The 72,089-nt window shown below is 38.1% G+C and overlaps 1 protein-coding gene across 1 annotated transcript; it reads right to left on the bottom strand.

The window, feature by feature from the left end:
• Nucleotides 1–41,148: 41,148 nt before the first annotated feature.
• LOC129738103 (uncharacterized protein K02A2.6-like) lies at nucleotides 41,149–51,413 on the bottom strand. The gene is made up of 3 exons (XM_055729288.1): nucleotides 50,883–51,413; nucleotides 48,422–50,803; nucleotides 41,149–41,376 (listed from the first exon to the last, which is right to left on the bottom strand). Exons 1-3 carry the CDS (start codon nucleotides 51,411–51,413, stop codon nucleotides 41,149–41,151), a joined length of 3,141 nt encoding a protein of 1,046 aa, XP_055585263.1.
• Between the last annotated feature and the right edge of the window lie 20,676 nt (nucleotides 51,414–72,089).

The following is a 72,089-nucleotide window of genomic DNA, read 5'->3' as shown; positions in this document are numbered from 1 at the left end:
CAATGGTATATTACACTCTGGCATCTGCCGATCTTCGAAATCGTAAGGTTTTTGGAGTGTTTTTCTCTTGCGATTGGCCTCTTACTACTCATCCTCATCATTCTCAAAATATGCCAAACTTAACGGTAGATTTTTCTGACCCTAAAACATGTTCTCCTTGTCTCGTTCAGACCTTTCAAATCGTTTTAGAGGCCCTTAGAGCCAAAGGGGTATAAGTGTAAAAACGATCGATTTTGAGTTAACAATGCCAAACGAGTCTTCAAGTTTCAAACTATATCTAGTGAGCAACGAATAATGAACTAGAAAAACAAATAAATTGGTGATTTTTTATAGATTTTAGGAATTTTATTTGCATACTTTTATGTCCGGAGGCTAAATACAATATTTCGAAAATTCCTAATTTTTTTTTTAGGAATTATATCTTCAGCTTTCGCTTTTAATCAGATAAGAGTGTATAGATCACGTTGGCCATGCTTCACTGTAAATTTTTCGTGAATTTGGAAAAATGTCGTCGAACGAAAAAGAGCGTCGTGAATTAATCCTGCGCACTCATTTCGAAAATCCGGAGTTGTCACATCGGGGCATCGGTAAGATGCTGGGAATCGTTCAATTCACGGTAAGCAGAGTACTAAAACGATTCTTCGAGAGCCCAACCATCGACCGGAAGGTGAAGAACGGCAAAAATGGATGCTCCGTCAGTAAAAAAGATCACAAGCGCGTAGATAAGCAGTTTAGACGTGATCCGAGAAATTCGGTCCGGGATGTCGCCAAAAAGCTGAATTTGTAAAGTTCATTCGTCCAGCGGACCAAGCAGCGGGAGGGCCTGCGTCTAAAGTTTTCAAAAGGATCGGTCAACTAGGCGAATTTCTACAGCGTTTTTTTTTTTGCAATTTGATGTGAAACACCTTTTCCTGCGCCGCTTGTTCCGTTGTATTGCCACACTTATGACCGCACCTCTCGATCGTGATTGCTGAACCAGCTTCAACTGGTTGCGATGAGCGTTCAATGTAGAACTGCCAATAGATATAAGAAAAACATTGGGTGAGACTCTTTTCACAAATTTGCCCTGAATCCATTTTTCAATTTGCCTTTTATTCGGATTTTTATAATACAAAGTATCACCCAAAATCAAATTAGAAAACGGATCGAGCGGCAACATAGAAGATTTGTCTAAAGTAGACGCATGGTTGTTTACATGTTTGGTATCTTTAATTTGGTTTTCTGGTATCCTTTCCTCCTCCTTTTGTTTTTCTAAATGTTTATCGTATTGGCGATTAGGATGTAAAAGATCAATTAAGGTTTTAGGTTTGAAAGTTAATACTTTTTCAGAGGGGAATCTTTCATCATTCACTCCACTTGTGTTTCTAAAGTTGACTAGAAAATACGTTATTTTGTCATCAATAGATAAAGTTTTTATCTGATTGTCGAGAAGAAATTTTTTAAAGACGTCCTTCACCGTCCTTACCATTCTTTCCGCCTGCCCATTACTACTAGGATGGTAAGGTGGTGATTTCATAACTTTTATACCCTGTTTTTCCATAAACGAAATAAATTCTAGAGAATTGAATGGTGGACCTCCATCTGTAACTAAGACATCTGGAAGTCCAAATCTAGCAAACATTGAATTAAATTTTCGAATCACTTTACTAGCATCAGTTCCATATTTCATAATTTCAATTTCCAACCATTTTGAGTAACTGTCCACCATAAGCAAAAAATGTTGTTGATTAAAATAAAAAAAATCTGCATGTATTCTGCTGAATGGTTTTGTGGTCGGAATCCATGGTACAAAAACATCTTTTCGAGGAATGGCTGTAATTTTGAGACAAACTTGGCACTGTTTTACAAATTGCTCTATATCACCGTTAATTCCTAGCCAAAATACCGACCGTCTTGCTGTTTGCTTCATCTTGACAATACCATTGTGATTCGAATGAAGAAGATTCAGAATGTTATACTGACAAACCTTTGGGATAATGACTCTATCTTTATATAATAAACAACCACTTGAAATTTCCATGTCTTCTTTTAACGAAAAAAATGGTTGCAGATTTTTTTCCAACTTCCTTGGCCAGCCATTTGTTTGAAATTCAATAATTTTCGAAAGAGAATTATCTTTTCTTGTCATATCCGAAATATTCTTGAAATTAAGGGGAAAATCGTTGAAAAAATTTATACTTTTTATGCTGTTTTAATCAAGGTCATATGGAACTGATTGGTTAAGGGGAAAACGAGAGCAAAAATCTGCATTTCCCATTTGTGATGCAGATCTGTATTTTATTTCAAAATCGTAAATTGACATTTCCATCACATAACGTTGTAATCTAGTAACACATAGCTGAGTTTTTCCTTCTTTACCAAATATCCCAAGTAGCGGTTTGTGATCAGTATAAACCGTAAACCGCTGTCCAAAAAGAAATTTGTGAAATTTCTTGATAGTACAGACAAGTGCCAAGGCTTCAAGATGTAAAATTGGATAAGACCTTTGAGCAGAGTTTAAAGAAAAAGACACAAAACTAATTGGTTTCTCTTGGCCATCAATATCATGAACGATCACTCCACCAATTCCATAATTACAAGCGTCAGATATAACAATTATTGGTTTTTCAGGGTCATAAAATTCTAAAAGATCTGCTTCCATTAGTGCTTGTTTACTACCTTCAAAACTTTTTTGACATTTTTCGCTCCAAATGAATTTAACATTTTTCTTTAACAAATTATACAAACAACTCAGTTTTGAAGACAAATGTGGAATAAATTTCCCGTAATAATTTATGAGGCCCAGAAAGGCTTTCAATTCTGAAACATTTTTCAGCGCTTTAGCATGCTGAATTGTGAGAAGTTTTTCAGGTGATAGGGATAATCCTTTATCGGAGATTAAGTGTCCCAAATAAGTTAAACTATTTACAAAAAATTTGCATTTTGAAAAATTAACTTTAATGTTTGCTTTGTTCAAGCGCTCAAGAACAATTAAAACCTTTTCATAACACTCATCTTTTGTTTTACCTGAAATAAGAACGTCATCTAAATAAACGCAAACATTTTTCAAACCCTTCAAAATTTGTTCCATAATTTTTTGAAATACAGCGCTACTGGAAGAGGCACCTTGAGGAAGACGATTGTATGTAAACAAGCCAATGATTGTATTGATTACCATGATAATAATAATAATATTTATTAATGACCCTTTAACTAAATTGATTACCACTAATTTACGTGAATTTTTAGAAAGTTTTAGCTGAGTATAAGCTCCAGTCAAATCCAGTGAACAGAAAAATTTGCAACCTGATAAAGTTGCAAAAATATCTTGGGCCAAGGGAAGAGGGTAGGTGTTATGGGAACAAGTACTTTATTAACACGTTCGTCGCCACGTCACCCATATATGGGTGACGGCTCTCTTAAGCAAGGTTGCCGCTCAGTTCTGCCACGCGTTGTAAATCTGAAGCTCTCTCGCTTTACTTTCATGCTCTGAGATTTTTTTTGGGCGACGAACGTGTTAATGGAAACCTTACAATCGATAACCAATCTAATTTCATTATCCTTTTTCAAAACAATGACAACGGGGGAGGCCCATTCGCTTACATTAACTGGTGTTATTATGTTTTGATGTTCAAGATCATTCAGATGTTTAATTACCTTTTCTCGTAGTTTATATGGGACCTCATATGCTTTCTTGAATATAGGGCGATGTTCTTTAAGTACCAGATCAGCTTCGAAACCTACAATTGGCTTAGATAAGTCTTTTTCAAAAACATTAGGAAACATTTGTTTGAATTTACCCATATCCTTATTTTCTCCATGGTCGACATTAATATTGTTTACTTGGTTAGAAACCACAAAAGTGCTGCGCCAATTTGGGTAGAATATATCCACCAAATTTCTTCCAAATAATGGGGAAAAATTATTATTGGTTTTTAAAACTATTATCCAAACTTTCACAGCAGCTCCATTCAATTCAACCTTTACGAAAATTTTTCCAAAAATGTCTGATGATTTCCCGTTTACCACGACTAATTTGCTCTGGCAGTTATGCATCGGAATGTGGCTGAATAGTGAATCGTAAGTGGACACACTGATCACAGAAACTGCGGCACCACAGTCAATTTCCATCCTCACTTTTTTCCCATCCAAATATGCGTCAACCATACACGGCTCACTCTTGCTCCTTTGAGTCGCAATCATCATACAAGCAAATACATCATCATCATTGTCATCATCATCATCATCATCATCATCATCATCATCATTACCAGAGTTGTTAAGTCTGATCCTTTTAAAATTGTATGTTTCATCATTAGACATCTCACGTTCATCGACAAAATTTAATGATTGACGAGATCTTTGAAAGTTGCAATTCCGTTTTATGTGCCCTTTGTTCCCACATCTGTTGCATATTAAATTATCGTGATTATATGTTCTTGGAACATTACGAAAATTGCTCCGAGAATTAGAAAATCTAAAATTTCTGAAAAATCGATTTGAGTCATATCTGTTTCGAGGAAAATCACGGTTGTCTTTGAAATCAGAATATCTTCTTGGCGCTCTTTCATGACTGTAACTACGACTTCGACCACTACTGCTACTACTTCGGCTCCTGAATCTCACTTGATTTCTGTTCCGACTACGACTTTTCTCATAATCATCATCAAAATTATTTTCATATCTTCTACCCAACCGATGTTTCACCGAAAGAACTCTCCCACTTTCATCTCCAAATACTTGAGATCTCAAATCAGCCAACTCACTTCTCACGACTATTTGTTCCACATTTGCCAACGTTAAGTCCACTTGTCTGAATAATTTCTTTTGCAATTCCTTATCATACAGCCCAAAAATAATTCGATCTCTAATAAACCCATCTTTACGATCTCCAAAGTCACAGTTCTCCGCAAGAAGCTTCAATGCCAAAATATAATTTTCTGACGATTCATTCGGTCCTTGTCGGCGTTGATCAAATTTCCAACGAACCAGCATAACATCATCCTTTTTATCCAACCTTTCTTTCAAACGCTCAATCATACAATTGTAATCAATAGTGCTTAAATCGCGCCCCGGAAAAATCAATTTAAGCTCTTTAAAAATTACCGGTCCACTCAGAGTGATAAATAGACTACGTTTGTTATCGGGCTGTACGTTATTCAATTGGTATAAAAAATCCATCCGCTTCATATACTCTTCAAAACTTGAGCCCTGAACAAAGTAATCCACAGCTCCAATGAGTGCCATAACGACAATCTAGATAGCAATATATATAGGATATGAACAAAATAAAATTTTTGGAACGACTTACTTGACTTTGATGACTTACGAGTTGAAGCGGTAGCCGTACCACTTATGAGTTCGCACGTGTTGCTGCCGATGGTGGTGAGTTGCGTGTGAGATGGTGAATGCGAGTTTCAATTATTAACCTCTCACCTTGCACGATACCACTTACCAAAATAGCTTCTCTTCAAATAATGATTTCACCGATAGTGCAGGATTTTCTTTTTGTTTTTCTCAACAGTTTTTTTTTGCAAAACAGATATCCACCTAAAATACGGAATTACGACTCACTGTTCACTATTCTCTATAGTTCCCAAACCACGTGTTCTCTGTTACACTTTATTATCAGTCCTTTAAATTATTGCATTTACAGTTCTCACAATTTATTTTATTTCCAAACCAAGCCCACGATTGTTTTTGTATAAAAATGATAACGTTGTAGCTTCTTTCACAGTTTTTCAAAATTTGGTTGTCTTAAAGAAAAGAGTTCTAATATGATATCTGAACTACTGCTTTAAAACAAAATGGCCCCATACAACCTTTTGTGTCACGGAAAACCACGCTTAAGAAAAACGCTGTATCGCGCTTTTCCGAATTACCTTTCACAATTAAAATATGTGCCACTTCTGAAGAAAACTAACATGCACGCCACAGTTTTCCGCAAAAGTATTAAGCTTTTACTTTTAATAAATCCAGTAACGCAATATGCTTTTTCTCGTCGCCACTAAAATAGATCTTCCTTTCATTAAACACACGTTACAGCGTTGAGTTCTCAGCAACAAAAGAGACTTGCTCATATCTTTATTTCTTATTTATAGACAATACAATTCTCACTTAGTGGATAATCGCGATGTCTGATAATTCGGACTTATCGTTAAGGGTATAAGCAAAACAGTTCGAACTTCGCATATATAACATGGAGCAAAGGTGAGAAAATTTTAGAGAAATGTTTAATTTAATTTCTAACCTAAGATAATTAAAGGCGTAGGTTAAGCTGGCTCTTGTTCCACAGAAGAAACGAGAATGATGTTGATTTTTCAGTACAAAATATTCAATTTTCCCATACAAACCTTAAAGTTCAAATTTACTCATGTAAACGTTACTTAAAAATTCGGCAAAAAATCATGGATGAGTTTTGGACCAAAGCGAAGGTTTCTAGACCCCAGGGATTGAGAAATTCAAAAATGACCCCAAATTGACTCAGTCTAATGGTCCAGTGTTATGCGTTAACTGGCGTTGCCGACTTGCAGGAGAAAGAGCAGTTTTACAGTCAACTGAACAGCGTGGTTGAGAAAATTTCCAATGGTGACATTCAAATCCATTTGGGCGACTTCAACGCAAAGATAGGCTCCGAAAATTAGGACCATGAGCGCTACATGAGGCCCCATGGTCTAGGACAGATGAGCGAAAACGGAGAGCTGTTTGTGGAATTCTGTGGCAACAACAACATGGTGATCGGTGGATCGCTCTTCTCCCATCGACCAGCACATAAGGTCACTTGGGTATCCCGAGATGGGCGAACAGAAAATCAAATTGACTACATCTGCATCAACCGAAAATGGAGAAGGAGCTTTCTTGATGTCCGCAACAAACGAAGCGCAGACATTGCATCCGATCATCACCTCGTCTTTGGTGAGATACGACTGAGAGCTGCGCGTGTCCCACAGCGCGAGGAGAAAGTCGGGTGTCGATACGACGTCTTCCGGATGGAGAATCCAGAGGTGAAAAGGGCATACGTTGAACAGCTAGATTCCCGAGCCTCGGAATTGCCGACAGACGGAACAATCGAAGAACAGTGATGTGGAATCAAGGATGCCTTTATCACGACGAGCCATGGTACTACTGTGGGTTATACTGAACACTACTAATGCCCTGTGCATATATGAGCGCCTTTCCCTCTAACTCGCTAGTCGTGGTTATGCATCACTATTACAACAGACCTTATTTGTGGCCACCCGGTCAGCAATCAGCTTAATATCAGCTTGACATTATGTGGTTTCCACAATGGCGATCCTTCTATTGAGTTTAACAAAAATGGTCGGTTGAAAATGGTTAATCCAAATGTTATTTAAATACAAAATACAACATTTTTAAATTGTATACGAAGCAAGACTATTTGGCTGTATGTAAAGCGAAGTCTAGTAGTTGCGCATGAAGCGAGCCTGAATGGCTGCGCATGTAGCGAGCTTGAGTAGCTGTGCGTTAAGCGAACCCGATTGGTGGTGCATTGAGCGAGCATAAGTAGCTGCGCGTTGAACGAACCTCAGGGGTTGCGCATGAAGTGCGCCAAAATAGGTGCGCGTGTAGGGAGCGAGCTTGACTAGCTGTGCTTTGAGCAAACCCGAGTGGTTGCGCATGAAGCGAATCCGAGTGGTTGCGCATAGAGTGAGTTTAAGTAGCTGCGCGTTAAGCGAACCCCAGCAGCTGCGCATGAAGCGATCCTGAATGGCTGCGCATGTGACGGGCTTCAGAAGTTGCGAGTTAAGAAAACTCAAGAGGGTGCGCATTTAGTGAGCCTGAGTGGATGCGCATTTAGCACGCTTGAATGGTTTATCAAGTCCGAGTGGTTGTGCATTGAGCGAGCCTAAGACGTCGTGCAGTGCCGTGAGTGCTTGTGCGTTAAGGGATCAGTGGCAATTTAGTGAGCTTAAATTGCGACAGGATAAGCGCGTTTAAGTGGCTGTGCAACAAATGAGCCAACTAGAGCTAGAGATGCGGCGTAGCAAGCGGGCTTGAATGACTGCGCTTAACCAAGATTGAGCAGCTGAGTGATGCACATTTTTGTGCAATAAGCAAGTTTCGGGAAAAGGAGGTAACGCGAATCTGAACGTCAAAGTCTGCAGTATAAAAGAATTGCAACTGGATGTTCAACATGTAAATACTAAATACTCGGTTTAATATGGCCAAAACTGAACAAACATCCGCAGGTTTATTGTGGAGAAATTTATAATAAAGCTTTCTATCCTTGCATGTTAGAATACTTTGTTCGGCGCATTCAAACTTAAACGTGCATGGTTTGTGATGGTCGCTCGATCATTTGTCCTATGTGTTCTTAAAAGTAAGGACCTTCCGAAGACAAGGTTGTTTGTTGAATGAAGCTATCGTCAATGTTGCCAGCGTCGAGCTTATGCCGGCAAGAGAGTGCTATGCGGTATGCGGATGCAAGAATTCCAGAATGAAAGTTTACGACTGTCTGTGGGTCGTTAGCTGGCACTGTTCTATTCCAGTTGTTCCGACTAAGGACAGCGCTGTTTAAGTCATTCTTGAAGCGCATTGATGATTCATTCGATAATTCACATTGATTATAGCAGCACACCATGATCACCTCGGCAAGCAATCATGGTTCGTTATTCCCTTTGCTCCGGCGGGTAAAAGAGAAACAACCATGCAGCCGTCGAAGCTTGGATGGACACCTTCGACATTGGTGAACTCCTCCTTTCATTGCAACCATCATTACAACAACCCAAAGGTACTACTGTTTTTTTCAGTTTTATTTTTGTTTTTGGGAGAGGAGGTACTACTGTTTTTTTTCAGTTTTATTTTTGTTTTTGGGAGAGGAGGGTGAATGTGTGGGTTATACTGAACACTACTTATGCCCTGTGCATATATAAGCGCCCTTCCCTCTAACTCGCTAGTCGTGGTTATGCATCACTATTACAACAGACCTTATTTGTGGCCACCCGGTCAGCAATCAGCTTAATATCAGCTTGGCATTATGTGGTTTCCACAGCACTCTCGGTAAAGTTTGTGGAAGAAGAAGTTAATGGATGTCGGATAAAACTTGGAGGATGGTCGATGATCGGAGAGAGGCGAAAGTCAGAATTGAGCAGGGTTAGCCAAAGCAGTCGACCGCTTAGGATATGCGGAGCTGGAAAAGATAGTTAAACGAGCTTGTAGACGAAACAAAAGAGCCTCCCTAGCCGAAGAGGGAGAAAGAGCCGCCAGCATTGGAGATATTCGATTACTTTATAACGGTGAGTAGCGGAGGCCTATTACTGAAAGTCGAGACAGAAGAAAACGTAGAGAGTTCACTAAACGTAAGATTGAAAATTGTACTTAAGATTATTCCTATATTTAATCAATGTTGAAATCGTAGGAATTCAAAACGGGTCCCGGTAGAGCTTCGAACGAATAAAAGGGAACGTTACGAATTTGGAAATCGAGCTTTCATTGTTACCAAGATCCGGAAGTAACAATTTACAGCTAGATTTGGACTACAAGTTCGAAACCTACCTTTTTCTAAAAGCTATTGATCTTCGTCTATAATTCTTTTTTTTATATTTCCCTATCTTTTTTTTTTCTTTAAAAGTGAACTAGATATTAGCACACAATTGTAATAAAAAAAACGAGTTTGGCTCCTTAAAGCCTAAAGGTATGAGCCGTTTGAAACAAAGAATTTACAAAAAAAAAAATTAATTATTTCTTTCAGATCATAAAATTGTATTACATTATATTGTTTTTTTTTAAATAAAATATTATATTATGTAATATTTTTTCATATGTTGAATTATATTATATTAATTATATTTAATTCTATTTTTGGTTAAATTGTATGTATTATTTCTTATATATAAAACTGTAACATTTCATGGGGTTGGTGGGAGGCACCAGGGCATAAAACAAAGGGATTGAGCGAATGAGTATGTATCTGTGGCAGTACTATTCGTATTAAGTTCTCCTGCTGTTTTTTTTTTTCATAAAAACGAACACAAACACATACAGGATCTCAATGAAACTTATGTTTCCTCGTAGAAGTTCCTTTTTCTTAACTCTAAGCGTTCGTCTTTCGAGGATATGATAACTAGCATCTTACAAATGCTAAAACCACAAACCCACAGAAAATGTACTATGTATGCCGTGATCGGGATTCGATCTCATACCCGCTGGCTTAGAAGACTTGAAGGCTATCCTCTACGCCACGGCCAGCGGCGACGCGCGTATGACGCGCTCTTCTAAAAACAAATCTTGGGGGCAGGGACTACAGAGACTTGCATAGTTGTTAGTTTTATATTTGGCAATAACATCTCGAGACCAATCGATCCTAACTCTTCGGTTATCGTTACTCTTTCACGAACCCATTCCCTTGAACGTCTCATCCAGCTGTTACTAACTGGATATATGGTAACTTACGGTGATTTGTTGATGAAGCCTTAGCCACAAGTGCGGATCGACCGAGCACCCAAGGTGGCTACTATACATACATATGTACATACATACATGCATACATAAACAAACTTGTGCTTGCTTGCACACAGAAAAAAGTTCACCCATTTTTTAGTAAACTAGTTTTAAAAGTTATTAATGACTTTTCGATAGAGTTCTTATAGCAGACCACGCATGTTCGTCACGCACGACACATCTCACACACAACTCACATCTCACGTTCAAATTTTGAATTTATTGACGACATAAAAAGATAGCATGTTCAGTAGACTGCCCCAAATTTGTATGGGAAATTCAAAACCTGTGAAATGTTATGCGCTGCAGGCCGAAATTTATCCTAGTCCTAGTACAAGATCTCAGGGTCGCTAAACGAGAGAAACATGAAAAACCAGTTTTTCATCAATAACATTGGTTCTCGTGAGCCGATTTCTTTCAAAAATGGATTTTCTTAAAGATTAAGTTATTAAAAATATTTCATCTGAAGACTGCATTTCGATAAGAGTTAAGATAAAAAAGTTATTAGGCTTCAAAAATGGGCTAACTTTTTATGGATGGTATTCATCAGTGTTTATGAGTCGGGGAGGTCGAACATATCGTTGCCTCATTAACACTGATGAATACCACCGTTAAAAAAGTTAGCCCATTTTTTAAGCCTAATAACTTTTTTATCTTAACTCTTATCGAAATACAGTCTTGGAATGAAATATTTTTCATAATTTAGGCTTTAAGAAAATCCATTTTTGAAAGAATTTGGCCGACGGGAATCAAAGTTATTGATGAAAAACTGGTTTTTTATGTTTCTCCTGAACAAAATGTCTCAAAATCTCATACGAACTTCAGGCTCGTTGAGCGACCCCTTCCCGTGATCCGATCTGGACCAAATTTGGCATGAGATGTTGTACTAGGCCTAGAATCAATTTTAGCCTGCAGCGTATAACTTTTTTAAAAGTCGGGTCATTTGGGGCACTCTAATGTTAAGCCGATTCTTCCGTATCTACGCATTCCGGGCAATATAGCGTGCTGATAAACTTAACCGATAAAGGTATTGCTTAAAGCACCCATGCCCCGAAGGGATCTGCGTAAGGTAGAAGTTCATCTTTCCATACTTCCGATTTACCCAATCTGAAAGTCGCGAGATTAGCCAAAGCGTCCAACTTGAGTTGTTCGATGCGTCCCATTGCTCCTGCCACTTGAGCATTGACGCTGCTCGTTGAGCTTTACGCACTAAGAGCTCTTACTTCGTGACACTCCTTATCTTCCGCCAGAGTGAGATGTCGATGGGAATGATGTCCGCGATGACAGAAGCTGCATCTTCTGAGATGGTCCTGTATGCACAGGAAACTGGCATGGCTATCAGCCGATGTGTACTCCGTAATATGAATCTGTTGCGCTCTACTTCTATGGTGGAACTCCAGGTCGCTCCTTCGTATCGCTCGCAACGAAACGGCTTTTGTTACTTTTTGGACCATGGTAGTTCAGTATAATCCAGGCCATGATTTTCGATGCACACTCACAACAGTATTTGACATGCGCACCAAAAATTTAGCTGTTTTCGACATTACTCCGAGGTATTTCAGATGCTGTTTCGAAGATGTCGTGTGTCCTCCATCAGCAATCTCTACTCACCAACTCTTTTGCTGATCACGAGCAGAACTTCGGTTGTATGGTGAGCTATCTGAAGCTTAACTCTTTCCATCCAGATGCCAAACCTTTCTGCGGACACCGTTGCAAGGTCTTCGACCTCCTCGATTATTTCGCCGATGATCATGAGCACGATATCGTCGTAGTTTCAGTGTTTACACCTCATGGTATTCCAAAGCACAGGTCCTAGTATGGAACCCTGTGGAGCATCCGCTGTAAGATCATAACCCAGTTTCGGTTTCGTAAGTCAAGACTCGATTTTCAAAGAAGCTTTCTATCATTCTGCAGAGGGTATTGGGAACACGCATCGCTTTGTCGATAACTTTCCAGCTGGTATTATTGAAGGCATTCTTAACATCGATCGTCACAATGGCTCAGTGACGAACACCTGTCCGCTTCATTAAGATGGCGTCTACCGTAGATCTACCAGTACGTAAACCGAACTGTCTGTCCGACAGTCCACTTCCGCCTTCTGTGTAGATACAAAATCTGTTGAATATTATCGTTGATGATGCATTTAAGTCTTCTTTGACCATTCATTGTATGGAAGAATTCGAGATATTCGCTTCCAGCCTCCAGATTGATCTTACTGGATCCCACTAAACTTTCTTCTCGACCGATTTTACCACATTTACAAGGCGTGCAAACTGTGGCGTTTCACTACCCGACATTCGCGGGCATGATCCATCAAGGAGAGAACGTTTCAGGCGATAAACAGTCGCTAGCTGACATCATACAGCCACCGCAAATTGCTTGGAAGATTTTTGTGCGGGAAGCAAACTGGTCACTATACTGGTGTATACTGAACTTCTGCATTGTTTGCGTCAGATGCGTCAGACAGATGAATACACACACAAAAAAACATCCTCAAAAAAGGTTAAAAACAACTCAAAACAAACTACTACAAATTTTTGAATTATTATATGTGACTGTAGATATATTTCATTTTAGTGTTCTTACACACAAGTAGTTTAATAAAAAGGAGGATGTCAGTTTTTTTTTGTTTTATAACGAGTTCAAGAAGTGTTTACAAAATTATTGTACGGTTTAAGGTTTTGTTATACAGTCACCTAGAAAACAAAAACAGCAGTCTCACGCCCACGTATGTATGTAAACACCCTCGAAGAAGCTGAAGATGGAATGTCCCCTATTCCAGTCTTTTTTTTTCGATGACCGGTCAGAACCACACACCTAAATAAGCAGGAAAGAACCGTCGAGGTGGACTCGCTGCCCCGGGACCGTGTGTGTCCTATTCTAAATATCGATATTGGTAAATCTATTTGCCCAGTATGGAATTTCGCCAAAGGGGATGAAAATCGCGTCCGTTCCGAAAATCGAGGAAAAAAAATTGTAAGAAGGACCCGGGAAAGAAGGAACCGAGAAAAAAAAATCGTTCGCTGCGAAATGAGGGATTGATCCCCGGTTGCGGGACCGAATGGACCGAACGGACTAGGAAAGCTTGGACGTCAACCGAACGGTGTGAGCCAAATCAAACATTTTTCCGAGGGACACTTTTGGGTTTTTGGCGTCAACCAACATACAGCAGTAAGTAAAGCAGGGCTAGTGAAGTGAGCGAGCGAGTATTATGTAGTTTTGAGGAAACGGGGGAAAAACCCCGAAAAGGTCCCGGCTTTCTGGACAAGATGGATTGAAATGCACGGTCAGGCGCTAGAGGGTTCGGGAAAGTAAATCCAAGGGGAAAACGATCCGATTTTGGGAATTGAAGAGGCGAAAAAAAATTGCCGAGGAAAAAATAAATTTTGCAAGAAAATTACCTGTAGGTGTACGCACAAGCCGATTGAGGGCCAGCCTTTTGGTAGTTTTGCTGAAGGTTGTTTGTGTGTCTGTGCATGAATGTATGGCAGTGTGTGAATGAAATTGATGGTGTTGCAGAGTTGAACACTTTTTCGATTCTTTCACCATCTGCGAAATTTGCGGCCAGGGGTGTGGGACAGGAAATTTATTTTGCTGCGGATTATTTGAAGGGTTTTGACGAATTCCGAGGATCTCGAGCTGATTGTTCCGGGCCAGCTTTTGCCTTTGCCCGACTAGAGAGGTTCTTGCTAGTGTGTATAATCAATGAGAAAATTCGGTAAACGAGATGAATCCTTTTCTGCTGGAAATTGGTTTTGGTCCAAAATGATCCCGAAACTCGTTGTTTTCTCGGCAGTACATGCGAAATGAAACTGCTGAAATCATTTTCAGACCGTGACATACGGTTGTCGGTTTGATGAACGTAAGTATTTTATTTTGTACAGGAAGCTACATTGTTTTGTTGTTTTGAGTTCTGATTTGATTTCCTATCGCACGGTTTTTTCTCAGGCATAACATTAGATATTCCCAATTAAGTTAATGATCAAGGCAAAGTTTGGATCAAAAAAAAAAATTATATTGCTGAAGAAAACTCCAAAAGTCTAACAATCTCTAACAAAATTTGGATTCAGAAATATAATGAGCAGCATTTTACACGATAAAAAACTCAAGTTTCGAAATCAAAACGCGGACACATTTACACTATATGAAATGAACTTGAAAAAAGTTTGAAAGGCAATCAAATCCTCATGAAAAGTTTTATCGAAAATAAAGCATACAGATTCAGAATTCGATTCAAAAGTTCAGATCCTGAATTTTAAATTCAGATTCAGATTCAAAATTCAGATTCAGAATTCAGAATCCGAATTCAGATTCAGAATTCAGATTCAGAATTCAGATTCAGAATTCAGATTCAGAATTCAGATTCAGAATTCAGATTCAGAATTCAGATTCAGAATTCAGATTCAGAATTCAGATTCAGAATTCAGATTCAGAATTCAGATTCAGAATTCAGATTCAGAATTCAGATTCAGAATTCAGATTCAGAATTCAGATTCAGAATTCAGATTCAGAATTCAGATTCAGAATTCAGATTCAGAATTCAGATTCAGAATTCAGATTCAGAATTCAGATTCAGAATTCAGATTCAGAATTCAGATTCAGAATTCAGATTCAGAATTCAGATTCAGAATTCAGATTCAGAATTCAGATTCAGAATTCAGATTCAGAATTCAGATTCAGAATTCAGATTCAGAATTCAGATTCAGAATTCAGATTCAGAATTCAGATTCAGAATTCAGATTCAGAATTCAGATTCAGAATTCAGATTCAGAATTCAGATTCAGAATTCAGATTCAGAATTCAGATTCAGAATTCAGATTCAGAATTCAGATTCAGAATTCAGATTCAGAATTCAGATTCAGAATTCAGATTCAGAATTCAGATTCAGAATTCAGATTCAGAATTCAGATTCAGAATTCAGATTCAGAATTCAGATTCAGAATTCAGATTCAGAATTCAGATTCAGAATTCAGATTCAGAATTCAGATTCAGAATTCAGATTCAGAATTCAGATTCAGAATTCAGATTCAGAATTCAGATTCAGAATTCAGATTCAGAATTCAGATTCAGAATTCAGATTCAGAATTCAGATTCAGAATTCAGATTCAGAATTCAGATTCAGAATTCAGATTCAGAATTCAGATTCAGAATTCAGATTTAGAATTCAGATTCAGAATTCAGATTCAGAATTCAGATTCAGAATTCAGATTCAGAATTCAGATTCAGAATTCAGATTCAGAATTCAGATTCAGAATTCAGATTCAGAATTCAGATTCAGAATTCAGATTTAGAATTCAGATTCAGAATTCAGATTCAGAATTCAGATTCAAAATTCAGATTCAGAATTCAGATTCAGAATTCAGATTCAGAATTCAGATTCAGAATTCAGATTCAGAATTCAGATTCAGAATTCAGATTCAGAATTCAGATTCAGAATTCAGATTCAGAATTCAGATTCAGAATTCAGATTCAGAATTCAGATTCAGAATTCAGATTCAGAATTCAGATTCAGAATTCAGATTCAGAATTCAGATTCAGAATTCAGATTCAGAATTCAGATTCAGAATTCAGATTCAGAATTCAGATTCAGAATTCAGATTCAGAATTCAGATTCAGAATTCAGATTCAGAATTCAGATTCAGAATTCAGATTCAGAATTCAGATTCAGAATTCAGATTCAGAATTCAGATTCAGAATTCAGATTCAGAATTCAGATTCAGAATTCAGATTCAGAATTCAGATTCAGAATTCAGATTCAGAATTCAGATTCAGAATACAGATTCAGAATTCAGATTCAGAATTCAGATTCAGAATTCAGATTCAGAATTCAGATTCAGAATTCAGATTCAGAGTTCAGATTCAGAATTCAGATTCAGAATTCAGATTCAGAATTCAGATTCAGAATTCAGATTCAGAATTCAGATTCAGAATTCAGATTCAGAATTCAGATTCAGAATTCAGATTCAGAATTCAGATTCAGAATTCAGATTCAGAATTCAGATTCAGAATTCAGATTCAGAATTCAGATTCAGAATTCAGATTCAGAATTCAGATTCAGAATTCAGATTCAGAATTCAGATTCAGAATTCAGATTCAGAATTCAGATTCAGAATTCAGATTCAGAATTCAGAATTCAGAATTCAGATTCAGAATTCAGATTCAGAATTCAGATTCAGAATTCAGATTCAGAATTCAGATTCAGAATTCAGATTCAGAATTCAGATTCAGAATTCAGATTCAGAATTCAGATTCAGAATTCAGATTCAGAATCCAGATTCAGAATTCAGATTCAGAATTCAGATTTAGAATTCAGATTCAGAATTCAGATTCAGAATTCAGATTCAGAATTCAGATTCAGAATTCAGATTCAGAATTCAGATTCAGAATTCAGATTCAGAATTCAGATTCAGAATTCAGATTCAGAATTCAGATTCAGAATTCAGATTCAGAATTCAGATTCAGAATTCAGATTCAGAATTCAGATTCAGAATTCAGATTCAGAATTCAGATTCAGAATTCAGATTCAGAATTCAGATTCAGAATTCAGATTCAGAATTCAGATTCAGAATTCAGATTCAGAATTCAGATTCAGAATTCAGATTCAGAATTCAGATTCAGAATTCAGATTCAGAATTCAGATTCAGAATTCAGATTCAGAATTCAGATTCAGAATTCAGATTCAGAATTCAGATTCAGAATTCAGATTCAGAATTCAGATTCAGAATTCAGATTCAGAATTCAGATTCAGAATTCAGATTCAGAATTCAGATTCAGAATTCAGATTCAGAATTCAGATTCAGAATTCAGATTCAGAATTCAGATTCAGAATTCAGATTCAGAATTCAGATTCAGAATTCAGATTCAGAATTCAGATTCAGAATTCAGATTCAGAATTCAGATTCAGAATTCAGATTCAGAATTCAGATTCAGAATTCAGATTCAGAATTCAGATTCAGAATTCAGATTCAGAATTCAGATTCAGAATTCAGATTCAGAATTCAGATTCAGAATTCAGATTCAGAATTCAGAATTCAGAATTCAGATTCAGAATTCAGATTCAGAATTCAGATTCAGAATTCAGATTCAGAATTCAGATTCAGAATTCAGATTCAGAATTCAGATTCAGAATTCAGATTCAGAATTCAGATTCAGAATTCAGATTCAAAATTCAGAATTCAGATTCAGATTCAAAATTCAGAATTCAGATTCAGAATTCAGATTCAGAATTAAGATTCAGAATTAAGATTCAGAATTCAGATTCAGAATTCAGATTTAGAATTCAGATTCAGAATTCAGATTCAGAATTCAGATTCAGAATTCAGATTCAGAATTTAGATTCAGAATTCAGATTCAGAATTCAGATTCAGAATTCAGATTCAGAATTCAGATTCAGAATTCAGATTCAGAATTCAGAATTCAGATTCAGAATCCAGATTCAGAATTCAGATTCAGAATTAAGATTCAGAATTCAGATTCAGAATTCAGATTCAGAATTCAGATTCAGAATTCAGATTTAGAATTCAGATTCAGAATTCAGATTCAGAATTCAGATTCAGAATTCAGATTCAGAATTCAGATTCAGAATTCAGATTCAGAATTCAGATTCAGAATTCAGATTCAGAATTCAGATTCAGAATTCAGATTCAGAATTCAGATTCAGAAATCAGATTCAGAATTCAGATTCAGAATTCAGATTCAGAATTCAGATTCAGAATTCAGATTCAGAATTCAGATTCAGAATTCAGATTCAGAATTCAGATTCAGAATTCAGATTCAGAATTCAGATTCAGAATTCAGATTCAGAATTCAGATTCAGAATTCAGATTCAGAATTCAGATTCAGAATTCAGATTCAGAATTCAGATTCAGAATTCAGATTCTGTAGATTTATTTTTCGGCATATCGGTGAAAAGTAGTTATGAAATTGATAAAGATGGATAGAGAAGTGAGAAGAAAATTTACAGATGTTGAAAAGAGCGAAAGAGCATTTTTGCGAGGAAACTTATTAACGTACACCATACTTTACCCTGCAACATTTCATTATTTAGGAGAAGTAGTACCGGGATAGAGGTGGCACTACCTTAACCTATACAATGAAATCTGGTTGGTCCGAAGTCTACATGTGGTGAACACGTATACTCCGGACGGGCAAAATATGGCGTACGTTAAGCTCCAGAAAGCTTCCCTATTTCATTGTATAGGTTAAGGTAGTGCCACCTCTATCCCGGTACTACTTCTCCTAAATAATGAAATGTTGCAGGGTAAAGTATGGTGTACGTTAATAAGTTTCCTCGCAAAAATGCTCTTTCGCTCTTTTCAACATCTGTAAATTTTCTTCTCACTTCTCTATCCATCTTTATCAATTTCATAACTACTTTTCACCGATATGCCGAAAAATAAATTTACAAAATTAATTAACGGTGGTTAACTTATCTTAGAATTCAGATTCAGAATTCAGATTCAGAATTCAGATTCAGAATTCAGATTCAGAATTCAGATTCAGAATTCAGATTCAGAATTCAGATTCAGAATTCAGATTCAGAATTCAGATTCAGAATTCAGATTCAGAATTCAGATTCAGAATTCAGATTCAGAATTCAGATTCAGAATTCAGATTCAGAATTCAGATTCAGAATTCAGATTCAGAATTCAGATTCAGAATTCAGATTCAGAATTCAGATTCAGAATTCAGATTCAGAATTCAGATTCAGAATTCAGATTCAGAATTCAGATTCAGAATTCAGATTCAGAATTCAGATTCAGAATTCAGATTCAGAATTCAGATTCAGAATTCAGATTCAGAATTCAGATTCAGAATTCAGATTCAGAATTCAGATTCAGAATTCAGATTCAGAATTCAGATTCAGAATTCAGATTCAGAATTCAGATTCAGAATTCAGATTCAGAATTCAGATTCAGAATTCAGATTCAGAATTCAGATTCAGAATTCAGATTCAGAATTCAGATTCAGAATTCAGATTCAGAATTCAGATTCAGAATTCAGATTCAGAATTCAGATTCAGAATTCAGATTCAGAATTCAGATTCAGAATTCAGATTCAGAATTCAGATTCAGAATTCAGATTCAGAATTCAGATTCAGAATTCAGATTCGGAATTCAGATTCAGAATTCAGATTAAGAATTCAGATTCAAAATTCAGATTCAGAATTCGAATTCAGAATTCAGATTCAAAATTCAGATTCAGAATTCAGATTCAGAATTCAGATTTATATTTCAGAATTCAGTTTCAAAATTCAGAATTCAGATTAAGAAATGAGAATTCAGAACTCAGTTTCAAAATTTCGAATTTAAATTCAGAGTTCAGTCTGTTTGGATAAATATCTCTTATAAAATCAGTTTTCTAGCTTTTTCATCAATCAACAAAATTGATGGCACCCACTTTTTGAATGAATCCCTAAGCGTTCTGTTCAGCGTTAAGCTTCAGTGTCGGTTTGTGTGTTTCAATGACAAATCCTTTTGGCTACGCCAAACATAAACCTTTTCGGGTAAATCCGCAGGTAAAAAAGAACTTCTAAACGCATAGTCTTATCGGGCAAACCGGGTCCCAAAAACGTGAAAACAAGTACAGACAAGTGGCAAACAAACCCAAACCTATGGATAGGAAACCATAAACGAAAAATTAACAAAAAAAAACGCCAATACGCATCCTTAAGCTCCGGCAAAACGCGGCAAAAGTTATGCCAATTGCCAGGAAACCATATTCTATTTTCTGTCGATCATTCATCCGTTTCGGCTGTTGCTGTGTGGCGCAAATGCCTACACCAGCGACCTTCGCCTCCCCCAAATACATAGCCATCTTTTCGTATCATTTTTCCCGGGCCCTGTCCTAGGGTCCCGAATAGATTGTTGCTGCTTCTCCCGATTCTTTGCCTTCGAAGTTGCCCGATTCCGAGAAGGGTTTTTTGAAATCGCTATGCGCTGCAAATGGGATGCACTTTTGATCCTGCAGGATTCCCTTTTGCATGTCCGTTTGAGTCGCTTCAAAATCATGCGTCATGTTGAGTTGGCTTTTATTTTTTTCATTCTCGAAATTGCACCACCTGGGATGACATTCCGAAGGTTCAGCTCTCGTCATCGTTGATGTCATTGAGGTCTCTAGGAAAGGAAACTTTTTCTTCTCCGGATTCCTGGAACCTCGGACGGAAACATTTTCAAATTAGTCCAGTAAACTTACCGAATGAATTTGACTGATGCAAGTTTGTCTGGGAGCCAACGGAAGTGCGGTGGCAAAGATTTTGATTCAAAATTATCATCCATTTTTTTTTTGCTTGAAGCATTCGAAAAAAAACCTTTACATTCTTATGATGAAAAAATATACAATGAATACTCATAAGAGTATCATATATTCTAAACTTCAACGGATTCAATTTTTGACCAAAATCTCCAGATTTAATCCAAGTTCTATGAATTTTTTAAACACAATTTTTCGAGAAAAATTGATTAGGCAACTTGGGTGAACTATCAACATAACCTAGATTTGACCTTGTTTAAACTTGTTTACATTACTCATGACGGTCGCCATTAAAAGGAAATGATCATCTAAAAAAGGATAAACCTAATGCCCATTTTGATTGAACTGAAGTTCGTTGGACCGATTGGACTGGGGTTCATACGTCGGAAGAATGATAGCATACAAACAATTTTTTTCATTTTACTGCGCTATTTCGTAATTTCTTGCGAATATTTTTCTGAACTACTACGAAACGAAAAAAAATTGAAACCGATCTCATGTCTTTTGATTTTTGAGAGCGCTGGATGAGAACGATGCTTGCATGGCTCACCATACTGTTTTGGAATGTTAAGAAGCATCTTGATGAGAATCAAAAAGATCTTCGCTAAACCATGTGTTGATGCAATTCTGGCACTCCTACGCTTCTCTCCAGGCGGTCCCCAAGCGGGAAAAATTCATTAAAAATATATGAAAACGCTCGACATTGTAAAAAAATTAGAGCTTTTGCTTGTCTGTATACTCTTGATTTTTCAAAATTTTCCACTCCGTGGGAATGTTTCCCAGAAAATTTCAATCAAATTTCCTGTTGGGGTGATCAATTTTCCAATAGACGCCTCAGAAGCGCAGAACTTCTACTGACATGGCAGTCAAACTTTCTTATCTTTCTTTGGTCTTATGTGGTCTTATGATTACCTACATACCACTTAAGTTCTACGAATATCTTCATCGTTTTGTAAACAATTTTTGATTTTTTTTCTCCAAAAATAGCAAAACCACGATTTAAATAACTTAACTCCAGAACATTTTTGGATGCAACCATTTAACCAATTTGTCGATTTATTGTTCTATTTTTAAACCCGCCCTTAGACGCGTTATATATTTATTCTTTTCTACCAAAGGATCATTTTTTTTTTCCAAAAAAATATCCAGAATAGTGGGAAGTTGAAGCCCTAACTGTGAACTGTTTTTAAGGGTTGATTATATTCAATTTTTGATTATCTTTTTTTAAAGTAACAAACTAGACACGGGTAAATTGAAAACGGACATAGAAAGTCGAACGATTTTTTTTTCAGTCAATTTTCCGTCGCAAGTGAATCAAAATTTAAATTAAAAAATAAAAAACTTTGAAATAAAGAATTCATTTTTTTCTTGTGATTACCATTAACAACATTCAAATTTAAATTTTTTTGTTACATTTTTAATTGCAAGTCCCGATTTTGACAAAATAAAAATTTACTAAAATGATAATTTCAATTTAGGAAAAAACATTTGAATCTTAGAATAACACAAATAGTTTAAAACTCTGCAAAACACAAAAGCCCAAACTGACATTTTTTACTAACTATTTGATTTTGATTACCTTACATATATTTTAAGCCAATCAAATCAACTTATAAAAAAACTTATAAAAAATCATCATTGTAAGTTTCCTATTAGGTTTTCTGTAGTTTTGATTACTTTCATGATCGAAAGTAAATAAGGATCGAAAGTAAATGTAACAAATCTTTGATATCAGAATACGAGTAAATATATTAAAAAAAAACTTCAGATTCGAGTTCATTATCACCAATTATTGAATAATTAGTTATGAAACCCGATAATGAATAAAATCATGAAATTTATATATGTGTGATGGTTTTAAATTTGACCATCGTAATGCCATTAATCATAACAAAAACCATATTTTGAATTTTGTTTTTGAATTCAGCTGATTTTCAAGATCCACACGAAAAATATCGTCAATATTGTTTCCAGATCATTTACACAATGATTATTTAAATTGAAAGTTATAATCCAGTTTTTGATTTGACAAAAAAGTTGATTATTGCAATTGCAATATATTGAGGATTTTATCAACTACATACATTAGAGAAAAACTGTCTCGAAAGATTTTGGTTTCATGAATTCTAATACTCCGTCAGGTTTTGTCTATCATCTCTCGTTTTGTTGTTATGGCTTGCAAAATTAAAAAAATTAGTAATTTTTATTGAATTGCAGCTGAATAAAAACTTAAAACTGGTTTAAAATCTAGTTAAAATCCTTCATTTCATGAAGGATTAAGATTTTGAAAAGATTTTCTAATTTCAGAGATACAATGCTTCAGTTGAAAAAAATATCAATCGATTTTTTTTTGAAAATTCCATTGAAAATGATTTTTTTATATCTGACATCACGAAAGGTCGTCTAAAGTTTTTTGATCTCAAACATTTTATTTAAAATCTATGGTAAGAGGTTGCCAAAAAAATTTCAGCACATAACCGGGCCGTACAAATCCAGGCAATTATATCTAAAAACCTGGAAAAATCCGGGCATTTGATTTAAAAAATTTCGACCAAAAATCCGGTCATATCTGAGATAATTTTTACTAAATCAAACAATTACTTTACAAAAATTTTAAAAGAATATATTTTTCATCAAAATATATCAGCAGATTTTTAAAAAGTATTTTAGGCTTCCAAAAAACCTTGTTGGTTCGGACCATTTCGGATGGGTAAAAGATAGATGTTATCTTGTCGACGAATAGAACTGAAGAGACAATTCATTTTATTTTCGTTCATAATAATAGTTTTTGGTGCCTAAATTATTTGCACTATTTCAGAACATTAAAATAAGCTGGCAACATTTAACACTCGAATTTATAGCAAACGGTACAAGGGGTTATGTAAAGATCACTGGATATTTGAAATCAGGGTGACCGATATGAACGAGATCGATCAAACCTTTATGATTATTTTTATGAAACTTGTTTGAAAAATTTCTGCAACATAATTTGTTTTTTGTATGGTTTGGCGAAAAACGTGAATAAATCCGGGCAAAATCCGGGCTTTTACAATGGAATCCGGACAACTGGGTCAGACCGGAATTTTCTCAAATTTTGTATTAAATATCCGGGCATACCGGGCATTATACCGGGCAATCTGGCAACCTTTATCCATGTAGAAGACTGCAAATCGAGCTATTTTCAAAAATATCTGGGATATATTTTCGTTTAAAATTCCATTGAAATTAGGTTTAATTCCTGTATTTCCGTAGAACTGTAAAAAAATCATAGAGAAAACTTATGTAGCTCTATCTTAGATGTCAAAATTACTCGCATTCCTTGAGAAAGTTGATCATTTATTCAAATCTTTTCAATAACTTTGCAATATTTTGCAGTTTTTTTTCTTCAAAAAATGCACAAGTTTTTTAACACTCCCAAATCAGTCAAATTTAGCTCTTAAATTACTTGCAGCAATGTGATTTTCATTGCCTTATGCTTTCAGAAATTCATCCTTCTTTTCAAACTTTTTTATAATTATTTCTGGAAAGTCGTTTTAAAAAATTGTGAATATTGTGCCCTTCGAAGAATAAACAACAATTTATATTGTTTTCATATCAATTGCCAATTTGTCACTATTCCAAACAAACGATAAAAATTTAATTTTATTCGTTTCAAATTAAAAAACGTTTTAAAATAAGATATTTCCATTTTTTAATTTCAGAATTAAAATAAGATCGTGAAATAAAACTTTTGGACCATATTTCACTATGAGAAATAAACTTCAGAATTTTATAAAGAAAATACTATATTTTCTAATCACTATTCTGAATAATAAAGCCATATATCAGTGTTTTTTTTTCAAAATCAGTTTGATGTTCATAGTAATTATATTAAAAAACTTATCTCAATTTTTTTGAGAATTATTAAAATGTTGATATGATAACCTTGCACTGATATGCAGAAGCTCAGGAAAAGTAGAAAATTATTTTTAAAAAAAAACTTAAAATTTTGTTCTATTCAACAACAAATTAATTCTTTTCGTTCATAAAATGACATTTATAGCGAGAGATTCTCTAAATACCTCAAATTTAGATTGATGAGATCAAATTGGAAAGGGAGCAGTGTGCAGCATCCTTTCTCCGTCCACCACTCTTTCAGAATGGACGTTTACTCAAAAGGTATCAAGTCGTTTTTATTGGTCGATTTTTGAAAATTTGTGAAATCACCCCCCCAAGAGCGATCTCTAGGACCGCCCCTGCTTCTCTCCCTTGCATAAGAGTCCAAGACCAGAAAAAGATTTGCACTACACATTGCCAAAAAAAATCTAATGTCTGAATCCGAATCTACTGTGAAGTGAATGGATAGTTGAATAAATTACTCTTTACTAAGATTTATAACGTTGATATCAAATCTGATTAATTTTCAGTCACTTATTGCAAATTCATAGTATTCCGTCTCACGACATAACTTGACGAACATAATTCCTAAAATTCACTCGGTCCATGGCAACCGTTCTCCAATTTCTCGGGCACGCCACGTTCGCCAGATCACGCTCCACTTGGTCTAACCACCTCGCTCGTTGCGCCCCCGCTCGTCTTGTTCCTACCGGATTCGTAGCGAACACCTGTTTTGCAGGACAGTCGTCCGACATTCTCGCAACATGTCCCGCCCAGCGTATCCGGCCAGCTTTCACCACCTTCTGGATACTGGGTTCGCCGTAGAGTCGCGCGAGCTCGTGGTTCATCCTTCGCCTCCACACTCCGTTCTCCTGTACGCCGCCAAAGATGGTTCTTAACACTCGTCGCTCGAATACTCCGAGTGTACGCAGGTCCTCCTCGAGCAATATCCATGTCTCGTGCCCGTAGAGAACAACCGGTCTAATAAGCGTCATATACAGGTTACACTTCGTGCGAGGGCAAAGTCTTCTCGACCGCAGTTGCTTGTGGAGTCCATAGTAGGCACGACTTCCGCTGATAATTCGCCTCCGGATCTCACGGCTGGTATTGCAAATTCAATTCCAGGCGAAATTATAAAAAAGCTAATATAATCGAACTGATTTTACACCCCAAAGTTCTTCGAAAAAACAAATTGTTAGTTGTCGAATTTCTAGAATGATGACGTTGTTGTTATAAAAATTAGAGAGCATTTTTCTTAATTCTTCAGATTTTTCCTAAAAAATACACTTTAAACTTTCATTTGATGATTGATCCCCCAGAATTCCAGACATAACACAATTCTGGGCCAACCTAAAGTCTCGTTCACTCTCGGCAACTTGAACTTCGATTTCGGTTGATGAGACTTGTTTATGTTTACATTTTGGTTGGCTCTCTTTGTCCAGTTCAAAATGTAAACATAAACAAGTCTCAGCATTCGCAGTGTCGACGAGGTTCAATGCCCATTTTGCCCCACACAGTGACTGCTCGGAAAAATTCTTGATTCGATCACCATTTTATTAGCTGATTGAATCGTCCGAATGAATCTAAGATTTTCATGTTTTTTTTTAAATTCCTGTTGATCCTTTTTTCAAATGGCACAAAGCCGGATAAAGACACTGGCATTTACTCTCATAGCTTACTCAGGGCTTATCTGTCATTTGGATGTCACAGGGCCAATCGGCTTTGCTAAACATTCAATTCAGCTAACAGGCGCTGAAATGCTGCTCATATGCGACTTATAAAGCTTAGTTCTTTTAGAAATGGGACAGTTACGAATGCGTGTATCTCAAAAACCATTCGTTAATCTAAATAAAGGGTGATACGGTCAAAATTTGGTCAAAGGAAAACGCGTGTAAATCGGTGAAATCGTTTATTTAAAAAATCAAATTGAATTTATTTTTCAAGTTTAGTTAGTATAAAATTCAGGAAAAATATTCAGTTAGGCTTCCGCTTCTTCAAATCCGAATTGCCGGGCCTTACGCTTAACCCCTGCCATCAGATTTTGTACAGCCACCTTGTCCACCTTCTTCACCGCAGAAAGCCAGTTTGCCTTGAACTGCTGCTCGTCCTTAGCAGTTTTTCGGTCTTCTTTAGGTTCCGCTTGACAATAGCCCAGTATTTCTCAATTGGACGGAGCTCTGGCGTGTTGGGAGGGTTCTTGTCCTTGGGAACCACCTGCACGTTGTTGGCGGCGTACCACTTCATGGTCTTTTTACCGTAATGGCAAGATGCCAAATCCGGCCAAAACAGTATGGAACAACCGTGTTTCTCAGGAAAGGCAGCAGACGTTTATTCAAACACTCTTTGACGTAAATTTCTTGGTTGACAGTCACGGAAGCTATGAAAATGCTGCTTTTCAAGCCACAGGTACAGATGGCTTGCCAAACCAGAAATGTCTTCGCGAGCATTGACAGTTTCATGTGCTTGAAAATATCTGCTACCTTTCCCCTTCCTTTTGCCGTATAAAACTCCTGTCCCGGAAGCTACTTGTAGTTGGCTTCGACGTAGGTTTCGTCGTCCATTACCACGCAGTCAAACTTCGTCAGCATCGTCGTGTACAGCCTCCGGGATCGCGCTTTGGCCGTCGTATTTTGTTTATCATCGGGATTTGGAGTCAATACCTTCTTGTAAATCGATAGTCCGGCTCGTTTTTTGGCTCGATGCACGGTTGTAGACGATACACCCAGCTTATTTGCGGCATCTCGGAGAGAGAGGTTAGGGTTTCGCTTGGAAATACCGGCAACTCTCTTTGTCGTCTCAGCTGCTTCCGGTTTTCGATTTCCTCCCGATCCAGACTTCCTGGCTGTCGACAAGCTCCCCCCAAACACTTTAATTACATTTGTAACGGTTGATTTGGCAACTTTTAGCGATTTTGCCAGCTTTGCGTGCGAGTAGCAAAATTTTGATACGATGTTCTTCTTCCTCGGCGGCATTTTGACAACTGAAGAGTAAGTCCCAAAATCAAAATAGGAGCAACATTCTACACACACACACCTTCAAAATGAGGGGTGTTCAGGTTTTTTAAATGCAAAATTGAAAAAAATACGTCAAGTTGATATTGACCAAATTTTGATCGTATAACCCTTTACTTTCTATGAAGGAAATGAAGGTAATGTTATGATAATTCATGAAAAAAATTGGAAAAAATATTTATCGAGGTATTGCACCCACACTCCGCGTCCTGGTCATGAAAACCCGTTACCCTTCTGGCTGTCTGCGTACTGACCGCAAAATGGCGCTATATCTTTCTCTGAGAATAACCGTGATAGAGAATACTTTTCATACATTCCAGAGTTAGCGTGTGACATTCAAGTCAATGGAATTGATTACAATAATGTTTACGAAGGACTAAAAAAACTTGATGCTTCTAAAGGAGCTGGGCCGTCCATCCGCCCCCCCCCCCCCCCATGTTTCCTTAAAAACTTAGCCGTTGAGTTAACCGACACTCTTCTGCTTCTTTTTAACATGTCGTTAAGTAATAAAAAAGGGCCCAAATTTTGGAAAAAATCGTTTTTGATCCCAATTTTAAAGTCCGGGAAAAAATCAGATGTACGAAATTACCGAGGAATAGCCATTCTATCTTGCCTTCCTAAACTCTTTGAATCAATCATAAATGACAAAATCTATCAACAAGTAATAAATATTGTAACCAGCAAACAACATAGATTCTTCAAAGGGCGCTCTACTGCATCAAATCTTCTCGAATTCGTTACATACGTGATCAATTCCATGTGCCAAGGCTTTCACGTTGAGGCTCTTTATACTGATTTCAGCATTTTGACCGCATAGATATACTCCTTCAGATTCTAAAATTTAAAAAAATTGGCTTTCATCCAAATCTTCTTTCTCGGCTTCAATCATACTTAACCGATCGAACACAAATTGTTCGCTTCAAAAACGAATTATCCAAACCCGTAATTGTAACCTCCGATGTTCCTCAGGGGTCTCATCTAGGACCTCTTCTTTTCATACTGTTCGTAAATGACATTTCCTTCATTCTAAAACGGATTGAATTCCTTATATATGCTGACGATATGAAACTTTTTCTGAAAATCAAAACAACCGAGGATGTTGAAATGTATTGTAATTGTAAGAGATCTTGGTGTCATCTTGGATTCGAAACTTACGTTTTTAGAACATCAGAACACTATTATTAATAAAGCTAATTGCATGTTAGGATTTGTTAAGCGTTTCAGCCACCACTTTCAAATCCATACACCATAAAGTCCCTTTATATATCTTATGTACGATCGATATTAGAGTATTGTGGAATCCTTATTCAAATAATCACGAGCAACGTCTTGAATCTGTTCAAATACAATTTTTATTGTATCCACTCCGTAAAATAAACTGGATCACATTTCCTCTTCAATCATACGAATTACGTTGTAAGCTAATTGACATAGAACCTCTCAGTAAACGTAGAGAATTTTTTCAAATTTCGTTTTTAAGTGATATTGTTACACAAAGAATAAACAGTCCAGAATTACTTTCAAAACTCCATTTTTATGCACCCTCCATTAAGAAACAAACAATTATTGAACATTAAATTTTATGACAAGGACTATGCAAAATATCAACCCATTAATCAAATGATGTACAAATACAATGCAGAAAGTGAAATTATAGACGTAACAATGAATAAAACACAATAAAAAATTGCATTTAAAAACAAATACATACAACTACAAAATAATAGATAACATTAGTTTTAAGTATTGTAGTCTACGAAGTTTGACGAAATAAATTAACTAAACTAAAATATGAGAAAGATTCACTCCACCTCCAGTCACTGGACTGCAGAAGAGGACATCTATGAAAGATCCTCTCCCATTCCTGCGGTATATCTTTTTGTCGCCACCTACCTACCTACCTAAGGGTCCGGCGCCGATTGATCGACGAAAAGGGATGGGATAAAAGATCTCCACTGCTGGCGATTCGGAGCCAGCGTCTTCACTTGCTGCCAGTCAAGGTTCGCGTCAACTGTGCGGATTTCAGCGGCTAGACTTCGCCGCCACGAGCTTCTGGGCCTGCCTCTTCTTCGATGCTCATCTGGATTCCAGTCTCTCTGCGCCTCTCTGCAAATCTCGTTTTCATCTCCTCGCAGCCTGTGCCCAATCCATCTCCACTTATGTTCCCGAATATGTGCACCAAGTTTCACACCCGTACAACAATACGGATTTGACGTTTGAGTTGAAGATTTGGATTTTTGTTTGTAGAGAGATCTGGCGTAAGCGCCAGATGTTTCGGAGACTCGCAAACGCAAATCGGGCTTTTCTGATCCGGGTTTCGATGTCCTGCTTGGTACCACCATCAGGCGTAATCTGGCTACTAATATACTGGAAACACTCCACTTTCTCAACCTGTTGTCCGACTACCACGAAATTGGAACGATTTTCTGTGTGGCCAGGTCTGCCAGGTCAAGGTCGTTCAGTTACTTCATTGTCGAAGGATTCCACGGCAATTCTCGGTTTGGTCTACAGTCAATCGATTCAGTCAAGATCTCATCCATCACTATGAGAAAAAGCAGCGGTGATAAAATACATCCTTGTCTAACTCTAGCAGTTATCGGGATTGGTTTGGACAAGACACCGTCGTGCAAGACCTTGCACGAAATTGCCTCGTACTGTGCTTCGATGAGATGGACTAGTTTCTCTGGGACCCCTCGTCGTCTTAGAGCAGCCCAGATGTTTTCGTGGTTCAGTTGGTCAAATGCTTTTTCGAAATCAACGAATGCCAGCAGAAGAGAGTCATGGAACTTGTTGATTTGTTTCAGTATGATTCGTAGCGTTGTGATGTGGTCCACACATGATCGTCCGGATCGGAATCCAGCTTGTTGCCATCGGAGTGTAGCATCGATTTTCTCCAGAATCCTGTTCAGGATCACTTTGCAGAGTACTTTGAGAGTTGTACAGGTCAAAGTTATGCCACGCTAGTTACCGCACTCGGTCAGGTCTCCTTTCTTCGGGACCTTTACAAGAATACCCTGCATCCAGTCGGCCGGAAACCTTGTAATAAAAAAAATTAATCTTGTCCCGACTTTTTGGACGAACATGCCTAGCTTGACGCATCGGGTAGATCAAGTGCGGTAGATGCTGCTATAAAAATGTTGCCTACTAGACGCAAATGCTCGAAGCAGCCCTGTTGGCAGAAAGCCTCTTAAAGATCGTTGAATCACAATCAAGGTACCCATCAACAACGTAGCGATGGACGACATTCAGCCAGTGGAACAATTTCGAGCGAAGGACTGGTTTGACGAAGTATAGAAGGAAACTGACAAAAAGTATGCCGGCTGTAGTGTACCTATCCCGACCCTTCAGGGAGAAATACGACGTCTGGAGATCAAAGAGCATCAAGGGCCGGAGAAGCCGCAGCGTTTCCAGAAATCACGGAAATAGGACAATAAGCTTCAGGGGGACCAAAGGGTTCAAGAGAGTACTTCCATCGACAACTATGTAACAACAGACGATAACACTAACCGTGGGATTCAGAGGCATACAATCAGCGGAATTTGTGCCTTCTACGAGTTAGTCCTCATACAAAGTTTAACGTGTGCAAGCTGTACACTCGAAGTATTCGAGCGAATAGAGTTAGGAACCATCTTAGAAGATGTTTATGACAATGGAGTGTGGATTCGAATCCGGTTCGCTTTAAACGAGCCGAAGTGCATCGACCGAGGAGCTTATATCATATGGAGTTTGAACTAATTAGCAAAAAAAAACGAAGGGAGAACAAGTGGAGAAATTACAAGTAGTTTTGTAGAATGTAGATCGTTTCATTTGTTACGCTACGAGGCTCGTAGCTAATCAAAACTATTCTCAAGAGATTGCACTTTTGGTAATAGATACAAATTTTTCTTTTATGAATTTTTCATTGTAATAGAGCAGCAACATGAGAGAAAAATATGAATCTGGTTGATGATCAGTTCATTGCCCAGATGAATGTATACCTACATATAGATATTTAAAAAGATGCCGGAATCCAAAGCTGTAGCCTGGCTTGAAAATAATTGACGGCTTATGTCAGTTTTTACGGGAACATATTGATGGAAATCCTATTGCAACCTGCAAAAGTATGTCTTCCGTACGAGACCATCAAATAGGCAGCAGCTAATCAGGTAATTTTCCAATTGCCACGATTTTCGATACTTTGGAATCCTAAATGGCGACCCTCCTCATTAGACGAGGACGTATGGCAGCTAGAAATGTCCATCAGAAGGCTTCCTGTAAAGTGGCCCTGGTCCATCGAACATTACCGTATCAAACAGATGTGAAATAATGTTCCGAGAGTTTTCCCGAGCGTCCATAGTTAGAACCAGTAGCAGAGTACGCGAATCTAATTGATTAGATTAGAGTACCGTTCTCGGAATCGGTCTCAAATGTACGATTCCGGATTGTTGCACCCGGACTAGGACTAGATGTGATTCTGATGGACTTTGGTTTGACGCGACACTGACGAGCTTCCTGCTCTTCATGGGACAATCGGCCGGCAGAGCGGCTCTGAGGGACTTGTCCTGGTTTGGCTCCACTAAAATTCGGTGACCAAGAGGAGCAAATCGAATGAGACCAGAAAACAAGCTACTCAGACAACCGCATTCCAGTGCGGGCGAAAGGATGCCGTGGCTAATAAACGAACAAATGAATGATGTTGCGGCCACAATGTGTTCGCGATTTTTATTAAGTGATATCCCGCGAGAAATACGACAATTCATCTGTCAATCGGAGTGTCGTACTTTATGCACCGGAACGCCACTTTGCGGATGAACTAGGATTGTTTGAATGAAGCGAATTCGAACCGGGCGGCAGCGATCGAAATGTGATTAGGCTCATTTGTGCAGTCTAGTTACCGATAATTACGGAACTGGACGCCGGACATTGTTTTGGCGTGGGAGGAATTTTACCCACAGAGAAAATGGGTTGCCGTTTGAGAGTTCTCGTCTATCGTTGAATTTCTATTGATTTCATTTTGAAATTATTTATTCACAGGGCAAGCATCCCCATTGGTTTTGTTCTGACACCGAGAATGACATGATGTTATTAGAAATAAAATAAATAAGGCAAAAAACACTATCTAAAAAAGTGGTAACGTTTCCCTATTTTTTGATCGAATTATGTTATCTGGTAATTATTTATTGAAGCTCATTTTTCATATCACTTTGACTTGCTAACCAATTGATGGTAAAATAACGATTTGGCATAACGTTAAAGTTCATTTAACTATAAACACGGCTATAATATGTAAGTGGTATCACTCACTGTTTCGTGTTTAAACACTAAAGAAGCCCATCTCCTGTCTGACCTGAACTTGAAAAAGTGTAACGTTCAAAAGCAATCCTGAAAATCATAAGTGGAATACGAAGCTGTAAGGCTAATTAGACGCTAAATTTTACGGCTTATTGGTTAATTGGGTAAGGAGTGTATCGGAAATTAACTATAAATATATTTGGGCTTTCTACTTACTAACGCGTGAACGCGCACAACTGTGCTCACCTGTATGTAGCATCTTGATCTGTCAAGAGTGAACCGGCGCTTTGTTTACGTTTGAAACATTCGTTTCTTCCAAAATGTCGTGAATAAAAAAAGAAGTTAAGATGCGAGAGAAGGACACCTCGATGAATGAAGTGGCGAAACGTTTCGGCATTCATCCGACGAGCGTAAAATCCATCATCCACAAGTTCGGGGAACACTATACGTTCGATGATTTGCCAGGAAGAGGCAGAAAACCAGGATCATCTGACCCAAATCTGGACCATAAGGTAATCAATCTCATCAACCCGAATCGATCGATGTCCATACGGGATTTGGCAAAAAAAGCTGGGACATCGATCGGAATGGTACAGCGAATCAAGAAGCGGAACAACCTGAAGACATACAAGAAGCAGAAAGTGTCCAAACAAACGGCTGAACCAAAATCACGAGCCAAAACCAGAGCCCGGAAGCTGTATCATCGGATTTTGCAGAAGCCAGATGCGTGCATTCTCATGGACGATGAAACTTATGTAAAAGAGGATTCCAGTACTCTTCCGGGACCACAATTCTACACTGCAGCTATTGGGAAGGATGTGAGTGACCACAAGAAGTCGATTGAGGTGGAAAAATTTAGCAAGAAAGTGCTTGTGTGGCAGGCAATCTGCTCCTGCGGATTGAAGTCGGCGAGTTTCTTTACAAAAGGAACAATAAATGCCGATATCTACCAAAAGGAGTGTTTGCAGAAAAGGTTGCTGCCGCTATATAAGAAACATACGACTTCACCATTGTTCTGGCCTGATTTGGCGTCAGCCCACTACGCTATCCACTCTTAGATGGTTTGAGGATAACGATGTAGATTTCGTTGAGAAAGATATTAACCCACCAAACTGCCCCCAGCTTCGCCCCATAGAACAATATTGGGATATCGTCAAGAGAGTTTTCAAGAAGGATGGTAAGGCCAACAGGACCATGGCGGTTCTCAAGAAAAATGGGAATCCTGCGAGTGGCTTCACGCGTAAGTTGCCAGCCTAAAGATGGAGGAGGATCAAATCACGGTAGAAGTTGAATGCCCTTCCGGCGAAAAGTTTTTGAGTCGAGTGCGTCCGAATCTGCCATTAAAACATATACCAAGATAAGACTTCACCTTCTGCGTTTGTCGGGCTGCTTGATACGTCGCGTTTGTAGAGTAGGATTACCAGTGTTGGTAAATTTCGCCCGTCACGCTTGACCCGACTAGTTTTGTTTCATCAAACGACTGTCACCTTACTCAATTGACGGAGCCTGACTACTCGCATGACGGATAAAGCATGACAACAATCAACATTTCTCCATCATGCGACTGGAGAAGCTCCTACACATGGTCAAATTTCTCCTGAGAGTGACTGGCAAATCTCTTTACACTTCGATCGGCTGCTGCCGGCAGGCAGTGATGTCAACCTTCCAGATTTTATCTGGATCTTCCAGACTTTTTGGACTTTCGCCAGACATTTTTTCAGGTTTCCAGACTTCCAGACTTTTAACATTTCTTCCAGACAATTCCAGACTTTTGGGTTTGAACATAAATTGTTCTTAAAAACTATGAAAATTCAATTTGGTCATGGTGTAATATGGCAGGAAATGATAAGAATTTATGAGTTATGAATTCATAAGTGTTAATATTGGCAAATGCTTTGAAGATGTATGTTAAGTTGAGACTCAAACAGAGCACGAGACTGATATGGTGACAGAAAAATCACTGACCATACTGACTGGACTCTCGATTTCGTTTGTTGGATAATTTTCCCAACAGTACGCAATATCGATTCCAGAGTGCGCATCGATCGTTTTGAAGAAATGCTATCCCAGTTAGAAAGTGCCACCCAACTTTCGAAAAAAAAAAACAGGCATTTCAGACGATAAAATCGGGCTAAACAGGTACATTTTTCCTACAGGGCATTTGTATTGGAAAAATTGTATGTTCGCCACCTACCGTCGGTATTGCGAACCTGCTAAATTTGACAAAAAAAATTTGCCAGAAAATGATCGAACTTTTGTTCTAAGTGTCCTGTCAGTATGATCAGTGGAAAAATACTAATACCAAAAAAAGGTCACCACCTTCAAAACTTAGGTGTCCAGACATTTCCAAACATTTTTTGAAAATCTTCCAGACTTTTCTGAAAAATAGTTGACAACCCTGCCGGCAGGTACAACTAATTGAACGACTTGCTGGCAGAGAGCAACAATAGCAATAAAAAACTGTAACGAGCTTACTGGCAGGAGCAACAATAATAATAAATGCGTTTCTTTTTCATCTTCAGTTCGGTCGACGACTCGTTCGAATGCGATTGGTGAATGCTTGACTATGATTTTTTTTTAGCTTCAAACGACTGGGGGTTGAATGACTTTTAAACGAAGTGACTGGTCTATAAGGAACAGTCAATTGAGTTTGACGGACCAAGAGGCTCAACAGTCACAGTCATTTGACTGATGACGATGAATAATGCCAACCCTGAGGATAACTCCACCTGATCTAAGACCACTGATGAATTCATATAACACTGGGCTCCCTTTCCATCAACTATTATTCCAATAGTTGTTGATTATACCGTTGGTAATAATGGCGCTAGTGGAAAAGTAAACGCTTACACAGCAGCCTATGGTTCGGGAATGATGAGCTAGATGTGCTAAGACCATACCTTCTCCGCAGTCGAACTCGTAGGGGGCAGAGTATTCTCGCCGCGGAATACTCTCGGGTAGAGTGACTTCACGTCGTTGGTGAGTGGATCCAAAGTTCTCAAATGGTTAAAGAAGAGGTCTGGCCTCTAATAGAGACGTAGCAAACTATAGTTATGGAAGAAGAGCAGGCTTCGAAATACGAGTTAAGGCCGGACCTCAAGTCTTCAGAGGAAAGGTCTTTAGTAATGATTCTTGAATCGTAGCAAGAGACCGGGTTATATGGTGCAGATGACTTGTTGATTAGTACGGCCTAAGAGCGCGGAAGGTCGGACATGGTCTCACAACATGGGTATAGTATTGTTGCAGGACCGTGTGGAAATCACGTCCAGAGGCCTCAGCTTACTTCCCACCTGCAACCAGCTGGGTGATATCGACACGTGGAGTACAGCAGTGTAAGTCGTTCAAATGTCGTGGAGTTGACCGTCACACTATGGGCAGTGAGTGATGCTTGCGAACTAATACTAAAAGGTGGATGGTACCCTTAAAATGGCCATGGCGACCGGTTTACAGGGTCCGGCAATTGAACTGCTACATTACTTAAACAATAATTATTTCGTTGCACACGAAACAATATTGAACGATCCTTGGCGCTTTGTTTATATTAAGTCTTAGCTATCATTGGATGTAAGTGTTAATTTTGTAATCAGGTGTTATCCGGAAAAATATATCTCAAACAGAAACGTAGCGCTGAGGTTGCCTTATTCCTGGCAAACGGCAGAAGGACATAGTTCGTGAGCTGTCCGATATAAGTGTGTGCAGAAGTTTTCTATACCGTACAGTTAAAAGATACCTGGAGACCGGAAGTGCCAAAAAACGGTATGGTGGGGGACGCCGACCTGCTGTGGTGACACCTGCCATGGCGAAGATGGTCAAGAAGCGTCTTAAGAGAAATCCTCGTCGTAGTGTCACTATTTTGACAGAGGATCTCAACATATCAGATCGAAGTCTCCATCGTATCCTGAGAGATAAACTTTAGACCAAGCCCTACAAGATCCAAGAGGTTCAAGACTTTACGGTGAAGCAGAAACAAGAACGGGAAAAAAAACCCAACTTTGGATTGCGCAATATTTTCCAGGGTTAGTTTTGAGCTCCGAGTGGCCGGTGAGTTCGCCAGACCTGAACCCTATGGACTTCGCTGTTTGGAGTATGTTGGAGGCCGTAGTTTGCTCTAAGAAACATGAAGGTGTGGAGGTCCTAAAGCGACATCTCGTGGTAGCCTGGGATAAAATACCACAAGAACATTTTCGGGCCTCAAACGATGCGTTCCTCGACAGTCTGCGGCGAGTGGTTAAACTCAAGGGCGAACAAGTCGAACTTTACCAGTGAATTTTGAAAGTCATTTGTTTTCAAAAGTAATTGAATGAATTGGAAATAAAAAGTTGTTGTTTTGATCAATGTATATGTTTGTTTTAATGCAGCACTTCAATTGCCGCACCCTGTAGAATAGTGGTGAATAGGTCGCGAGCATGGTAGGACTTCATCGACGAGGAGTTTTCGATTGACACAAATTTATCTTTATTCATGAGTCATGATGGTTACACTAGACCTTGTCCGCAGTTGTTATTGTAGCGAGAAGGGTATCTCCAATCTGGGAACTCCAATTGACTCAGTGAAGTCGGTCTAAGATGACGTGTTTGTCTGGAATCGTCAGAGTACAAGCGTAAAAGTGAGATTCACATTTTCGTATAGAGTATTAACACGTTCATTGTGTGATATTGCCGACTGTGTTTTTACCCGATTGGTTGATACCGTTTTACCCGATATTCGCAATCATCAATATTGCCTCGCTTTGCATGAAGTGATGCTCTCACAAGTACCGTTGTTTTACATCATCATAATCATCATAATAATACCTACTCTCAATACAACTTATTTCGTTACGAAAGTATTCATCAAAATATTCTCCAATATCAACAGATTAAATAACGCCATATGGTTTTATAATGGCTAAACTTTTATTCCACTATTAAACATGATGAAGCATGATCATCCATCAAATGTAGCATGTTGGTATAAACTCGTGTGTCCAAACACGATGGAATAAGCTATTGTTGATTTATCATAAATAGCGAATTTCAAAACAATGCGATAATTGCCTTTTAATTATACATTCTTAAGCCTAATCATGTACCTTGATATAAAGCGCCACTGCAGCGCCGACTTCATACGGGCTTCGATGTCTGCTACCGATTACTGCTTGTTGTTGTTGTGGCTATCTTCCTAAACAGCTGTTCCGGTCATTGACTCTATCCTTCTTAAATTCCAACAAGAAAGATGAACCAAAACAAATGGCAGGACTGTGTTGGTGATAGAATTCCTTCTTCGCCTCTCGTATGGCCGATCACAAGCATGCTCTTCTTTCTACTATCACAAACACGGACAAACGTAAGCGGTTGCTCAATTCTCACTAGAGCTAGCCCGCCGCATGCATGCAATTTTCACTTCACAACACAAATTATTCACTATGGCACATCGTATCCTAATCTCGATCTTCTTGATTGTTGGCTTAGCACGGAGCACAGGCGGATCTCGTTTTCGGATGCGCGCGATATTCGTTCTCGATGCTCGAAGACAACACCCGATGACGATATGAGCACTCTCGACTCTCGACCGACGCAGAAGGACGCGAACAACTACTGTGTTCCTCTTGCCCGCCTTGCTACCGCTCGATGAGCATAATGGACTATTCGCACACGGATGTTCCTGGGTGTGCGTGTCGGGAGATTGGGTGGGATGTCTGGATCGAAGATTAAACGCTCCGGGTCGTTTCACGAACCTATACAGAAGCCCTGAAGGCAAAGTACTTAGTACGAGGAAGCAAGTATGTTGTATTTGTGTTACCTCTGGTGAGGGCTCTGTTTATGTTTTCCTACGGACCGTTCTTGTTGGACTGCGCAATTGACTTTTCTTGTTAGATTTAGCGGTTCTTAGTCTGCGAGGGAATCGATGCATTAAATTTTAATTCGCGTTAGAAAAACTGAACCTTACCTTTCTTAGCTATTTTGTTGATCGCATACGTCTAAGAAAGATTTTGCAAATTTGCCTTTCCTTCGCCTATGGAAGAGAACCCAAGTTCTGTTCTTGTAATTCCACAACTGGCCTTTCTAATTCGATATAGAGGATCTGAGCCTGTGAGGGAATCGGTACCTTAGACTCAATTTAACTTGGCAAATCTGTATCTTACCTCATTGTTCACATGCATTTAGGTTGAGATATCGGAAACATGCTATTCCTTTGCCCATGGAGTGGAACCAAACTTGTGCTCTTGTGACCTCACAGCTGACTTTTCTGATTAGATCATCGGGATCTAAGCCTGTGAGGAAATTTGTGCATCAGTCTCGATTCAATTTAGCAAGGCTGAATCTTACCTTATTGTTCGCATGCATCTAAGGAGGATTTCCCGTGGCCGTGGCCAAACTTCTGGTCCCTGCGATTCCGATTGCCCTATCGCTGTGCTTTCACTTGCTGGCTTTTATCTAATTAGAGTATTAAGGTGCTTCTTAAATGTTTTCCGGTCGCGAGATCGGCATGGACTGTTGTCCCCTAAGAAAACAACTGATTTTCCTCATCAACGCATGAATGTGTCAACTTCGTGTACTTTACCTATCTGTCACGAATAACTGTACTCCGCAGAATGATTTTTTGTAACTCGTCAGCGTTTATTCGGGACAGGTTTGCACAATTAGTATCTCGACGACTCACAACATGTCGTGCGTGCACTTGGGACACAAGAAATGAGGTTTGAGCGGAAATGGATTCTTGCATATGTCAGCACGATTGATGTGTCAAGCTTTTGTTATCGATCTTATCGACGCTTGTACACAGTCAATATTTGGTTTTCTTAACATCCGATAAAATTGCTAGTTTTGCTAAGGTGGTTCATAATTCTTTCAAGTCAAAATGCTTCAGAACGGTAACACAACTCAGAACGGTAACAGTGAGTGAAGTGAAGTTTGATTTACAATGTATTTGAGCTCAACGAGCGATAAACAATACCGATAGAGAAACATGAGGTACTGTTTATCGAGCAGCTAGGGTTGGACTCAAGCGAGCTATTAGGACAAAGCACTGTGCCAGAGCGTGAATGACAACCCAAATAGTGGCATTAGCGAGATTCGGTGGCACGAAGTCGCCGACCGAAAAGTGTCCGAAAAAATTGAATGACATCGTTGCGCATCTTTTCCCGCAGCATGGCCTGGCACAGTGGCCACTAGCCCCGTATGACGCGGAAGTCCACGACATTGAGCCAGTAACGAAAGAGGATTTTATGGCCATTGCTAAGAAACTTGCGGTGAATAAGACTCCAGACCCGGATGGAATTCCGAATATAGTGTTGAAGGTGGCGTTTCAGATCATGCGGGATACTTTCAGAGTAGTGTTACGAAAGTATCTCGATGAGGGAGCTTTCTCTAACCTGTGGAAAACTGCGAAGCTGGTGTTACTACCGATTCAGAGAAAACCCTTAGGGTACTGACTCATTTGTCTGTTGGATACCCTCGGTAAACTACTAGAGAAGATAATATCCAACAGACTAACTGTATAAAAGAAGAAAGAGGACTGTCGAACAGACAGTTCGGTTGTCGAGAAGAGAAATTCTCATCGAACGCAATCTGAATGGTTACAGAGCATATCAAAAGAAGAGGACAGGAGTTCGACGTTGCGCCATTGTAACGTTCGACGTGATAAATGCCTTCACTAATGCTAGCTGGGATGCGTGTTTCCAATACCCTCTGCAGGAAAACAGGGAGCTTCTTTGAAAATCGTGTCTTGACCTACAATACCAAACTGGGTTACGATCTACTGCCCTAACAGCGGGTGTTTCATAGGGTTCCATACGAGGACCTGTGCTCTGAAATGCCATTTATAAAGAAGTGTAAACGCTGAAACTACCAGCAAGTTTGCAGATTTTCGGATTTGCAGACGATATCGTGCCCATGATTACCTGCGAAGCAATCCAAGTAACCATGGACACTAAAATAGCAATTAAAATTGACTCACAGTACTAAGATAGAACAGAGAAGCTCTAAAGCTGTTGTTGAATAGCATTTTGACAAGTCGTTAGAGCTTATGGTTTCTCGGGAATCGAGGAGATAGAAGACCTTCCAACGGTATCTTCAGAAAAGGTTGGCATCTGGATGGAAGGAATCATGCTTCAGATAGACCACCATAAAACCAATGTACTCGTGACCAACAAAAGAGTTATGGAGATTACTGTTGAAGGACACACCACACCTTCGAAGAAGCAGCTGAAATACCTTGGAGAATTGGTCGATAATCGCATAAGTTTTGGTGGCATGACAAATACTGTTGTGATAGTGAGTTTGAAGTCATCGACTCATTGGCGTGGATTGGCGTGGGCCTAACTGTCATGGTCCAAAGAGTAGCAAGAGACGTCTCCTTGCGAGCGTTGCACTATCAAAACTATGATACGGAGAAGTGGCCTGGAGCTCAGCCCTAGAGGTCGAGCGTAACAGTTGGAAATTACGGAGTACATTTCGGCTCTAGCCATGCGAGTTTGCTGTGCATACAGGATCATCTCAACAGATGAAGCTTTTTCATCGCGGGCATGATTCCCATCGACATCACTCTGGTAGAGGATAAAGAGTGTTACGTAGCTTGAGCAGTTAGATTAGTGCGCAAAGCTCAACGAGCAGCGTCAATCCTCAAGTGGCAGGCTCATTCCACGACTTTCAGGTAGGATAAATCGGAAGTACGGAGAGGTCAACTTTAACCTGACACAGCTCCATTTGGGCCATGGTTGATTTGGGCAGTACCTTCATCGGTTGTTACCGGTTGGTTACAAATCGTTTGATTTTTGTTTTTTATTTTGTAGTTTTTATAACCGGGTTACTAGGTATCACGGATCAAGCAACAATATCAATCAAGGGGGGAATGTTTCTCGCAAGACCTTAAATTTTTCAATCAAAACTCTCCTACATAAGACTTACATCGATTGTGACAAATTGTGGGTATATTGAGACACGAGTTTAGGTAAATATAATTTTGGCAATATGGAAGATCAACTTGAAAATGATTCACTTACGTAATGTACCTACTTGATTTTCATGCATCGACTGTATCGCTCGCCTTGCGCTGCTGTTTCGAATAAATTCGATAAATTTACGCCTTGGTCATGCTGTTTTTGAAGTGGCTACGTCGTGTACCTGAATCCGTCTCCTGGGCTTTTAGAATACTCAAAGACTATCTTCGAGATGTTCACCCAAAAAGGTAAACAAAGCTCACGCCTCACTAGCAATTGATTACCCACACACAAGCTTACACAACCCCCTTCACTACGCAACCTGTGCTATAACTCACAGAAGAGTGTGTGAAATCCAAAACACTGGTACTGGTGTTGGTAAGAACGACGCTTACAAGCACTATACATCGGCCGAACACCACAACACTCAAGCTCAAATCGTTGGGAAAGGGTTATTCCACGTCCAGGGAATACCCACGGGTAGAGTGGCTTTCGACGCCGGGTGAGCCATTCGAGTTGGAGTAGGATGACGTCTTTGTCGGGAATCATCCGAGTCGTTGCGTTAAGTCCCGCGCGTGTGCCGTGGCAGGCGCGAGTCTAGGATCAGCTGCTCTCGATCAGGCACACGACGAGCAAGGTGGCAAACCTTGAACCCTGAAGATAAGAGGTCGGGCCTCGAGTCGTTAGAGGAGAGGTCAGGCCTCAAACCTTCAGGCGGAGAGGTTTGTGTGGTCAACCCCGAGTCTTTATGATAAGGGGTCGGGTCTCGAGTCGTAATAGGAGGGATCTGGCCCCTTATCAACAAGAGGAGGGGTACAAGTGGTCATCTCGAGTCATTACGAGGAGAGGTCAGATTTCAAGTCGTTAGAGGAGAGATCAGGCCTTGAATCGTGCAGAGGAGAGGTAAACCTCGAGTCGATGCCAGGAGGGGTCGGATCTCTAGTCGTTAGAGGAGAGATCAGGCCTCAAGTCGCGAAGAGGAGAGGTTTGTGTGGGAATCTTGAGTCATTGCGAGGAGATGTCGGTTCTCAAGTCGTTAGAGGAGAGTTCAGGCGTCGAGTTGTAAGGATGAGAGGTTTTGGTGAAGGTGGTCTCTTTAATGAGTATTGCCTTGGAGCGCACTAGCGCGAATAGACCTCCCACTATTGAAGCATAGTGTACTAAACAGTTTGAGGTGGGAACCAGGTCTGCGGCCCCATGTGGACTTTATGGCGTAGGGTTACTTAGTATCATGAGTCGTCCAATTGCACTCATGGACCCAGAGTAGCAAACTGGGGGGACTCGATCGCTCGCCGTGCCTTGGAATGGAAAGGATTTACCACCTGGGTGATCAATAAAAAAAAAACAACACTCAAGCTCTTCTTCCGCTTTAATCTACCTCACAATTTTTTTTGTGCACGATGATCTCTAGATGCTTCTGTCGAGAATCCCTTTTCCGATAACTCACCGTCTCCGTCTCGACTCCTCGAATCCGTGATCGTTACCTGCGCACACCGACGTTTATCTTGCGGAGCGGCAACGATTTTTTGATATGACCCGCTATCGATGACTGCCTTCTCGAGCACCGGCGGAGACTGACTCGGGTGCCGACGAGATGTTCACCAGTGGATGATCCCTGATCTTACCAACACACGCTGATGAAGTTTGATGTCTGAGTGTCTTACTGGCAGCTGAGGATTACCATATCAATGCACTCCGTCGCTGGTTGATCGGATACTTTAGCTCTGATCGAAGATTGTTTCACGAATACTCGTCGAAGCGATGATTCATCCACTCCCTTAACACGATGAGGTGTAGGAGTCGCCGTATGCTGTCGTCACCACGTGACACGAACGATGCTTCGGAAACCGGTTTTAAAAGGGCCCTGATGTAAACATCAAGACTTGGCGTTAGGGTATGTCGATTTACTTATTTTAAGTGATGTTGATGATATTGCAGAACATTTACCTCTGAGAGAACCCTTCCTTGAGATGATGCACCGTTTCTGACGACTTTCACGTTTCTGCACGATCCGATCCAACTGATCAGATGTTGAGTAGAATTAGAGTGGGCTCTTCGAATGCCTGGTCTTTAAATTAAATCTAATCTGGTATCCCTCAGCAATGGCCAATGACTTGCTACGCTTCAGTTTCGAACAAGTATTCAGTGGTAATTACCCAAGCAACCAAAAGTCTCATATTTACTTAAATTCGTGCCTCCAAAGTTCCGAATTTCGTTGAACAAAGGTTCCAAAGGAAATTGGTACCGAAATTTCTCGAATGTGAACATGAAAGTTACAAAAGATTCCTCAAATAGCCTTCTATGGACTTGAAGTTCCAAAAAGTTCCTCAAATAGCTTTTTTTGTGACATGTCAATCGCATCCACACAGTGTAAAAAATACAAATTAGGGCTCAAAAAGCCTAATATTATGCTTAACAGTTATAAACATAAAATTTCATTTTTTTAAACCAATATTATTTTAACCGATGATTGATTTATATGCCATTTCATAATGTTTCTTAGTAATAATCAACATGCATCTTTGCTGCTGGCCGCTGGCTGCCCTGGCGGGAATTCTAGGAATCTTATAACCACTTCGAATTTTAGCTGCCGGCAAGGCAATATCTAGGCGTGGCATTGTGGCAGCGTGTTTGGCTATCATCTCGGAGGATTGGGTTCAAATCTGGTACCAGGACTAGTTTTTTTTCCATTAGGTTGTTTGATTGCTTGAGTAAGCGAATCAAATAATTGTGTAGCAATAAAGTCCTTGGTCACCCAGCCGGCCCTAAGTTTCCGTACTCTAAAAGTACCTTGCCTTGGCTGGTCTAGTCACTGCTAATATATCCGTAACACGGTTTAAGTTAATACGACGGTAATCGAATCAAAACAATTGTGCTAGCGTAGGGTTGCCATCCGTCCCGAAAAAGCGGGACATGTCCCTCTTTTTTGTTGAATGTACCGCTTTTTCATCAAAATGTCCCACTTTTTTTCTTGGAATTTTTTTACAAAGTTCACTCAAATTTTAGTCTCAATTTGAATTAATTGGTTCCTTGGAGCACGTTCAATCAATGTATGAAGAAAATATTGTTGAGGTTGCTTCCAAATAATTTTAGATGATAATAGTTTTTTCGCAGAAATCTCAATTTAATTGTCTTTTATTATACACCATCTTTTTTGACTTAATTGTCCAAATTATATAAAAATGGAAGCTTTTTTCAGTTTTCAAATTTTTTAACAAATTACCAAACAACAATTTTTTATTAAAACCGAACAAAAGTTTTTTCTGAAAGTATCTGGCAAGCCTATGCTAGCGGTAACCTGTAGAAAGTTGTACGTTTGAGTAAATTTATAAGTTTTTACCGTTTGGAGTTCTATTTCATTCAAATTAAAGTCGGTTCAATAATCTTAATTGGTATTATTTAATCTTCCCGTTCAAGCTACGGTTCAAAAACGTTCCGGAAGTTTTGGCCCAACACCCGAAACTACTTTGACCTTATCATCGAGAGATGGAACACAGAAACACAGATCCAGAGAATCGACAATCCAGGCTCCCATTAAACTGGCTGCATTAGCCGGCCAACAACAGACAAACAATAAAGTGACAAATTTCGATTTGATAGCTTCAATGCACCCAAACAAGATTAATCGTAGTCCTTCCGATCTGCCATCTTCTCCTGCCCAGTGAGGAAAAAGGGAAACTTAACTCCCGGTCCGGGCCCTTTATGTAGTCTGGTCTGGTCTCGAATTCGCCGGGCACATAACCAGAGCATGAATCCGGCTGCCGTAGGATGGGGGAGGTTCATCGGAGGAGGGCGGGGGCCTGAGAATACCAGACAAAACAAACCCACGTGGCCCGGCTGAGGAAAATCAGCTGCAGAAGCCCCGGCATTTGTGTGCTACTAGTTACTTTCTTCCTTCATTTTTATGGTTCGACTTTTTTATTACTTTTTTTCTTCCCCCTTCCCAGCATCCAGGCTCCGGCCGTTGATATTTGGGATGATATCAACTCACTCGTGCCCAACTTTGGCTACGGTGCGAAGAATGGGAAGAGGGTGGGGTTGGTGGTATAGTTGTGAATCAAAGTTCCCATCTTTTTTTTTTGGGGTTTTTTTTGCTGGGGAACCCGGGAAAGGGGAATGTTGTGGAGGTCTCCGAAGTCTCTCTAGTATAGTTACTGATAGAATGTTGAATGAATCACTTTTACACAGGGCACCGACATTTGTGGCTGTGTGTGTGTGAGTTCGAACTGTTTATTTTTGCAAGTGAGTAAATTTTTATTACATTTTCATTTTCTCCTTTATTTGATTCTCTCGTTTAGGTACGTACGTATATTTATCAGATTGTGCTTCTTACTCCGGGTTCATAAAACCAAGTCTGGAACTGGGACACGTTGAGCAACTTGGTCAAGGTTAGGTATGTAAACTTCAAATGACTTTAAGTAGATTACGAATCAAAACAATTCGACTGAACGGGAAAACAATCAATTCCAATTATATGAATGATAAATACAGGAGATAAGGGCATAATGGCGACTTTAAGAAGGACGCTTATTTAATCATAGAGAACGCTATAATATGTGAGTTACATCATGGTTTCGTGCTCAGACACTTAAAAAAGTATATTTCCAAACTTGCTTAAAATAAAAAAAAGTCCATAAAAACGTTCAAAAATTCAATTTAAAATTTGTTGCCGAAAGTCGAAAAGCAGTCACTGCAGGGGTATAATGAGAACTCTCCCTGGGCAGTATAAGCTTATTTATCGGGGCACGATGAGCGTTTTCTGCCGTAAAATCAGCGAATTCAACTGGATGAAGTGAATTGTATTATTGAGCTATAGTTTGAATAGTTTCATCTGACGATTTGGCCTATGGGTAAGGTAACGGAAAGATAATCGAAGGACCCGAGTTCGATTTCTAGTCGAGGCGATTTTTTTTATTTACAGTTTTTACATTTACAATACTTATCAAGGTCTTTCGTGTCTCTATTCTATTTATCACAATAAACAGCAAATTTAAAAACTATATTCTTATTTTAACAATTTTATAACAGTTTAACGTATCCACATTTTTCAGGATTCTTATAACTTTGTCTTCTTGTTGTTTCTCTTTATACAAAAATTATTTCAATAGAATTACTAAGATTCAACAATACTATTTTTCGACGTAACATGACGCACTCCAAAAAGATATGGGGTCAACAGTAAGATAGATTTTACGTTTAGAACAGATTGGAGGAAACGAATAAGAAGTAAGAAGATAGTCATGAGTAAGTCGACAGTGGCCGATTCTAAGCCTAAGGAGTGTATTCACAAAAAAACTTTGTTTTATGAGTAGCTTTTGAATGCATGAATTGAAATTGATAAAATTTTCAGTGGACCTATTTAGTACGGTGATGTGTACGTGTGCAATATTTGGTGACAATCTGTCAAGTGGTTTTTTAGACAGCGTCCAACGCAGAAGCTTATAGACCAAAATTTTTGGGCAAGATCGAGGAAAATAGTGGAAAACCCCAGTGGTAGACCCAAAAACAGCTGGAAATCAACTATTCGACCAAAGTTCATATGGTAAATCGGTTGAGGAGATCTAAGGATCTTCAAATTTTATTAAAATTGAAGATGATTGATTCCATGAAGCTAAGGAATGTTAGAGTTTTTTTTTAGAGCAATACGAAAATTTTATAAGGGCAAGTGATAAAAAAGGTAAATTTTCAAAAACTTCTTCATTAGGCGCTATCTTAAAAACCACAAAAATTTGCACAAATATATCTTTGCTTCAATAAATTGCATCAATTTTGATCAATGCATTCAACAGTTATTTACAAAAATAGGTGTTCATTTCAGATAAAATCCTGGAAAAATGTTGGTTTTTATTGTGTGTACTTTTAATACGGAGTTTGTAGAGATAAATTCATCATTCCTATGTAGCGTTCACAAACTATCGATATTTCGGTACAAAATAATACGCACAGATTTCGAATGACACGACTTTTATTTTCAACTGTTCGGTACACTGATCAAAATGTAACTGCCGCAGCCGACGCTTGAATAGCCCGGACAGACTGACTCTCTCTCTAAATACTTCTCTCGTTAATTATCAACAGGGTTGAACTCATATCCTACATCCTTTCCCCTCTCACAAAAAAAAAAGATCAAAAAAAAAAATTAATTCGCTTGAATCAATTCATGGGCTGTATCGCACTCTAGCCTTCCGTGTGCGTACTGGACGGGTCTCGATCGCAGTTCTGTTCTTCGATCTCGGTTGAATATCTTCAAGTTGTTTTGATATATTAGGTGATTGTAGGTCATCTGAAATCCTCTTCACTTGTTCAGCCACAATCGAGTCCTTGTTAGATTCCTTTTCGGCCCCAGATGCGTACGAAAGTGAACCGCCTTTGGTAGGAGAACCTTTTGAGGAATAAAGTTGAGCTGTGAATAAATAAGATTTTTTTTTGTATTAAAATAATTTGAATAGATTAAAACGATAATCGATAGACAAGTTCTGCACCAACCTTTATTTTCATTTGGAAACTTTCGCAAGTGAGAAACCGAACGACGATATGACACTCCTTCGTCATTAGTGATTTTACAATCGTTTCCAGATCTTCGATCAACTCGAAAACGCTCCAATTTGAATTTTGGCTCAAGCTTCCCAAATTCGTAATTCCGTACGATTACGGTATCGTTCTCTTTTATATCTGAAGGCGCGGCGTGTCTGCGACAATCTGCATATTTTTTCCCTTTCAACTTCTCCACCGCGTCTCTCTCGCGCACCGCTTCTTCTCGGTAGAAATAAGGATCTGTTCTGATTGAAGGCAGGAAGTCTTTGATTGGTCGGCCATTCATTAACTCCGATGGTGCTTTTCCCGTCACAGTGTGGGGAGTACTATTGTACATTTGAATATACTCTTTCAAAGCTTTACGCCAATCCTTATGCGTTGCTTTTGCGATTTGTAGAGCCCTTAGCAGACCTTGATTCTGCCGCTCAACCATGCCATTCATTTGTGGCCAATAAGGTATAGTATGAATCAGTCGAATATTTCTTTCCGTGCAATAGTTAGCAAACTCTTGGCTCGTAAATGGTGGTCCATTGTCGCTACGTATGGACTCCGGATAAGAGTATTCGTCGAACAACGTCTGAAGTGCAGATTTGGTATGCGCTGCGTCAGTTGACTTCATCTCTACCACTCTCAAAAATCTACTAAAGTAGTCTACTACAACGCGGAATGTGCCACACTCTTTGGCCGTAAAAAAATCGATGGCGATATCCTGCCATGGCCGATCCGGGATCTCCTTCCTGGTCATAGGTTCAGGAGGGAACTGAGAACTGACCGCTGCACAGCCAGCACATTCGTGTACCCTGTTGGTGACATCCTTGTCCATGCAAGGCCACCAAACTTTTTCGCGAAGAATTTTTCGCATAGCGACTACTCCAGGATGACCACGGTGTGCTATATCCAGTGCTTTGCTCCTCAGGCTTTGTGGTAGAACAATACGTTCGTCCCTTATCAGAATACCCTCCATAATTCCAAGCTCTCTTTTAAACGCTTCGTACCGGATCAAGTTTGTTGGCCAATTGCCAGTTTTCAGAGCGTCAACGACAGCCATAAGAGCGCCATCTTTTTTCGTTTCATTCCTTATTTCCTCCAAGCTTATCGCCGATAAACCTTCCCCTGCAGCAAAGAGAAAATGCTCGGATTCTTCGTCAAAAGCTGCTTCTCCATTTGGGCATAAGCGCGATAGGATGTCAGAAATGTTCATATGCCCTGGAATGTGTTTCACAGTGAAGGTATAAGGCTGCAGACGAAGAGCCCAGGATTCCGCTCTGGTACATGCCCGACGACCATTTTGATGTTTACCTCCATAAATGTACTCTAATGTCTTGTGGTCGGTGTATAAAGTGAAATGCATACCGTAAACATAGAGGTAGAATTTTTCTACCGCCCATACTACAGCTAGAGCCTCTCGCTGTGTCTGAGGATACACTTTTTCGCACATTGTAAGCCCCTTTGATGCAAAACATATAATTCTGGGCATTCCGTCCTTACCGCGCTGAACGAGAACGGCACCGAGACCACTCGGGGAGGCGTCTACATAAATTTCAATTGCATCCACTGGATTGAAAAACCCAAGTTTAAGTACTTTAACCGTTAAATCATTTCGGAGATCATCGAAAGCGTCACATTGTTCCTTTCCAAACGATTCAACTTCGCCACGGATAAACTTTCGTAATGGTTCGGATCTGGCAGATAGGCGTGGAATGAAGTGACCAACAAAATTGATCAATCCCAGGAAACTTCTCATTTCTTCTTTTGTTTCTGGTTTCCTAAAGTTTTTGATTGCGGAAATTTTTTCGTCTGACGGACTGATTCCTGCTGCATTGACTTTGAAACCTAGTATCTCTATTTCATTAACACCATAAACGCATTTCTTGTCATTCAGCAAAGCATTGTTCAGGCGGAGGACTTTCAACACTTGTTTCAATCGGGTATTATGCTCCTGAGATGTTCGGCCAGTGACAACAATATCATCTATATAAACTATCACGCCATCTATTCCCGCCAGCATCTGGGTCATAACCCGCTGGAATATCTCAGGTGCGCAGTTTATACCGAAAAATAATCTTTTGAACCGCATGAGTCCACGCCCAGTCATGAATGTCGTAATGTTTCGTGAGTCCGGATGTAATTCGATATGATGGAAAGCTGATGTAATATCCAGCTTAGAAAAACATACCGAACCTCTTAACTTATTAAGAAAGGTGTCGATAACCGGAAGAGGATAATACTCTCTCTGGATAGCGGTATTGGGATACCTCATGTTGATGCAAAGCCGCACATCGTCTTTCCCTTTTGGCACGACCACCATAGGGGAAATCCACTCAGTTGTCCCTTCAACGGGTTCGATGATATCACATCGCAGCATTTCAAGAATCTTTTGGTCAACTTTTTGTTCCATTGGACTTGGTATTCGTAGATATGAGATTCTTTTCGGTGGAACTTTTTCATCAATAGTCAATTTGATTTCGACATTAGGAAATTTAGGAAACGGTTTGAGAGCCTGAACGTGGTAGACGTCAAGTCCTACTTTCAACACTTGTTCTTGAAAATGTATTCCGATAATTCGCCTTAGGCTGTACCCAGCGGTTGTTTCGATAAGGTGCTCGACGAAATAGGCCGCCTCTATTCTTATTCTCTTCTCGAATAGTGGCCACCAGAGGCTCATCAGCAACAGCCTTAGCTCTTTCTTTTTGTTTACAAAGCATTTCACGATTTACGGCGTAATTTGTTATTTCGTCAAGTGTCATAATATTCTCCATCCCTTTGTCGCGGACCCTCTCATCGCGAGCGCCCATGGTAACCTGCTGCATAATTTCCTTCTCGATTCTTTCGCCAAAGTCGCACCGCACCGCTTGCTCTCGGAGACGTAAAATGAATAGATTAAATGCTTCTTCATTCGACTGTCGCATTGAACGGAATATCTCTAACTCAACTCGATCGTTATGTTTACCGATGAAAAACTTGTTGAGTCGTTTTATTGCGTTGTCATATTCCGGTTCTTCTTCTGGACGATAGGGGATTCGGGTTGGTTCCGGATGAATTTCATCCTGCGCCGGTCCAGCATTGTAGTACGTTCTTTGCAAACCGCGTCCTCCATACGTCAAAAGCATCACTAATTTTTCATGCTGCGTTTGCACCCCTCTGAGCTCAACAAAAAGTTCAAATGAGCGCAACCACTCCTCCCACTCTCTTCGCAGACCCTGGGGATTGGTTGCGTCATTGAAAGGCTGCAATGGCCAGTTTGCGTTTCCTGCATTCATCTAAAAAGGGTGAAAATAAAAAACTAGCTGTCAAGATCTCATTTTCCTTTTTCAGCATTTTAGAAAACCAATTGAGAAAAAAAAACAATCTGGGCTCCATTCCACTACAGATTAACTCAACTTTTAAATAACGGTACAAATACAATTCCAAACTTTAGCTCTCTCGCTTCATTTTTAACATTGCTTTGAAAAAAAAACATCACAAAACATAGCCTGTGCAATTTGGACCGTTTTCATTTAGTTAAAAGTGTTTGTGGTTCTGAAAAAAATGTTCAAATTTACCCTCTCACTAAATTTCTATGCAACTACAACACAAGGTTGGTCTTGCTGTACGGATGACTACGACTAAGCGTCGGGCTCACTTGATGTCGAAAAACTTTTTCTTATCCTCTTTTGAATACAACACTTTATGCGAGTTTCATCTGAGCGACTGCAGAATTCAACTGGTCTCGCCGAAACAGTGACTACGAACAAAATTCGGACTCTTTCATTCTAGCGACTACAAACTTCATTTGGGCTCGCCGTTCACAATTTTCCTCTCGCGACTTCAACATACAGTTGGTCTCACACTGAAACTGACTTCGACTTACCGTCGGGCTCTCTTTGTCTTGCAACAGCGAAAAAAAAAGACAACGTTTGTCCTTCACTTCACACAACATTCAGCAGACTTCAAGTCTCACACCAATACAAATCACTAAACGCTCTTTTCGACATTTCATCATTCTTCCCGCCATCTTTCTTTAGCAGTTCATATTTTTCTTCTGTTAGCTTGGGCAAAGCAAACCGCGTCACTTCAGAAAGAAAAATACACACACAGCCCAAATGCCTTTCACTTATCATCGAAAAGTTAAAAAAAAAACTTACCATACTACCGACTGCGCCACTTGTAGCGTTCACAAACTATCGATATTTCGGTACAAAATAATACGCACAGATTTCGAATGACACGACTTTTATTTTCAACTGTTCGGTACACTGATCAAAATGTAACTGCCGCAGCCGACGCTTGAATAGCCCGGACAGACTGTGCTCTCTCTCTCTAAATACTTCTCTCGTTAATTATCAACAGGGTTGAACTCATATCCTACACCTAGAATTCTATACTTCTTGTTTACATTAGAAATTAAGCGTCAGAACCTGTAATAACTTTTCTGAAACTCTCTTGGATCTACACTATTAGCAAGCTGGTTGGCTCCCTAGTTTCCAACAATGTCGGCTTGTCCTGGTTTCTGTGGTGAATACAAATAATGATTAATGAAAGTGAGTAAAAGTATATTTTAAATCGGTACAAAAAACACGTTCTACTGAAACATGAAAAGAAACATTTGAAAGTGTGGAATGACGATGTTGTCAGTCTAAAAAAAGGAAAAAAAAGCATAATGAAAGGTTGAAGAAAAAAGAGAGCGTGCAGGTCATTGTGTTAAAGAACTATGGAGAGTATACGGAGAAAAAAGACCACAGTTGTTCAAATTATTTCAGCTGGTTATACCAATCATCTAAGCGTAGTTGATTTTCTCGCATCCAATTATAAATATAATAGACTCAACTACAAACTAATAATTAACTTTACGCAATGAACAATGAATATAATAAAAACAACTGTAATAATTCAATTGATAATATCAGCACCAACATGTGAAAAGGGTATAAAAGATAAAGTAAACAAAACCCGTTTTCGGTGGATTCAAATAGCCCAATATGAGCTCTACTTAACACAAAAATCGTTTTTAGCTTTTCAGTTTTCGTAAGATTTATAATGCAGTTTGAGCAAAGGATCTAGAAAATTTGGAACCATGAAATGATACTATCCTCACACAGATTGTTTTTTACACCCTTTACTCCACAACAAAGCAAACGGTCTAGATGCAAAACTAAAAAGGGGAAGAATGCGGAAAGCTATTCACTCACTCCTGTAGCCAGAACCATAAGCCTTTGTCAAAAGATAGGGGAAATTTGATCTCCATCTCACTCACGCATTAGACTGAGTCGATTTGGGGTCATTTTCGAATATCTCAAACCCTGGGGTCTGAAAAGCTTCGTTTTGGTCCAAAACTCATCCATGATTTTTTGCAGAATTTTTAAGTAACGTTTATATGAGTAAATTTGAACTTTTAGGTTTGTATGGGAAAATTGAATATTTTGTACTGAAAAATCAACATAACTTTTGTTTCGTCTGTGGAACCGAGCCAGCTTATGATTTTTATGCCAATTTATAAAATTCCTAAAGAAAATTTTCCGCTGAACAACTTTGTCGAAGACTGTAACTTAGTATCTTATTAGGAAAAAAGTTATTAGCTGTTTAACAGGGGTATGTCTTTTCGCATTGATTAACAATAAATTCAATTGACATCACTGCTTGAGCCTCGTGAAGTGTTCCATGGAAAGTAGTCACGCAATACCTCGCTAGGCACTCTGCAGGGATGTCAATTAAATTTTTTGTTTATCAGTGCGAAAAGACATACCCCTGTTAAACAGATAATAACTTTTTTTCCTAATAAGATACGAAGTTACAGTCTTCGACAAAGTTGTTGAGCGGAAAATATCCTTTAGGAATTTTATAAATTGGCACAAAAACCATAAGCTGGCTCGGTTCCACAGACGAAACAAAAGTGATGTTGATTTTTCAGTTCCTAAAAGTTCAAATTTACTCATGTAAACGTTACTTAAAAATTCTACAAAAAATCATGGATGAGTTTTGAACCAAGACGAAGCTTTTAAGACCCCAGGGTTTGAGAAATTCCAAAATGACCCCAAATCGACTCAGTCTAATGTTAAATTTATGTCATGATATCAAGTGAATTTTTCCCGCACAAGGTCAATCTTCGCCGGGTGCAGAAGCACGGACTTCTGAGGAAGTCTTCAGGGATAAGTTAAGACGCACAATTTGCTGGGCAACCATGCATCAAGATGCAAAAAGAACAACAGCGGAGGAACCAGGACGTGGATATCGGGATATATACACAGAATTTTAATTCCCAATATTTACAATTGAGCTCATTGAATCAGTCATACAAATATAATTGAAACTATCCTATTATTTATTTATTTTATTTACATAGTATTCCGTCTCACGGCATAACCTGATGAACAATATACCTCCAATTCACTTGGTCCATGGCAACCGTTCTCCAATTTCTCTTGATCCCACATTCGCCAGATCACGCTCCACTTGGTCTAACCACCTAACTCTTTGCGCTTCTGCTCGTCTCGTTTCTACCGGATTGGCAGCGAACACCTGTTTTGCAGGACAGTCGTACGGCATTCTCGTAACATGTTCTGTCCAGTGTATCCGTCCAGCCTTCGCCACTTTCTAGATACTAAACTCGCCGTAGAGCCGTGCGAGCTCGTGGTTCATCATTCACGTCCACACTTGGTTCTCCCGCACACCACCAAAGATGGTCCTTAAAACTCGTCGCTCGAATACTCCGAGTGTACGCAGGTCCTCCTCGAGCAATATCCATGTCTAGTGCCCTAGAGAACAACCGATCTAAAAAGAGTTATGTACAGGTTACACTTTGTGCGAGGGCCAAATTTTCTCGACCGCAGTTGCTTGTGGAGTCCATAGCCGTCGTCGTCGACTGTAAGACCTGATGGAATTCTGGTAAACACTTGAAAAATTGTGTAGACGCTTTGTGGAAGTCACTCTCAGTTATTTTTAACCTGTCCATTCGCACTGGTAAATTTCCAAGTGCTTCGAAGTAGTTGTTTATATTCCAAGTTCATAAGAAAAACAATACGAACTACCGAACGACAAATCGAACTACCTACAGGTTAATTACTTCTCTATGTGGCTGTTTGAAGGTGCTGGAAATTTTGGTATCACAGAGACATTTTTATGCCGCTAAGTCTTACAGAGAGGTGCTTGACTGGAATCCAGATGGGCATCGAAGAAGAGGCAGGCCCAGAAGCTCGTGGCGGCGTAGTCTAGCCACTGAAATTCGCACAGTTGACGGGAACCTTGGCTGGTAGCAAGTGAAGACGCTGGCGCCGGATCGCCAGCAGGGGAGATCTTTTATTTCAGCCATATGCGTCGGTCAATCGGCATTGGACCCTTAAGTAGGTAGGTAAGTCGTACATTTCTATTGATCAACACGGATTTTATCCGGGACGTTCAACGAACACGAACTTATTGGAGTTCACTTCATTCCGCATTCGCACTATGGAAAAAGGGGTCAGGTTGACACAGTGTATACTGATTGAAAACGCATTGACCACCGTTTGCTCCTTGCAAAACTTCAACATCTCAGACTCCGAGAAGGACTTATTCTTTGGTTTGAATCGTTCTTGACTAATCGTTCTTGAAGAATCGTTTTCTCACTGTTCGGCTGGGAGCTGAATCTTATATATTTCAGAATAACTCAGGAGTACCACAAGGTAGCAACATCGCGCCTCTTCTCTTCTGCACTTGTTATAACGACATAACAAACGCTCTGCCATCCTGGTGTAGGAAATATTATGATGTTTGTTATTTATTACACTCTTCGCGTCTTAAAAGGGTTTCCGTTGTGAATGATCTAGGTGTACTTTTAAATACAAAATTACATTTGAAAACCAACTGAACTACGTCGTAGCCAAAGCGAACAGGACATTGGAATTTATTTTGCGAACCACCAGGGAATTCACAAATCCATAGTGTCTTTGAACTCTTTATTGGGCATAAGTTCCCTCGAACCTGGAATCTGCAGCAGTCGTCTGGTCAGCCATGACACCTGGGTCAGTAGAATCGAATCTGTACTATCGAACGTTACTCAGTACTCCGAATTAGCCTCTGGCCAGTCCCGGAAGAATCTTCTACGTTTTCGTAGCGATGCTCCTGGTTAGATCTGGATACCCTCGCTAACCGACGTGAATACCTGAAGGTGGCGTTTGTTGGAAAATTGCTGCTCGGTGACATCGATGCACCAAACATTCTTGCGAGAGTCGACTTCAACGTGATGTCTAGACAACTGAGAACGCGAGAATTTCTCCGGCTTCGATTTCATCGAACACTCCACGGACAGAACGAGCCTATAAGTTCCATGTGTGCAATGTTCAACAATGTATGCAATGTATACGATTTTAAATTTAACGAGTTATATGTTTGTGAACCGCTTACGAGCTGCAATGGTAAGTTATTTTTTGTATTCTGGTTTGATGTTATATCCTAGTATTGCTTTTATTTTGTAAAATCTTTAGTATTAGTTTTTAAATTCTGATAATTATTGTATCGTCTATGCATTCTCCACTGATGAGTTTTTATGCCTTGTGCTTTTCCCATCACATCCATTTAGACCTCTGGACCGATGGATTAGAAATAAACAATAAACACACAATCATTCGCCGCCAAATCTCACAGCTGATGTGATTGTCTGCGGTCACCAGTGAGCCGAGATAGACAAAGTCTTCAACTATCTCCAGCTCGTCGCCGTCGATCTCCTACCCTGCCGCAGATTGATCTACCGATTATATCAATGTCGTTGGCAAAGCAGATAAGTGGACAGGATTTGTTAAAAATCGTGCCCCGCTTTTCGCCGTTCTCGTCTAGTCTTAGCGGCTTTCTAGTCGATGAATAGTTGGTGCGTAGGGGTCCTTCTTGTAGGTGGGGCATATTAAATCCTTTCACTCCTCCGTTCCATCAACCGGTGTAGGCAATCGGCCAACTTATCCGGGCCCATTTTGATGAGTTCACCTGCGATGCCATCCTTCCCAGCCGATTTGTTGCTATTCGGCTGACGAATGACTGCCTTAACTTTACTGATCGTTGGGAGTGGCTCTACCTTGTCGTTAGCTACGCCGGCGATGTACCTTCCCTCATCGTCTTGGTCTCCTGCATGTGCGTTATTCAGGTGTTCATCGAAGTGCTGCTTCCACCTTTTGATCACCTCACGATTGTCCGTCAGGATGCCTACTGGTACATTTTGGCTTGCTGCACGAAGCCTTTGTGGGATGCGTTGAGTTTCTGATAGAGCTTTCGTGTTTCTTGGGAGCGATGCAGCTGCTGCAGCTCCTCGAGCTCCTCGAGCTCCTGGTCCTCCATGTGGCGCTTTTTCTCCTGCAAAATTCTAACTCATTGCCTCTTCCATTGCACTACTGCCGCCCGCTCGGCGTTTTCATTGTCTATTACCCTCCTACATTCCTCGTGGAACAATTCGTTCCGTCGTGTTCGTTCCACATGCCGATGACGTTCTCCGCAACGCTGTTGATGGCTGTCTTGATGGTATCCCAACAGTCCTCGAGAGGGGCATGGTCAAGTTCGCTTTCTGCCGGAAGCGCTGCTTCGAACGCGTAGTCTGCTGCAACCTCATGTTGCTTCAGTCGTACGATATTTAACCAAGGCGGGCGTCAGTCTCCTATGTTGTTCAATACGGAGCGTTTTGGGCGCATCTTCACCATCACCAGATAGTGGTCTGACTCGATGTTGGCGCCTCGACAGGATCCGACGTCGATGTTGTCTAAGAAATGCAGGCGGTCTCTCGAAACGATGCCGATCTGTGATTGCGATTGGTACGGTGATCTCCAGGTGTACTTGTGAGGGAGGCGATGGAAGAGGTACTTCGTACGGTTGTTAGTTTGGAGGCGGCGAAATCTATTAGTCTGTGGCTATTTTCGCTGGTCAGCTGGTGCGCACTGTACCTTCCAATTGTCGGTTTGAATTTCTCCTTCTGGCCGACCTGTGCATTAAAATCACCGGTACTTCCGAGGTGAGGACTGTGCACTTTGATAATGCTGATGTTGAAGAAGCGGTTCTTGATCTTCAACCTGCACATTCGTGGGTTGATCGGCCACCACCCGATTACGCGCTTTTGCATCTTTCCCATTACAATGAAAGCTGACCCAAGCTAGTGTGTGTTGCCGCAGCTCTGGTAAATGGTACGACCATCTGGGTACATTCGTACCGTAGAGCCCTTTCAGCATACCTCCTGCAGCGCTACGATGTCGAATTAGCGGCTCTTCAATTCGTTGGAGGGCACGTGAGTACTGCCCATGAAATTTAGAGATCGGCAGTTCCATGTTCCATGTTTCCAATCGCTAGTCCGTTTTCGTCGGGTGGGTCTTTGCCGATTTCCATCCGAAATTTGTTGTTCGTTGCTTGTGTTTTTTTGTAGTCACGGGCTCGCAAGGCAGCTAACCCCACTATCTCACAGGAGACGCGTACGAAGCCCCCTATATCAGTCTGCATGCGACCAAAGCAATTTGTGCATAAATAAAGTCTGTTTCACTTAGAATCTGGTCGCATCTTTTCATTTACTGCAGTGCCCCTAGTTGTCACATCGCGAATCTATTGACAGTGTTTTGATTCGGATGGTTTGTTTACTAAGTGGTGAAAATTTCATCAAGATTGAAGCATTCAGTCAGGCTAGAGAAAATACTGCCCACTCACGAAGAGAAACCGACGTGGTCAGGGGTAAGATCGCGATATTCCTGAAATATCCAAAATCGACTGTAAATTCGATGCTGCAACGTTACCGGGAGACCCTTTCGGTGGATCGAGCAAAACAAACCAGGCGTAAAAGTGGAATATATGAACGGAAGCTGCGAGCAAAGGTAATTCGATCAATTCACAATAATCCTGGAATCTCCTTGCGTGATTTCGCGAAAAAGTTCAAGACGAACCACAGTACAGCTCGACGAATTTGTTTGCGAGAAGGCTTGCGGTCGTATCATGCGAGCAAACACCCCAACAGGACGTTGAAACAAAACCTGGTTGCCAAAACCAGAGCAAGGAAGTTGTACGAGAAAGTGTTGACCAAGAACAATGGATGCATTTTGATGGACGACGAAACTTACGTCAAAATGGATTTTGGACAAATACCTGCTAACAAATTTCACCTTGCGAAGCGTAAAGGGAATGTTGCGAGTAGATTCAAATTTGTTTTCGCAGATAAATTTGCTCGTAAGTTGATGATTTGGCAAGGGATCTGTAGTTGTGGGAAGAAGACTAAGATTTTCATCACTGGGGACACAATGAATGGAAATGTTTACAACGAAGAATGTCTCCAGAAGAGGGTTTTGCCATTCATTCGGTCCCACAATGGTCCGGTGAAGTTCTGGCCGGACCTGGTAAGCTGCCAGTACAGCCGGGATTTCGTTAAGTGGTATAAGGAGAACAAGATCGATTTTGTTGAAAAAAGTATCAATCCACCAAACTGTCGAGAAATATTGGGCAATAGTTAAAGGCAAACTGAGAAATGTGGCAGAACCATGAAAAAACCCGCTCAAACGGAACAAGATGGCGAATGAAATTACCAGCAATACTGTGCAAAAAAAAGTTCGAAAATATATCCGAAAACCTGACAAATGATTTTCATGTATTTTTTTCCTTAAAGTGCAATAAAAACCCTACAAAATGACATTTTTACTTTTGTTGTACGTGATTGCTTTGCGAAGAATTGATCTATTTTATCCGACCAGATTCTATGTGAAACACACTTTACTTGCTATTTATGTATGTTTACCAAGCCGATTCCAGTTTTTCGGGACCCCAGCTGTTCCGAGCGATTCCACAAAGCTGTCAAGTATATTATAGGAATGTTTTCCAAAGTCTTTTTTTGAATTTTCTTGAGCGCCTATAACATTGAACATCAGATGACTCTTCGGTTAGCTCTTCGCAAAGACAAATAAGTTAAACCGATTCGTATTAGTTTGACCACTTTTTGATCCGAACAGCCTTTAAAATATCTTGTTTTGCTTATTTAAATTTAGCAATGGAAAAAATTGTCTTCAGTTGCACAACAATCTCACCACGAGTCTAGCTCGTGGTTTTCTTTTATGCCAGAAATTGCCAACCACGAGTCAGAATTGTGATTCTGGCTTCTATCATCATTTATTGATTGAAAAAAAAGCAATTGATACATTCTCATAGTGATGAACAAACAGTTCTCAGATAAATAGTATAAAAAAAGGAAACTGCACCAGCAGTCGATGAGTCAAACAATCGTCGTAAATCTTAATCTGCAGAGAAGACAACACGGCGACTCACAACAAACGCTGCATTCCTGATCCTGCTGTGCCGAAATCTCTCTCTACAGAACTGCCCTACCTACTTAATGGAGAACGTATCGCATCAATAAAAGCCAACCGAATGTGTTTAGCTCAAGGGATCCTTCATAAATAAGTAGATTTTCCAAGGCTGGAACTCCCTCGAGGGACTGCAGAAAAGACAGACAAGCAGAGATTATGATGGGCGAAAATCTTGGAAGGCAAACATCGGGACTCCAGCGACACGGGAGGAAGATCGTTAAATTTTTGGCTGCACACTTGCGAAGAAAGTGTTCAGTCTGACACGTCAGAGGTCAAATTGTTACTTTTCCTCCACCAACGCTAGGCTTAACAGTTCGGTTGAGTCTTATCGGAGTGCAATACCTACCGTTTCGCCTTCTTTTTTTCCTTCGCGATAAACTTTTAATGCGTATTCATTGTGTTCTTCGTCTCCATTGCCGAAAGAAATCGTAAACGCTCTCCTCCGTCTTTTATCGCTCTCTCCTGATCGGTTGCACGCAGCATTTCGGTCGACTCCGAAAGTCTCAAAATAAGAAAAAAAGAAACTCAAATCGTATATTCTTCGGTAATAGAATTTATTTTAGGCACTGACCTACGCCAATCGTTCTTCGGTTGGCGAGGAACCAGATCGCTTTCTGCAGATAGCGAGCGAGGAAAAAAACGAAGATATTTGCAAATAAACTCTACAATAACAGAGCATAAAAATCCTAAGGAGCAGGCAGCGGCAAAGGAAAACTTGAGTAAATGCTCCATAAAAGAAGAAACAGCTGAGCAGCCAGCTGGCAGGGCCAAGTTTATGGCTTTCGATGGAAACCTTCCGGGAGTAAGATTTTGTTAGGGGGGCAGCTTAGGATATCTTAAACCCCTCCGAAAAAAAAACCTCAACGAACGGGAAAAACTTGCTTTCGAGAGACACTAATACTACATAAACGAAGGAGATGAAGTATGCTCCTTGGCAGCAACGCAGTATACCCCCAGTCGCTCTCCCTCTCTCTAAAGAATGGAGCCCAAAAGTAACCGAAAAGATGAATAAACAAATAAAAATATACTCTTCGTCGCTTCCCATCATCATCATGGTCGTCGAAGGAAATAAACCAGCAATAAAAACTGGGAAAGGAAGCTGCACACCGGTTGGTGTAAGATTTGCGACCCGGGCCCCTTGACTCGAATGGAAGTGGCTCTGATTTCTTTTTCGGTTGATTCCTCAGATTCTCTGGGTTCTTCTTTCCTTCCTTTCGTACGTCTCGGAAGGATTTGCTGTTTAGAACCCCAAAAATGTATCATTGTCGTACCCAAATATACTGACAAATTTTAGCAAAAATCCTTAAAAAATTAAGGACAAATATAGAAATTATGGTAAATTTTGTGTAATAAATACTGAATTTAGGGATCTGTTGAAAATGCTGTTGCTCTGAATCTCAATTCAGAGATTTACTCAGACACGTCTGTCGCTCACAAGCATCGATCTTTGACTGACTTTGTTTTGTTTGTATTGCCTAGTGTTGTCAAAATAACAAACGTTGCCTTATAAATTTATTTTATTGAATTTAACTTCAGTGGTGCCGAATACAACAGTTATTTTATTTTATTTTTATTAAATTTAATTTATACTTTGAATATCCTTCATCCCACCTCAACATGATTATTTTCTTTTAGGGGCTGGTTGGAATTCTATTTCGTAAATTGATTTTCATTGATGTTGGCCAGTCTTAAATGTCTCAAAATCCCATACAAACTTCAGGCTCGTTGAGCGACCCCTTCCCGTGGTTCGATTTGGCTCAAATTTGGCATGAGATCTTGTACTAGACCCAGGATCAATTTTAGCCTGCAGCGTATAACTTTTTCAAATGTCGGGTCATTTGGGGCAGTCTAATGTCCATCTTATTCATAGTTGTCAAAATATATGTGTGTGCTTTAGACCGCTGCAAAAAAAATGACTATTTGCTCCCTGATGTTTTCCGATGCCTTTATGCTAATTTTTCAAGATTTTTTTTTCTCATCCTATGGTTACGAAGGTTTGAAACTAGCAGTCGAAAATTCAAAAACTAATAAATAGAAATCTTGGAAAAAATATTTGTGTTACACCGAATATCTTTTCTGGGGTACAAGTTAGGATTGTGCTTTGTTTGCATGAATTGTACTGCAAGAATCAAGAAATTTTTTTCATCCAAATTTATATTTTTTGGAATTTTCTGTAGATCTCTGACGATTTTCGAATGAAAAATTTTGTTTTCCCATACAAATTTCCATACAAAATAAAAACTCGTTGCTCTAATTCAGGACTGGATAGATCACTTCCTAAATTTTTGTTGCTATTTCAGGCAGCAAAAAAAACCAAAAAAAAGTTTTGGAAAGTGTTAAATATGAAGAGTTTGAAATTTCCAGCATAAAATATTATTTTGCATTAAAACAACAAATAATACCTATGGAATATACGAGAAAAGAAATAAAATATTTCCTATTCAAATAAAAAAAAATGGCAAGCCTAACAAAAGACTACAATGACCAATAACTAAGAAAATTTCACATAGTGTTACTTGCGTTTCACAAAGATAGTCTACAAAACAAACAAAAAATTTAAAACATTCAAATGTTCTAAAGTTTCTTGAGGAATACACATATACAAATAATTAAAAAAATCATAGCAAGAATGTTAAAAAACTGACAAACACGATGCCATTTTTATCATATTTGTCATTTCTGTCATTTTTGTAATTTTTGTAATTTTTGTAATTTTTGTCATTTTTGTAATTTTTGTCATTTTTGTAATTTTTGTCATTTTTGTCATTTTTGTCATTTTTGTTATTTTCGTCATTTTTGTCATTTTTGTCATTTTTGTCATTTTTGTCATTTTTGTCATTTTTGTCATTTTTGTCATTTTTGTCATTTTTATTCGTTTTTGTCATTTTTGTCATTTTTGTCATTTTTGTCATTTTTGTCATTTTTGTCATTTTTGTCATTTTTGTCATTTTTGTCATTTTTGTCATTTTTGTCATTTTTGTCATTTTTGTCATTTTTGTCATTTTTGTCATTTTTGTCATTTTTGTCATTTTTGTCATTTTTGTCATTTTTGTCATTTTTGTCATTTTTGTCATTTTTGTTATTTTTGTCATTTTTGTCATTTTTGTCATTTTTGTCATTTTTGTCATTTTTGTCATTTTTGTCATTTTTGTAATTTTTGTTTTTTTTTTGTAATTTTTGTCATTTTTGTCATTTTTATCATTTTTGTCATTTTTGTCATTTTTGTCATTTTTGTCATTTTTGTCATTTTTGTCATTTTTGTCATTTTTGTCATTTTTGTCATTTTTGTCATTTTTGTCATTTTTGTCATTTTTGTCATTTTTGTCATTTTTGTCATTTTTGTCATTTTTGTCATTTTTGTAATTTTTGTAATTTTTGTAATTTTTGTCATTTTGGTCATTTTGGTCATTTTTGTCATTTTTGTCATTTTTGTCATTTTTGTCATTTTTGTCATTTTTGTCATTTTTGTCATTTTTGTCATTTTTGTCATTTTTGTCATTTTTGTCATTTTTGTCATTTTTGTCATTTTTGTCATTTTTGTTATTTTTGTCATTTTTGTCATTTTTGTCATTTTTGTCATTTTTGTCATTTTTGTCATTTTTGTCATTTTTGTCATTTTTGTCATTTTTGTCATTTTTGTCATTTTTGTAATTTTTGTTTTTTTTTTGTAATTTTTGTCATTTTTGTCATTTTTATCATTTTTGTCATTTTTGTCATTTTTGTCATTTTTGTCATTTTTGTCATTTTTGTCATTTTTGTCATTTTTGTCATTTTTGTCATTTTTGTCATTTTTGTCATTTTTGTAATTTTTGTCATTTTTGTAATTTTTGTAATTTTTGTCATTTTTGTTATTTTTGTTATTTTTGTCATTTTTGTCATTTTTGTCATTTTTGTCATTTTTGTCATTTTTGTCATTTTTGTCATTTTTGTCATTTTTGTCATTTTTGTCATTTTTGTCATTTTTGTCATTTTTGTCATTTTTGTCATTTTTGTCATTTTTGTCATTTTTGTAATTTTTGTCATTTTTGTCATTTTTGTCATTTTTTTCATTTTTGTCATTTTTGTCATTTTGGTAATTTTTGTAATTTTTGTCATTTTTGTTATTTTTGTTATTTTTGTAATTTTTGTCATTTTTGTCATTTTTGTCATTTTTGTCATTTTTGTCATTTTTGTCATTTTTGTCATTTTTGTCATTTTTGTCATTTTTGTCATTTTTGACATTTTTGACATTTTTGTCATTTTTGTCATTTTTGTCATTTTTGTCATTTGTCATTTTTGTCATTTTTGTCATTTTTGTCATTTTTGTCATTTTTGTCATTTTTGTCATTTTTGTCATTTTTGTCATTTTTGTCATTTTTGTCATTTTTGTCATTTTTGTCATTTTTGTCATTTTTGTCATTTTTGTCATTTTTGTCATTTTTGTCATTTTTGTCATTTTTGTCATTTTTGTCATTTTTGTCATTTTTGTCATTTTTTGTCATTTTTGTCATTTTTGTCATTTTTGTCATTTTTGTCATTTTTGTCATTTTTGTCATTTTTGTCATTTTTGTCATTTTTGTCATTTTTGTCATTTTTGTCATTTTTGTCATTTTTGTCATTTTTGTCATTTTTGTCATTTTTGTCATTTTTGTCATTTTTGTCATTTTTGTCATTTTTGTCATTTTTGTCATTTTTGTCATTTTTGTCATTTTTGTCATTTTTGTCATTTTTGTCATTTTTGTCATTTTTGTCATTTTTGTCATTTTTGTCATTTTTGTCATTTTTGTCATTTTTGTCATTTTTGTCATTTTTGTCATTTTTGTCATTTTTGTCATTTTTGTCATTTTTGTCATTTTTGTCATTTTTGTCATTTTTGTCATTTTTGTCATTTTTGTCATTTTTGTCATTTTTGTCATTTTTGTCATTTTTGTCATTTTTGTCATTTTTGTCATTTTTGTCATTTTTGTCATTTTTGTCATTTTTGTCATTTTTGTCATTTTTGTCATTTTTGTCATTTTTGTCATTTTTGTCATTTTTGTCATTTTTGTCATTTTTGTCATTTTTGTCATTTTTGTCATTTTTGTCATTTTTGTCATTTTTGTCATTTTTGTCATTTTTGTCATTTTTGTCATTTTTGTCATTTTTGTCATTTTTGTCATTTTTGTCATTTTTGTCATTTTTGTCATTTTTGTCATTTTTGTCATTTTTGTTATTTTTGTCATTTTTGTCATTTTTGTCATTTTTGTCATTTTTGTCATTTTTGTCATTTTTGTCATTTTTGTCATTTTTGTCATTTTTGTCATTTTTGTCATTTTTGTCATTTTTGTCATTTTTGTAATTTTTGTTTTTTTTTTGTAATTTTTGTCATTTTTGTCATTTTTGTCAATTTTGTCATTTTTGTCATTTTTGTAATTTTTGTAATTTTTGTCATTTTTGTTATTTTTGTCATTTTTGTTTTTTTTTTGTCATTTTTGTCATTTTTATCATTTTTGTCATTTTTTGTCATTTTTGTCATTTTGGTCATTTTTGTCATTTTTGTCATTTTTGTCATTTTTGTCATTTTTGTCATTTTTGTCATTTTTGTCATTTTTGTCATTTTTGTCATTTTTGTCATTTTTGTCATTTTTGTCATTTTTGTCATTTTTGTAATTTTTGTCATTTTTGTCATTTTTGTCAATTTTGTCATTTTTTTCATTTTTGTCATTTTTGTCATTTTGGTAATTTTTGTAATTTTTGTCATTTTTGTTATTTTTGTTATTTTTGTCATTTTTGTCATTTTTGTCATTTTTGTCATTTTTGTCATTTTTTTCATTTTTGTCATTTTTGTCATTTTGGTAATTTTTGTAATTTTTGTCATTTTTGTTATTTTTGTTATTTTTGTTATTTTTGTCATTTTTGTCATTTTTGTCATTTTTGTCATTTTTGTCATTTTTGTCATTTTTGTCATTTTTGTCATTTTTGTCATTTTTGTCATTTTTGTCATTTTTGTCATTTTTGTCATTTTTGTCATTTTTGTCATTTTTGTCATTTTTGTCATTTTTGTCATTTTTGTCATTTTTGTCATTTTTGTCATTTTTGTCATTTTTGTCATTTTTGTCATTTTTGTCATTTTTGTCATTTTTGTCATTTTTGTCATTTTTGTCATTTTTGTCATTTTTGTCATTTTTGTCATTTTTGTCATTTTTGTCATTTTTGTCATTTTTGTCATTTTTGTCATTTTTGTCATTTTTGTAATTTTTGTAATTTTTGTCATTTTTGTCATTTTTGTCATTTTTGTCATTTTTGTCATTTTTGTCATTTTTGTCATTTTTGTCATTTTTGTCATTTTTGTCATTTTTGTCATTTTTGTCATTTTTGTCATTTTTGTCATTTTTGTCATTTTTGTCATTTTTGTCATTTTTGTCATTTTTGTCATTTTTGTCATTTTTGTCATTTTTGTCATTTTTGTCATTTTTGTCATTTTTGTCATTTTTGTCATTTTTGTCATTTTTGTCATTTTTGTCATTTTTGTCATTTTTGTCATTTTTGTCATTTTTGTCATTTTTGTCATTTTTGTCATTTTTGTCATTTTTGTCATTTTTGTCATTTTTGTCATTTTTGTCATTTTTGTCATTTTTGTCATTTTTGTCATTTTTGTCATTTTTGTCATTTTTGTTATTTTTGTCATTTTTGTCATTTTTGTCATTTTTGTCATTTTTGTCATTTTTGTCATTTTTGTCATTTTTGTCATTTTTGTCATTTTTGTCATTTTTGTCATTTTTGTCATTTTTGTCATTTTTGTCATTTTTGTCATTTTTGTCATTTTTGTCATTTTTGTCATTTTTGTCATTTTTGTTATTTTTGTCTTTTTTGTTTTTTTTTTGTCATTTTTGTCATTTTTGTCATTTTTATCATTTTTGTCATTTTTGTCATTTTTGTAATTTTTGTCATTTTTGTCATTTTTGTTATTTTTGTTATTTTTGTCATTGTTTTCATTTTTGTCATTTTTGTCATTTTTGTCATTTTTGTCATTTTTGTCATTTTTGTCATTTTTGTCATTTTTGTCATTTTTGTCATTTTTGTCATTTTTGTCATTTTTGTCATTTTTGTCATTTTTGTCATTTTTGTCATTTTTGTCATTTTTGTCATTTTTGTCATTTTTGTCATTTTTGTCATTTTTGTCATTTTTGTCATTTTTGTCATTTTTGTCATTTTTGTCATTTTTGTCATTTTTGTCATTTTTGTCATTTTTGTCATTTTTGTCATTTTTGTCATTTTTGTCATTTTTGTCATTTTTGTCATTTTTGTCATTTTTGTCATTTTTGTCATTTTCGTCATTTCTGTCAGTTTATTCAGTTTCGTAATTTTTGTCATTTTTGTCATTTTTGTCATTTTTGTCATTTTTGTCATTTTTGTCATTTTTGTCATTTTTGTCATTTTTGTCATTTGTGTCATTTTTGTCATTTTTGTCATTTTTGTCTTTTTGGTCATTTTTGTCATTTTTGTCATTTTTGTCATTTTTGGCTTAGTAAATGGGAAGATGATGATTTTTTTTAGTAAATGGTTACAAATCATTCGAAGAGTAAAATCATATGAATCTCCAACTTTGTTGCTCTCTGACGCAATTTGCTTGGCCTCTAGACTTGCAGATAAAGCAACTATCGTCTTTTTCGCGCGCGGTGACCTCGAATGATTGCGTTTTATCGAGACGCGAATGACGTATGGACGTGCCGCGGAGCACAGTTAAATGACATGTCATCCGGCTGGTCGCAGCTGCAAACGCGTAGCGATAAGAATCCACAAGACGTCGGGGTGAAAACAAAAAATTAAACAGAAACAAAATTTCATTGCTCAAATTTAGCAAACTTTTTAAAATCACTCGTTCAAATTTAACTTTAACTGCAACCAAAACTAGAAAGTATCTTCATATTTTATTCGTCAATTTTAATATGACAGTGACAGTCAATCAGCGTTCTAATTTTCTACCACAATATCCTCATATTTACCGAAGGACTTGAATGAATGAATGAATGAATGAATGAATCTCTGCACCTGTATTCTTCACTTCGCTCGTATGACGGACGATGTCCAGTGGAAATCGCTAGCAAATCTTCTATTTGAACAACGATTTGCCCTATTGAATCGCATAAATGACCTTTTTTTTCTCCTGCAGTCCGGTGCAGTTCGGTTGACCAGCAATGTCGTCAGTATAAATGTTTTCTCAAAAAAAAAAAAGAAAAGTAAAAAAAAACAAACGCCAGAAAAGGTTAAAAGAAATCCTATATGTGATGATACTTAGTCCGGATAAAAAATCCTTGGTTCCACCGAGAGAGGATGAAAATAAAAATGCTAAGCGGAATCTTCGGTGCAGCAGCATTGCCCGGATGAAAGATGAAAAATGAATTCTGAACCGATGCGATGGGACCGAGGAAGCGGAGGTGGGAAGATATCGCATAAAATTTACATGAATGGACAACGAGATGAAGATAAAACCGTTTTTCTGGCGCTCTCATTAGGCTTCCTCGCCCGAACGGCAATCGGCCGCCCTAGAACCAGAACTCTCCCGATAAAGCTGGTGACGAAGAATTTGTCCGATGTTAGGCGAGTGAGTAAGTACTGCAGGACTTGGACCGGACCAAGGCGCGAGATATGCTGACGCCGCGCCCGCCACTACAGTGCCGGAGTTGATCCAGCCAAACCATCTCATGACGGATAGTGGAGCCGAAAGCTGAATGAGCCGTGTCAAGGCTTTCGGTTTCCGATAGCAGTTTGCCATGGGTAGGGTTGCTAGAAGTTGAATTCACAAAAAAAACACCTCATCATGACCGGAACATTATTATGTAAATAAAAACTCCATAAAACTGATACGAAAAAGTTTGATCAGAAGTAAGTTCTGAGCAGCTCAAAGTTTAAATTCTCATTGATACTTTGAAATTCCAAAACAATTCGAAATGACCCGCTAGTCAGCTTCCAGAGGCCTTTTAATTCAGCTTAAAAACAATAAATGAGAGAAAAAATTCGTCCTATTTCAAAGCCCAAAAAACAAACAATGCTGGCTATCTGGCGTTTGGCCGAGGGTTTGCCAGTAGTGAGGGAGAAGGGAATTGGAAACAAAAAACTGTTTCTTGCTTTCCTCTTCCATCTTCCTTGTCTCCATCCTTCTTTATCTTGTGATGGGATAGGGAGGAACATGAAAACGATTTATTTTGTTTCCTTCAGTCATACGCAATGCGGTTGCGCTGGGATGTTAATGCCGGTTGTCTCATGTCGAATCACCGCCGCCGGCAATCACACCTTATGCCAATGGCGTTCAGCCTTCACTCATGATTGAAGTGAAGGCTGAATTTTGGGTATAGAAAAACAGTTTTTCGCACAACTTAAGAGTTTAACCTTTGATTTCAATATCTTAAGATCTTAAGATAAATATCTTAAGGTCAACCAAGCAACCAGAAGTCACATATTTACTTAATTGAAGGCTTTGAAAGTTACATATTGGCTGACAAAAAAAATCAACCTCAATTTCCTTGAGTGACCTTCATGTACTCATTAATGAACTTGAAAGTGGCAAAAGTGATTTATATGTACGTTGTAAGGGACTTCAGTCAAAAAAGTGCTCAAAACGGAATTAAAAAAGTAACAAAATGTGCATTGAGGTGCTTTTTTCCTGGCTGGCTGGCTGTCTGGTTGGGTTGGTGCGCCTGCAGGTATGCTACAAAAACAAATCACGACACCACGAAGGTCGGGGTTCGATCCCCAAGCTGGGCAAGTTTTTTTTTCAATAAGTAATTTGATACTTGATACATTCTGATGTGATGTATGTAGGAAAAAAAATTGAGTAGCAAATTGAACAAATCTCGGCAAACTTTGAAATCCGGCGCGTGGCATCATGGTGGAACCATGTACTGAAGGTAGTAAATAATCAAGGGAAGATGACATGAACCGATGCCAAGGGTGCAATGGAGATATAGAGAGAATTTTTTGATCATTTTATTTTTTTTTAAGCTGAATTGAAAGACAACTGGAAACTGATTAAGAGGTCATTAAGACTTATTTTGGAACTTGAAAGTATTAATAAGAACTTAAATTTTGAGCTGCATATAATATCATATGGGTAAGCTTTTTTGTACCTGTTTTATGGGATTTTTGATTGCTTGGGTTTAAGTTAATGTTTGCCAATATTATGTTTGCAAACTCGTTCAGTAATTATACATATGTTTGTATTTCGTTCAGATATTGATTATAAAATAACTTGGATGTAATGAGATGAGTAGACTGTTTCAAATTATAATCCACAGAAATCTGCTTGCAAATTTGTCGTCAGATTTTGAATCAAAGTTTGATTTAACACAAGAAAATCTTCAAAAGACTCTGAGTATTTTTTATTTATTGTTGAATACTTTAAATTAACAGAATTTTACCGATATCTTGTGAACATACTCCATGTTTGTCAGTTGCCAGGTACAGTTGCGTTCAAAAAATAATGAAATCACGCAGAGCAGCGCACAAATTTCCAACTTTGACAGGATGCCATTTCATTCGCAGTTTATAATTTTTCATGAAACTTTCACACAAGCACAATAAAAAAGAAACAGCTGTTGTAGTAAATGTAGAAAAAATTGAGATTGTCCCACAAAGTTAGTTAGTAACATTGTGAAATTTTACGAACCTAGAACCTCGTTCTGAATCCTCTGTATGGCTTTCTTCCTCGTCGCGCAACAGTTAGACCAAATCGGAACTGCATACATTATCGATGAATTAAAAATAACCTTAAGTTTCGCCAGCGTGAATTACATTAGTAGCATTCAGAAGTTGATGTGCAGTAGAATTTCTATGATGAAAACCGAATTGTTCACCAGGGGAAATAAAATTATGTTTTATGTGAATCATCATTCCATTAAAAATGTCTCTCTTAAATAATTGGTCGATAACTTGAAGGCTATAAAGCATTTTTTCCAGGTTTCAAAATTGGAATAACTTTGGCGTTTTACCATAAATTGGAGACATAAGCCTAGCGAAAACATTTATTGAAGATTTTCACTTAAAAATTTTAAGTGCTTTAAGGCAACTTTTCAATAAGAATGTAAAAAAATCGCATCCTCCCTTGGATCTTTCATATTTTTGAATATTTGGAAAATCAATTAAAGTTCGTCAATATTTGTCTCGTAAGAACTTTCAAAAACATTTTGTTTACAAAGAATATCATGAAATTCTAGGGAAATTTGCGCGTTGAAATTATAATCATGAGCAGACTCAAATTGTTGGGCTAATTTTTGAGCTTTTTCTGCGTTGGTTAAAAGAAGTTTATCAACATTTTTCAAAGTAGGAATTGGCTTCTGGGGATTTTTAGAATTTTAGTTAATTTCCAAAATGGCTTTGAGTAGGGTTTTATGTCCTCTACTGCTTTTGCAAAATTTTCGTTACGAATAAAATTGAAACGACGTTTGTTCTCTTTTTGAAGGTCGCAATAAATAAACTTCAAATAAGGATCCCTAGTTCGTTGATATTAGCGTCGACGAATGTTTTTCAGTCCTATCAAAAACTGAAGATCATCATCGATCAAAGGTTGAT

Source organism: Uranotaenia lowii, chromosome 1, assembly GCF_029784155.1.
Source record: "Uranotaenia lowii strain MFRU-FL chromosome 1, ASM2978415v1, whole genome shotgun sequence".
In the NCBI taxonomy this organism is placed as follows: Eukaryota; Metazoa; Arthropoda; class Insecta; order Diptera; family Culicidae; genus Uranotaenia; species Uranotaenia lowii.
This window is presented reverse-complemented; position numbering and strand designations above follow the sequence as displayed.

Bases quoted from the DNA above. Each gene is read 5' to 3' on its own strand.
- LOC129738103 (XM_055729288.1), bottom strand. From the start codon at position 51,413: ATGCTTTTGACGTATGGAGGACGCGGTTTGCAAAGAACGTACTACAAT. The intron at 50,804-50,882 runs GTACAGCCTAAG...TACCACGTTCAG, and splicing joins CTTATCGAAACAACCGCTGG to GCTCTCAAACCGTTTCCTAA. The intron at 41,377-48,421 runs GTAATCGTACGG...ATCCTCTACCAG, and splicing joins ATATAAAAGAGAACGATACC to AGTGATGTCGATGGGAATCA.